The sequence below is a fragment of the Salvia miltiorrhiza genome, chromosome 5 (genome assembly GCF_028751815.1).
Source record: "Salvia miltiorrhiza cultivar Shanhuang (shh) chromosome 5, IMPLAD_Smil_shh, whole genome shotgun sequence".
Classification (NCBI taxonomy): Eukaryota; Viridiplantae; Streptophyta; class Magnoliopsida; order Lamiales; family Lamiaceae; genus Salvia; species Salvia miltiorrhiza.
In genome coordinates this window covers 23,129,599-23,201,687 of record NC_080391.1, presented here as the reverse complement: position 1 = coordinate 23,201,687, position 72,089 = coordinate 23,129,599, and the positions used below count along the sequence as shown (strand labels likewise).

At 36.2% G+C, this 72,089-nt stretch overlaps 1 protein-coding gene and 3 long non-coding RNA genes across 4 annotated transcripts; 3 read left to right on the top strand and 1 right to left on the bottom strand.

Moving 5' to 3' along the window:
• The first annotated feature begins 11,747 nt into the window (after positions 1–11,747).
• On the top strand, positions 11,748–13,233 carry LOC130986827 (uncharacterized). The gene is made up of 2 exons (XR_009089423.1): positions 11,748–11,999; positions 13,021–13,233. It is a non-coding gene; the product is annotated as an uncharacterized LOC130986827 (long non-coding RNA).
• A 634-nt stretch (positions 13,234–13,867) lies between these two features.
• On the bottom strand, positions 13,868–16,954 carry LOC131025674 (probable LRR receptor-like serine/threonine-protein kinase At3g47570). The gene is made up of 3 exons (XM_057955469.1): positions 15,179–16,954; positions 14,354–15,131; positions 13,868–14,260 (listed from the first exon to the last, which is right to left on the bottom strand). The coding sequence occupies exons 1-3, from the start codon at positions 16,952–16,954 to the stop codon at positions 13,935–13,937; spliced, it is 2,880 nt and encodes a 959-aa protein (XP_057811452.1). The 3' UTR covers positions 13,868–13,934.
• Positions 16,955–39,833: 22,879 nt separating this feature from the next.
• LOC130986816 (uncharacterized) lies at positions 39,834–42,263 on the top strand. The gene is made up of 2 exons (XR_009089407.1): positions 39,834–39,988; positions 42,006–42,263. It is a non-coding gene; the product is annotated as an uncharacterized LOC130986816 (long non-coding RNA).
• Positions 42,264–47,978: 5,715 nt separating this feature from the next.
• LOC130986814 (uncharacterized) lies at positions 47,979–49,729 on the top strand. The gene is made up of 2 exons (XR_009089405.1): positions 47,979–48,119; positions 49,437–49,729. It is a non-coding gene; the product is annotated as an uncharacterized LOC130986814 (long non-coding RNA).
• Positions 49,730–72,089: the final 22,360 nt, after the last annotated feature.

The following is a 72,089-nucleotide window of genomic DNA, read 5'->3' as shown; positions in this document are numbered from 1 at the left end:
GTAAGAAATTCAGAGGGAACTCAAGGTGGGAAAATGTGTCCTCGGGACACTTTGGCTCAGATTTTCCCACAGTAGGCAGGGCCCTTCCAGCAGCTCAATGATCACGGTTCAAAGGGAACAGGAGAAACAGATCAGCACCCCAATCTCGATTGCACAGCCACCAGCAGCAGGAATCCGATGGACAGGATTCTGATGGCTTGCACACCCACAAAGTATCACCAAACCAGGAAACCGATGGACAAGAATCCGATGGCTTGCACACCCACAAAGTATCACCAAACCAGGAAACCGATGGACAGGAATCCGGTGATACAAGCACTCAATCGAAGCGAAGTTCACACCCACAGTCACCAAACCAGGAAGCCGATGGACAGGAATCCGGTGACACTTCAAAGAAGAAATAGCAGAGCCTTCTATATCAAACAGAGTGTGTAACTTCCTTCCGAAGCGAAGTTCACACCCACAGTCACCAATCAGGAAACCACGAACAGGAATCCGGCGACACTTCTAGAAGGAATACCAGAGCCTTCCAAGAAAAACGGTGTGAAAACTTCCTTACGATTGAAAGACTTGCAGCAGGGATAAAAAGGAGTGGATGTCATTGGGAAGGAGGGAGGAGCATTGAAGTCGGAGGTGGGGATCGAGGAGACGGGCGGCGGAAAAAGATGAAGCGGCGCAGATAGGATAGTGGGCTAGGGTTTGGGAAATGGGCCGGGTAACAGGTTTGGGCTAGGGAAAAAAAATATCATTGGGCAAACTCTCCACACATTTAATCACTGAGGGTGAGTTCAGTGGATAAAGAAATATATATATATATATATTTCGGATTCATAAAATTTAACAAAATCCTAACTACAAATAGTGAGAAAGGTAGGGACGCTTTCTTGTAAGCGTGTCCACAAGATCCGAGGCAAAAGTATTACGAAATTCAGTTGGGCATTTTATGTTGGGTATCACTATCACCATCAGCCATGCCTCCAAACTTGGCCGTCTTGACACCAACCATCGGCTGCGGAGGTTGCAATCTCTATATAATCATCAGACTCTTATCTTTAAGTTGATCATCGAATTTTCTTTGAATTTTATAATGTTAATTGAGGGATTGTCTTAATTGAATGCTAAATTTGGTAACTTACGATGAAGGTGTACTGCTTACACAAAAAAAATTAATGTTCTTTGATTTCACTGGGACACCTTAAGCCCACGTTTGGTTGGGTGTTTTTAGAGGTTGGAAAGAGATTCAATTAATTGAATCCATTACTTGTTGTTTGGTTTGGGTAATGACTTAACCATTACCCTTACTTGAGGATAACCCAATCACCCAATTTATTAGTCCTCAAAATAGAGGGGAAACAAAAGAAATTGAATCCCTTACTAATGATTTCTTTCCATTGTTAAATCAAACACTCAATAAAAGTAATAGTTATTGTTACCATTCCACTATTTTATTTGATTATATTCTCTTTCCATTCCTTTGCTTGAACCAAACGAGCACTAAATATGGAAGAGAATTTCGTAAAAATAAATTTATTCTCCAATTCTTGATCAAGTTCTTCTATTATGACCTGCAATATGTCTTTGTGCTTGTATCAGACGACCCTTATTTGTAGTTGTATACTTGTAGGGAGAAACGATATGAAGGATTCTGAGACTGACGTGACACGATTTTATTAGAATATTAATATGTGTCAATATCAAATTTTGATTTGATATATTAGCTCTAGCTCTAGAGAGGAAAAATAATTCTCTAAACTCTGAATGCAAGTGAAAATATTATATTCCTTCCGTCCTGTAAGAGTGTGTCACATTTTTTATTTTTGTTCGTCCTATAAAAGTATATCACTTCTATTCTGGGATAGGTGATTCTATTCATAGCTCTCATTTTAGTCTTTATAGTCTCCCTATTTAATTAATAATTATAAATAATTAAAATTTTACTAATTTATCCTATACTATATATATAGCCTCCAAATTTATATATTATCGTTTGAGTTCTTTGATTTGTCCAACAATTTTCTCTCCAGTTGCTTTGTATCTGAATGGGACCCCTATACTGCCCCTCTCCTCTAATCGCGCTCAAATCCCTCTCAAAAACCACCACATCAAACCCCCTTCCTCTTCGCCGCCAATGCGAAAACTAACCCGCCGATGCTGCCGCCGGCCACCAGAATCCGCAGCTTCTTCTCCTCCGCCCCGCCTCTCGGAGCCTCCGCCACACTCGCCCTCACCGTCGAAACTCTCTTCGACACCCCACTTCCTTCCTTGTAGGAAAACGACTTCTTGCTCGGCGTCGCGCCGCGGATTTGAGCCGGAAAAAAAATGCTTGAAATTGTTTGTTTATTGCAGACGAGTAAATGATCTGTGACGGATCAATTCACCACAGGACAGTTGGTTGGTGAATCAGTGAGGAGTTGCTTCGGATTCAGGCATGATTTCATCGGTGTTGCGACAGTTGTTGTTGCTGCCTTTGGGCTTGTGTTCGATGTTACTTTTGCTCTTGCTATCAAGACATTCAATTTCCAAAGGAGATAGTTACTTACTTGTGCTTCGACCATGGATGAACATACATGGATAGGCCTTGCTAAATCCGAGATTTTTGTAATATGTAAAAATCAGGCTTATATTATTTGTATTTGAAGAATATGTGTAGAGATCGAATTTTTAAACATGTAATATAACATTGTTATTTATAACATATGTTTGATTAGGTTGAGCACCAACCACTGTTGCTCTCACTGATTGTCATGAAAGAAATTGAGTAAATAGAAATGGAAAGCAATTCAATATGTAAACACCACTATTTGAGACTATCAAGTCATAAAACGCCCGGCCTCATGCAAATACTGACTCAAAACTGAATCTAACCACCTAACAAAAGGGCCTAATTCGTGTTCTAAAATCATTACATTTCACATGTATAGAAGAAAAAAAATGACAGAAATCTTCCATCTTCCCCGGTGGCTCTTCCCCACGCCATGCTCCCCTCTTCCGCCGGCAGGATGTCTACCGTTAAGAGGATTTGGAACGTCGCCGCAGTGCAGCGGCTAGCGCTGGAAACAGAGAACAAAGTGGAACGGATGCTAAAAAAAAAAGTGGAAGAGATGCTAAATTAATTTAATTTGAAGGCTATAAAATAGTATAGGGTAAATTAGTAAAATTTAAATTAATTTTAATTATTATTTTAAATAAAGGCTATAGAGAGTAAAATGGTGGCTAGGAATAGAATCACCCTTTTGGGACGTGACCACACTTCTCTTTTTAACTAAAAGACTTCATTTCTGCATAAGCCCACAATCAATTCAACCACAATAGCTGATTTTCACTTAATACATTATCTGTCAATTTTTTCTTAAAATTCGCGTCATCTCATATGTGATGCATTTTTATGAGACGGAGGGAGTACTAATTTATAGGTGTCAAAGGCATGAGGCCAATTCAATCCAAGCCCAAGCCCAAGCCCAAGCCCAGCGGGCAAGTTTATGACCAAGTTTGGAGTAGCACGAAAGTGGGTCATGCCTAGATTTCAAAAGTCTGGCCCAATCCAAAATCTTGCCGAATCAAAATTGGCAACTCCATCAAGAGAGCCTTTTTGGAATGGGAAAACTACCATTCTATTGAGTGAGTCAAATTCTTATCTATGAAAAAATCATAACTTAACAACATGAATATAATAACCAGTCAGCTCATGACTTCAAAAACTTATAAAGTAACTAGAAATGTAAAGATGCCCTGTTTCTGGATCATAGCACCAATAAGCACTTTGACTAGTCGAGTAGCCAAAAAATTAAGATGCCCGATTAAGATTGAAAATCTAGTTTGCCAGAAGCATTGATATTTCACACATGAAAGAGTTATTGCTAAAATCAACAATCTCAAACCCAATAACTATGCATGCAAAATATTTATAAATCAAGAATCAAGAAATCATACACTCAAAAATAAATTGAAATTAATAAATCAAAAATACAAATCGTTATATATATAAAAAGCAAAGTAAATGTAATTTCTTTCAATTTGAAGGACATAATTGGAATTGGAGTGAAAATTACCCACTAACAAATTAAAACTGTCAAAATTGATTACCCATTAATCTCCTTAATTAAAACTGCCGAGAATTAGCATATTTATTATCTATTTAGTTTTCTTTTAATTTATTACATAATAAAGTAGTTATTCTTCTTCAAACTATATATTGAATTTCAAACTTCAATAAATTTATATTTTTGTATAATTCTAATATTTTAATTTTTTAAATTATGTATTTCTATTTATTTTATAGTATTAAAATTTATTAATAGGACATTATGTAATTATTAACGTTACAATTTATTATGAACCGATAACTCAATAATCTCATCCAACTAATTAGATATATTAATTAATTTTAAATTATAAATTATAATTGCATGTACGTGTATTTTCCCAAACACTTATTCAGTTTTGTGTTGGGAAGCCCCAATTGTAAATATTAAAAACTTAGTATTTATTTGAAAATATTTAAAACTGAGGGTGAAAGTGAAAAATAAGTATACAACTTCATGAGTTCGAAATAAGCGGACTCAATTCATAATTTATTTTGCAATTACCCTTTCTAATTGTAACCATTGAATTTCTGTAGAATTATTGTTGGTTTTTAAATAAAACATTTTTACTTTTAATGCATGCTATATTAAAAAAATTATAACAATTATTTTGGCGAATATGTAAATAAATTTATATATCTTTTGATTATTAATATTCAAAATTATCTAGGTTTATTTCATTAATTGTTTTGAATACACACACACACACATATATATATATATATATATATATATATATGGTTAACGTTCTTTAAATAATGAGTGTATCTATTTTTATTGAAGTCATTAATCATTTATATAAATTAAATAATATTAAAATAATTATAGTTTAAAATCTAGCAACAAATAAATAACGTGGAGTAAACTAACCAAAACAGGAAATTAGTGATTACTTATTATGTAGTTATGTTTTCTAAATATGTTGAAGTTTTCCCTAAAAAATAATATGTTGAAAGTTAATGAAATTAAAAGTTAAATAGAAAAAATTATGCATAAGTTACAACATAAAATTTTAAAAATTCAAATTAGAATTAATTGTTCATTTTTAAGAAGGGATTATATCAATTGTTCTAAAAAAATTACAAAATAAATCATGAATTTATATTCATTTTGTAATTTCGATCTTACTTTTAAACATTTTTAAATAAAAAATTAAATCTTTCTAAATTTTGCAGTTGAGGCTTCTCCAATTTCTTTATTTTTTTTATTAATGTATGTATTTTTTTGTATCTATACAATTATCTTTGATAGGTATTAAATTAAGTTCAAATATCTTTATGTGTTTATTAATATCTCAAAAATATGTGTTGAGATATAGTCTGTCAAGGACCAATATGCTTAATAGCAACAATTTTCATCCCTTAAATTATACATGAAGTTTTTTAGTGAAATTATAGTTTTGCTTAATGAATTTTTGGTCTAGAGTTTGATTTTTGTAGGTTGATTTTTTTTAATTCATCATTTTCACACCAAATCCATAATGTTACATAACAAATTCATATAAAACTTATTTTATACGATAAATCTGGTTTAATTTGTATAATTATAAAATCTCCCTATATAAGTGATACAATATTTTTTTAAAAAAAAATTTGTTACAATCAAGAAAAGGAAAAAACCCACTCACACTCTAGCTCCTAGGGTGACTCGAACCCCTGACCTATTGGTTGGAGGGGAAGCGTCTTACCAACAGACTGCACTTCAGGAATTTTCAATCTTACAGAGAAATAATCAAAGCTCTAGAAACTTAAAGAACTAAAAAAGCTATGTAAAACTAAAATCTAAAATATGAAGTTTCTTCGTCATCTATGCCCCTAAAATTTCGTTATATATAGAAAGAGAAGGGATCAAGTGAGAATGACCAAATATAGTGAGAACTGAGAATGAATCTGAAACAAATAAGTCGATTGTAAAATAAATTTATCCTACGTGTAAAATAAAAATAATGAATAAGCCAATACAAATCTACGAATAAGTCAATACAAATCAATGAATAAGCCGATTGTAATGACCTGGGTTCGAATCCTGGAGGGGGCAAAATTTTCACTATATTAACTGAATATGTTATTCGTGGTTTACAAGAAGTTTATTCGTAGATTTATATTAGCTTATTTGTTATTTCTCACATAAATATTCATTCTCATTATAACATAACCTTATATATATATATAGGGTTGGGTTCATGTGGATCCCTATGCTTATAATAGATCCGTAGATCCAAATCTAAACCACACATTTATGACATGTGGCGCATCAAAATGGTGACACGTGGCAAGGCATTTCAAGGCAAAATCTGGAGAGGGGTAAAATTGGAATGTAATTTTTGAAATTTAAAAAAAAAATAGATTTTCTCAAAATAGGTATATTTTAGATGCATAAAGTTTCATACGAGAATGCATGAACTTTCATATAAAAATGCATAAAGTTTCATATAAAAATGCATAAGATTTCACCCCACCCCAACCCCACCCCCCACACCCCTGAACCCCACCCCACCCCCCCAAAAAAAATTTTTTATTATTTTTTTAAAAACTGATTTTCTGACCACTGACCCACCCCTACCCCCCACCCACCCCCCCACCAATTTTTTTTTTTATTATTTTCTCAAAAACTGATTTTCTGACCACTGACCCCCCACCCCCCCCCAACCCCCCAATTTTTTTTTTTTTTGAAAAACTTATTTTTACATGCATAAAAAAATTACATGTTTTACATGCATATACTTTCGCACAGAAATGCATATACTTTCACACAAAAATGCATATACTTTTACTCAAAAATGCATTACATTTTTTGAAAAAATATAATTTTTTTTGGGCTGGAGGGTGGGTGGGGGGTTAGCGGTCAGAAAATCAGTTTTTAAAAAAATAAAAAAAAAATAAAATTTTTTTGGGGGGTGCGGGGGGGGGGGGGGTGGGTGGGTCAGCGACTCAACAATTAGAAAATCAGGTTTGAAAAAAAAAATTGGGGGGGGGGGGGGGGTGGGGGGGGGGGTCAGTGGGGGGTCAGTGGTCAGAAAATCAGTTTAAAAAAAAAATTGGGTGGGGGGTGGGGTCGCGAAAATACAAGATTTATTAAAATGAAATGCATTTTTTGTATAATTTAATGTATTTTTATGTAAAATATTTATGCACTTTTGTTTGATTTTATATTGTTCGCTAATATTTTCACCACGCCGCAAGTATACGGGTAGTTGTAATATATGGAAGCAAGGTCGTATCCCACAAGGATTAGTAGTTCAATCTAGTGATTATCCTAAGTCATTATGCTATAGCTATTTAGACTAAACGATGGAGTGATTGGTTTGATTATCTACTAATTACTTAACAAGTGCAAAGACAAATAAAACCAAATAAGCAAGTGGATTAATAAGATGATTAAGGCGATTTAGGGACTAGGCATCGATGATTAAGCAAAAGACTTCAATTATAGCTCAATATTAATCTTGACAATCCTAATTATCTAGAGTGATCTCCCAACTAGTTCTAGCCCCCTCCCGGACGACTAGAGCGGTAGATTACGGGTCATAGTTGCCGTCCCCGGTCAACTTCTAACCTATAACTCCCAAAAGCACACAAAGATCGACATACTCTCACCCAACTCTCAACCTCCCGGTTATCGAATTGATATGTTTCAAACACCTTATCTATTGCAATTATCCTCTCCCGATTCAAAGTGCAAATTAGAAATGCATAGAATGTGGCCAACAATCCATACAAGAAATAAATCAAGGGTTTGAAAAGATAATGTGCAAATGAACAAACAAGATTTATATTGAGCATAAATAATCAATCCATTACAATAATCATCTAGCCTAATCCCCAAATCAAAGAGAAATTTAGCCTAACATGTTCAAACACAATAAATCAAAGTTAAAGGTGTACATAATGAAAGAGAGAGTAAGAAATGACAAATCCTATTTATGAGCTTCTTCTTCCTTCTCTTCTCTTCAATGGTCTTCAATGGTAGATGGGTGTGTTAAAGGAGGCTAGGGTTTTTGTGTGTGGAGTGTTGGGGAAGATGAGTGATGGAGAAGAAGAATAATGAGAGAAAAAGGGGAAAAAATGGGGTTTAAGGGCTGAAAAACGCGACTCCGCTCTTTTCCCGCGGTCATGGCCCGCGCCCGTGGTGCTCAAACGTGGGCGAAACTCAGTGAACCCGCGGTCCCGCCCCGCGGCCGCGGGTGGTGACCGTGGGGGGACCCGCGGTCCCAGCCCGCGGCCGCGGGTGGTGACCGCGGTACATCCCTGGACTTGAGCACTTAGCCCGCGGTCCCACCCCGCGGCCGCGGGTGGTGACCGCGGGCGATACCTTCCCCACGACGCGTGATCGCGGCCGCGGCCTCTGTGCGCGGCTGACTTTGTCGGCCCCGTTCTCCCTCGTCCGAGCTCCGATTCGGGCGCCGTTCACGCTCATGGATTCCTCTCGAGACGTACTTCAATCCTATGCTCTCACAATTCTCCAATCAACTCTTGATTTGCCCTGAAAATACTCAAAAACTATACCAAGCAATCAAAACTTCATAAATACTCAAAATTGGGATACAAACACATATATGCAATCAATTCATGGGGAAAAATGACAACAATTCGTGTGATATTGAGGTATGAAATCCATGTTTGTCATATATGCATGTGAAACATGACTATTTTGGGGGGTGGTAATGGGGAGGGTTGGGGGGTGGTGTGGGGTGGGTTGGGGGTGGTGCGGGGTGGGGTGGTGAAAATACCAAAACTGTAAAAATCAAATGCATTTTTCTGTTTAAAGTCATGCATTTCATGTGAAAACTTTATGCATTTTTGTGGGAAACTATATGCATCTAAAACATCTATTTTGAGAAAATCTAAAAAACATATATTTTTTTTAATTATTAAATCCGAAAATTACATTCCAATTTTACCCCTCTCCATATTTTGCCTTGAATTGCTTGGAAACTCCTTGCCACGTGTCACCATCTTGATGCGTCACATGTCATAAATGTGTGGTCTAGATTTGGATCTACGGATCTATTATAAGCATAGGGGATCTACATGATCCCATTCCTATATATATATATATATATATAGAGAGAGAGAGAGAGAGAGAGAGAAATGTTAAACAGAGAATGCTAAATATTTAGAGAATAGAGAATTCGTGAAACAAAAACGAACAGATCTATAAATTTGATGAACAAATCAATGTACCGCATGAACAACAATTTGCCACAAGTACGAATCCTGCTGGTGGCGAGTTTTTCTTTTTTTTTATCAAATACGTCTGTTCGCTAGTTATATTGATTTGTTCGTAAAATGTATAGATTTGTTCAAAATGAAATATATAATAATTCTCTGTTTAACTTGACCATATATATATATATATATATATATATATATATATATATATATATATATATATATATATAGGGGCGCGCTCCAGTGAGACCCCCTATTTTTCATGTAACATGAGTACAATGAATAAGACATATAATACTAATGAACAAAACGCATATCTAACGAACAAGATGTATATACTGATGAAAAATAAAATTTAAAAAATTCGTAATGAATAAGACATATAAGCTGATGAACAGGGCCGTATATACTGATGAACAATGCAATATATACTGATGAATAACAAAATTTAAAATATTCTGCTCCCTCCAGGATTCGAACCCTGCGAAAAAAAATCACCATTCAGATACAATATCAGCCATAGGATTGATAAAATAAACGCACCAGATCGTGCCCTAGATCTCACTAAAATTAGGGGGTCTCATTGGAGCGGCTCCCTATATATATATATATAGGGGGCTAATGAGACCCTCTAATTTTTGTGTAACTTGAGGCGCGATCTAGTGCGTTTATTTTATCAATTATATGACTGATATTGTATCTGGAGGGAGATTTTTTTTCGCAGGGTTTGAATCCTGGATGGAGCCGAATATTTTAAATTTTGTTATTCATCAGTATACACTGCATTGTTCATCAGGATATATGTCTTATTCATTACCAATTTTTAAAATTTTATTTTTCATCAGTATATATATATCTTGTTCGTTAGATATACGTCTTGTTCATTAGTATTATACTACCTCCGTCCGCCAAAAGTATTCCACTTTGGCCGGGCACGGAGTTTAATAAGATGTGTGATGATGTTGATGTAGTGGAGAAATGGTCCCACCACTTTATGAGATGTGTGGTTGAGATTGAATTTGGGGTGGGTTTTTTATAAATAAAGAGTGTTTGTAAGGATAAAATATAAAGGTGGATGGTGGGACCATGGCTTAAAAAGGAAAATGGAATACTTTTTGCGGACGCCAAATATAGTAAATGTGGAATACTTTTGGCGGACGGAGGGAGTATGTCTTATTCATTGTCATCATATTACACGAAAAATAGTGGGTCTCACTGGAGCGCGCCCCTATGTGTGTGTGTGTGTGTATATATATATATATAGGGGTGGGCTACCATGAGAGCACATCTTAAAATAAGAAATAAGAGCAATTTTTAATGTATGAATTTTATGTAGAACACATATGAATTCATTGTATAAAGGTATGAATTGTGAAAAATAAATTTTTGCTAGCTTTGGGATTCGAACTCAGGACCATAAATCCATCCAACAGGATTACGAATCAACCGTAGATCTTGATGATCTAAGGGCTAAAAATGATTCTTATTTTATATCTTAAGAAATGCTCTTATTTTAACCATTCCCTATATATATATATATATATATATATATATATATATATATATATATATATAAAGATTCTATGTTTAGTTTCAGATTTTCATACCGAAGAGATTTTCTTGTTTAAATTTATGCTAAAGGCTCTATAATTGCAGAGATTTGAAAGAAAATTCCTTCATGAAGCCATATAGGACCTAAAATTAAGGGGAGACAATGAATCTCAAACCGTATTATATAATGATGATATACTATCTAAGAGAAGAAGATTTACATGATCCGACTCATTATACATATATATGTATGTTAGTGTTATATATATAACTTTATTAATGTCTCATCTCTGACCCTTAATTTTCTTAATCCAACCGTAGGAATTTCTTTGTCTATTTCTTTATAGAAGAAAAAAAAAATTGACTCTGTCTAATTCTTAGTATACAAATCTTCCTTGTTCAAAAAAATAAAAAGTATACGACTTCCGTTGAAAACAAGTACAACTGGGGCCAATGGGAATGAGCGACCTCAAATCTTTTCTTCTTCTTCTTCTTCATTTTTTTTTTTTGCAAATTTCGTTTACAATATTGTACAACTTTCAATTGGGTTGGTAGCTCTTCGCAGTATTTTCCACCCGTGGGGTATCTACACAAGTAATAGTATAATATAATCTACTATAATATATATGAATTCTCTGGTCAAACAAAGGAAATTAGACCTTAATATCAAAATTATTGCTTGTATATATATAGAAATGTTTTGAAATAAAAGAAAGTATCACTATATGCATGAAGAAGAAGCATTAATGAAATCTATAAAAAGCATGGATCATAGTTTCTATATGGCGGGAGAAGTTTGTATTATAATCAGAATTAAAATAAAAAGAAATAAATAAATTCTTATCTTATGTCAAAATAAATCAGACGCATTATATACATTTACAAACTAATACCTTCATGGGTTGAAGAAGTCAAACTCGTAAATCATATAAAAGACCTGAGTTATGAGACGAATACGTTCATTGCTTGAAGAAGTTATCTATAAGTATAAAGATAGAGTGTGGTGTGTGGAAATTAGAACACACAGCCTTCTCATACAAAACTAAACATACAGATTAATTTGTAGAGCAAAAAATGGTTTCCAAAATAAATGTATTATTTATGGGTGTTTTGTTAGTAATGGTGCTTCTCATTACTTCGGAAGTTGCAGATGCTACGAGACTACTCGCTCAGACGTCCAATACACTACTGCCATGTAAGCACCTTCTTTCTTTCAAAATTAATACTACAATTACGTATGTATGAACGGAAGGCATTCAATTTATTTTTCTTTGACAATTACAAGAGATTATCGATAGAAAATGAACGTTAATCCCCAAGGGGACACCTAGCGGTGCGATTTCCTGTGTGTGAACAGTGAGATTTCGGGTTCAAACCCCACTACTCAGTGGCGGAGCCACATTGGTGCAAGGGGGTACAGTTGTACCCCCAAATTTCTTATATTTCTTATTATATATGTATATATATATATATATTATACAATAAAAAATATAATATATCATTTTAATAATTATAATATTCATGTTAATTATTTAATATTTTATAGTGCTTTGTTATATTAGTTTGTTAAATTTGTATTATTTTTTTACTTATTTTCATTTCTTAGATAATTTTTAGTATTGAATTTGAGTCAATGATCGAATCAAAGTAAAATTATGAACTATTAATAATGAATTAGTTTATTTTTTTAGAATATGAAATATATATTTTTTTAAATGCGTAACAGTAGGTCTTTATATGCTTTCAATGTACTTGTACGTCGTTGGATGAATAGAAGTGCGAACAACTATTTATTATATTACGTGATTGATTCTAATTATAAGTTCATTAAAATTCTACTTGAATATAAAAATGAATTGTACGGAATGTTTAAAATAATTAGCTCGGGAGCTCTTGCCACCAAATCCTCATACAAATATTTTCAGACATCGTATAAATTTAGTACCCCCAAATCACAAATTCTGGATCCGCCACTGCCACTACTCCTCCCAAACCCCCCCAAGTCAAAAAATCGATAGAAAATGAACATCATAAATTTCGTCTGTAAAAAACATATCGATGGAAAGTTACCGTTGATACATTTTACCGAGGAAGGGCATGCGTGCTCAATTATCATGTTTACTTTCTTTTGTTTATAGATTTATTAATCTTCTACAAAAGACTCTAACTATGGCATCCACTTTATATTATTTATTTATTTTTCTTGTTATAATCAGCTGGGGAAGTTGAGGTAAGAAGTCCTGATGGTCCTGTATATGATTGCGCCAACGGCTGCTGTGGTGTTAGTGTGAGCAGATATTGCCGCTGCTGCCGTTAACAACATCAAACTCAAGCCACATAAATAAACTAAATTAATTTTCTTTTTTAAAGTTGGGATTTTTCTGTATAAGTTTCAGTATTTAAGAACAATAAAACAACTCCACTTGCTTCATTGTCAAAGGTTTGAAAATTGAGTTTCTAATTCAGTTGCTTTATTGTCTAAACTTGTTTATCTTTCCCGAGTGGGCTTGCACGGAGATCGTATCTCAATTAATTAATTCATGCACTGTATCACTTTGCTACTTCAGTTCAAATATTTTTATTGATTTTATATGTTTATTTAGTTCTAGAATTTTATAAAATTAACAGTGGGATTATAATTTTGTTGATAGAGATAGGGACGACGTGTCTGACGATCTTCATACCAAGATGCCAACCCAAATTCAATTGAGAGTAATTACCAAATTACATCTTTTTGTGGGATGAAAGAAACATTATTGATTTCTATATTCTGATAGACACGCGCTTTGAGTTTTATTGAATGTTGGTACTTAATACTTCTCCGTCCCATTAATAATGACTCACTTTTTTTTCCGTCTATTATATTAATAATGGCTCATTTAAAAAAGAAAATTACCACCTATCACAAAAAGTTATGGACTCCACCTGGAGGATACCATAACTTTTATTCAGTTACAATTTGATCGGAATTGCTCACTGTGGGAAAAATCAAACGACCACAAAGTTCGTGCATTTTTATTCAAAACATAAAATTCAAAATAATAAATAAAAAATATTCATGTATTTACACACAAATAACCCTTTTTTTATTGAAATACAAACTTTGAACATTACAAAACCAAAAAGTTGTTCAGTTACGAAACAAGTCTAGAATGTGAGACAATTCATTAACAACATGAGTAATTGGCATCCTATCTCTTGGATTCTCCTTGGAACATGACACTCCAATGCTTAAAACACGAGCTATACACTTCATCTTCAATGCTCCTATCTCAAATTGTGGATCAACAATTTCCATTACACGATCTGGTAAAGCAGAGCTCACAAATCTGTGCAGATTTTGATCATCGCCAAATAAATCATCCGTGGGTCTTTTATTTGTGAACATCTCCAGAAGAATGATTCCGTAGCTATACACATCCCCTTGCATAGAAATCGACTCACACGTCCCATATTCTACACACAAAAAAATTAAATTAAAATTCCAACATAAAATGAACTAACTTGTGACAAGAAAATGATAAAATAAATAAATAAATAGATATGTACCTGGAGGGACATAGCCTAAGGTGCCCTTAATCCCAATTGAACTATTGCTTTCATGTGATGGAAGTATGTTTGAGACAATCTTAGCTAATCCAAAATCACCAACACGAGCAACCATATCATCATCCAACAGAATGTTGCTTGGTTTCAAATCACCATGAATAATAGTTGAACCACTACCAAAGTGAAGGTATTTAATCCCCTGAGCAATATCAAATGCAATATTAAGCCTCTGGATTATGCTAAGACACTTAAAATCCTCACCACTTTCTTCATCATTGTACAACCATTGCTCCAAACTCCCATTAACTTTGAACTCATAAACCAATGCTTTGAAATTCTTGCCTTGAAAATCCAGACTATCACAAACACTTAGTAGTTTCACCAAATTCCTATGCCTTATGCTTCCCAATGCTCTGCATTCTGCCATGAAAGTTTTTGAGGCCCCTCTAACATCAAGATTGAGTACTTTGACTGCTACAGTTGTGTCTTTATCGTCATCAAGGATCGCTTTGTAAATGGACCCGAATCTCCCGAAACCAACCAAGTTACTCTCAGAGAATCCACTTGTTGCTTTTAGGAGATCTGCATAAGAAAGCTTCAGTAATTGGGCACCAATGGTATCATCAGATGAAATACGAGTGGGATTTTCTGTTTTCTTGCACTTGAGGAATACTAAAATCACAATGCATAAGCCTCCTATAACAAATATTGGGATCAAGATCTTCAACAAAGTTGAAAGGCTAACTCCACAGTTCCACCACAAAGTCCTTGGTTTCCATCAAGAGAAACTGAAGTCCTATTCTTGAATACCCCTCCTGTTGGAACTTCTCCGTGTAGCTTATTGAAGGACAAATTGAGCTTCCCGAGCTTCAAATTCCCCAAAAACGTTGGAATCGGACCAGACAGATTATTACGAGATAGATCCAACTCTTGCAAGCCCATCAAAGCACTCATTCCTGCAGGAACCTCTCCTTCGAGTAAATTGTCATCGAGGTAGAGCTGCTGCAAGCTCACACAGCTGCTTAAAGATCTGGGAATCGGTCCAGACAGTCTATTGCTAGACAAGTCCAAAGCCGCGAGATTTCTCAAAGAACCAACTTCATATGGAATAGATCCCACAAAAGCATTGTGAGAGAGATTCAGGACAATGGAAATAGATGAAAGCCTCATGATTTCTTGAGGGATCAAACCAGTGAAGTTGTTATCAGAGAGGTCTAACTCTAACAAGTTGGAGCAGTTGCCAAGACTTGAAGGCACATTTCCAGAAAGCTCATTGCCATCAAGCTGCAATCTACTCAAAAGAGTCAAGTTTCCAAATAGTGATGGCAGTTCGCCTGCGAATCTGTTTCTTCCCATAAAAAGGTTATGCAAATTTGAGAGCTTTGATATTGACATGGGAATTAGGCCATCAAGAAGATTGTCAGAAAGATCAACCACATCAAGATTGATAAGGTTTCCAATGCCAACAGGAATGTTTCCATGTATTTGATTCTTGTGTATATACAACATATTGATAGGAATGGACAAGTTGGCTAAGGATTCACGCAAAGAACCACTCAACATGTTCTCACTAACATCAAATTGCTCTAACTTGGTGGAATTTGTCAATGATGAAATGAAGCTGATATCATCTTCAATTAGATTTGAATGTAAGAAGAAATCATGGATCAGAGTGAGCCTCTCAAGATTTGGTATAGGTCCAGTAAACTGATTGGAGGACAAAATGATCCACTCAATCAATGAAGCATTTGAAATGGAACTAGGAATTGGCCCACTAAATTGGTTGCGCTCAAGAAGTAGGACAACAAGATTAGGAAGTGTGAAACCAATAGTAGAAGGAATGACTCCTTCAAGATGGTTAACAGAAACATCAAAGTAATACACATCAGATAAATTAAACAGAGCATGAGGAATACTACCAGTGAAACCATTCACACTCAGTTGAAGATAGGCGAGGCGACGGAGGCGGCCGAGTGATTCGGGGATCTCTCCGGCCAAGCTGCATGATCCTAATGAGAGGCTTGTGAGCGTAGTTAGGTTACCAAAGGATGAAGGGATAGGCCCAGAAATATTTTGGTTTCTTGAAAAGGCTATAGCTTCGAGTTTGGGCAAGAAACCTAGTTCAATAGGGATGGTTCCGTGAAGGAGATTCCTGGTGAGAGCAAGCCGCACAAGGTTGGTGCATTGGGACAAGTTTGTGGGTATTGCGCCCATGAAAAAGTTGTAGCTGAAATCAAGAATCTGAAGGGTACTTAAGAGAGTGATTTCTGCAGGAATTGGGCCTTGAAAAGAGTTGTTTCTGAGGAGGATGGTAGTGAGAGAAGAGAGGTTACCTACGTGAGGGGAGAGGTTGCCGACAAGGCCTTGAGATGTCAAGTTTAGAGCGACGACTCTGCCGCCGCGGCATTGGATGCCTTTCCAGCTGCAGAGAGGGAGTGTTTGGTTCCATGAGGTGAGAGCTCCTTGTGGATCTTGAAGGCTTGATTTTATGGCGAGTAATGAGAGTTGGTCTGTTTGATTGGTGGAACATGATGCAGGTGGAGGGAAAATGAGGAAGAAGAAGAAGATTGATAGAGGAAGAATCGTCATGAATTTTGCCATCATCTTTTGATTATTGGTTTAGGTAATAAAGATAGTTTCTTTTTCCATAGTTTTGTAATGCAGTTTAGTTTGACTTTATTAGTTCGTTTAAAGAAGCTCCATAAACAAACAAATCAAATTTGAGCTTAGTAATATTCGGCTCGTTAGCTCGTGAACATGTGCGTCAAGTGATTCAACTTGAAAAATATAAATTATTAGTAGATTCAACTTATATTTATCCAATAAAATTAATAATAATTGTATTAAATCTCTAAGTAATTTTGTTAGTTATAAGAAAATAATTATTATATTTATTATTTTGAATAAAATAATTTATTTTTGAAATAAAATAATCAATATTTTGAATATAAATATAAATTTAGAAAGTTTGTATAGGCTCGAGTGGGCTCGTGAACTGCTCGTGAGCCTCAAAGTATTCGGTAGGTAAAGTTCGGGATTCGATTCGATACTAAACAAACCAAACTTGAGCACACCACTATTCGGTTCGGCTCGGTTCGATTACACCCCTAGGAACAAGTATATTCGCTCGGCGGTTTTTATTAAATCTTAATGTTGATTTTTAAGTAAATGTTTTTTTTGGCTGATTATTTCCTAATTATAACTTTTACTTTTTTGTAAATTTAATTTTTGGTAATAAATTTTAGTATTTTGTACAAAATATTTTTTTTAATTAAAAAACATATATTTGTATGAAACTAATCGCCATGAAACCTTAAATATCTGAATTCAAATTCATAACTGCTTTTAGTTTATTCAAATTTGAGGTGGTCTCCTGTACACCCAGGTGTACCGTACACTCGGGTTGTACTCGGCTCGAATCCTGACTCATTTTTTATTGAAATGACACTAACACGATCTTGGAATGACACTAACACTATTTTATTTTACAAATGACACTATTCCGAAAATGACACTAGTACTATATTGAAGTGACACTAACACTACATGTAAATGACACTATCACTATATTAAAATAACACTAACACTTGACATTCGAATAGGATAGTTCAGCTGGGTCGGATCCGGGTCAGGATTCGAATCGGGTACGATCCGGGTGTACCGTATACGCAACTTTTTCTATTCAAATTTATAGTTAAATGTATAAATTGTTATAAACTAGAGAGAAACGAGAGAATATAGAAGAGAATACGAATTAAGTGTATTCAATATGGAGGCTAAAGGCCTCTATTTATACAAGTAGGAAGCTAGGGTTTTAGGGAGATTTCTTGGTCAACACACATAAGATATATCTTATAGATATATTTACAACACTTCCCCTTGATTGACCAATCCCTAAAACAAAAAATGTTGCCTCATTAAAACCTTGCTAGGAAAATCCAATGGGACAAAACCTAGTCGAAGGAAAAAGAGTACAACTGTTTCCCCTGAACTTGAGATCATAGAAGATCTTTGAGTCGACGCATGCCGATCTCATGTACCAACTTTCTGAATGTCGATGTTGGTAATGCCTTGGTGAATAAGTCCGCCAGATTTTCACTTGAGCGAATTTGTTGCACGTCGATATCGCCATTCTTTTGAAGGTCGTGTGTGTAGAAGAGCTTGGGAGAAATATGTTTCGTTCGATCGCCTTTGATGTATCCTTCCTTGAGTTGCGCGATGCAAGCAGCATTGTCTTCATATAAAACAGTTGGTTTGGCCTTTGATGAAGCTAACCCGCACGACTCTTGGATATGACTCGTCACATTTCTCAACCATACACATTCTCGACTTGTTTCGTGGATTGCAATGATTTCAGAATGATTTGAGGATGTTGCAGTCAAGGTTTGCTTCACAGACTTCTATGATATAGCAGTTTCACCACATGTGAAAACGTATCTAGTTTGTGACTTAGCTTCATGTGGATCGAATAAAAATCCTGCATTCGAGTACCCCACTAGAGTATTATCAGATTTTTCTTGATAATATAATTCAAGGTCAATGGTACCCTTTAGATAACGTAGAATGTGCTTAACACCATTCCAATGTCTCAAAGTGTGTGCAGCGCTAAATCTTGCTAGAAGATTGACAGAAAAAGCTATATCTGGTCTAGTATTATTAGTTAGACAAGTCAACGCTCCAATTGCACTTAGATATGGTACTTCTGGACCAAGTATTGTTTCACCCTCTTCAATTGGTCGAAATGGATATTTTTTAGTATCAAGAGATCTAACGACCATTGGTGATGCTAATGAATGTGCATTATCCATGTAAAAGCGTTTTAACACTTTTTCTGTATATGTGGATTGATGGATAAACGTTCCTCCACGGATACGTTCCATTTGCAAACCAAGACAAAACTTTGTCTTTTTCAAATCTTTTATCTCAAATTCTTTCTTCATATATTTAGCAGCTTTATTGAGCTCTTCAGGAGTCCCAATTAAATTTAAATCATCAACATAAACTGCTATGATTGCGAATCCACTTTCGGTTTTCTTAATGAAAACACAAGGGCAGATATCATTATTCTTGTATCCATCTTTCAAAAGATACTCGCTCAGTCTATTGTACCACATACGACTAGACTGTTTCAATTCATACAACGATTTTTGCAGTTTAATTGAATACATGCTTTTGGGTTTTGACTGCAATCCTTCAGGCATTTTTTAAATCCTTAAGGAATTTTCATATATATGTCATTATCTAATGACTCATATAGATAAGCAGTTACTATATCCATAAGGCGCATATCAAGCCTTTGTGACACAGCCAGACTAATCAAAATTTGAAAGTAATAGCGTTCATTACGGGTGTCACGACCGGACCTAATTAAGGATAATTAAGCCGGGAAAACCGTGACTAATGGAGGGAGATTAGAAGCGGGGTAGAAAGGGGAATAATCAAACAAGAAAGGATCGCATTTCATCATTGTTAACAACATGGATATTTATAATATAACGGAGTTTTAGTCGTATAGACTCAAATAACTAGTAAGTTCAGATAACTCTGACTTAGCCAAAATAAAATAAAACTTCTGAGTACGCAGCGGAATAAGGTTCTAATTACATGTATGAAGACATGTAACCCTAGAGTTTTTCATAGCATATAATATTGCGACAAAAGAGGATTTCACTCGTCACTTCATCACCATCGTCTACTGCTCAACCTGCACATTTAGAAATACATGCAGGGCTGAGTACAAAGGTACTCAGTGGGCACATATGCCTACTATGAAATATAACATGCTTCGTAAAGTTGTAAATTGTCATGCCATCATAAACAGTACAGCAAGGGAGTTTTTCGCTAAAAAGGCCCAAGCTTACTAAATTCATTTGTGATTCTTAAAGTTCGTCTGCAGACTAAGTTCTCTTGTAATCTATCATATCTGGAACTGTGTGCCGGAGAGGTGGCCACCTCTCACGGACACTTGACCGGCCAACCCGCTAGATGACTCACGGTCACTGGTGTACACTAGCCCTGGCAGGATAGCTATCAACTGCTCAGGACCCGAATTCGATTTCATAATAACTGGCAAAGCCACATCAGATAGATATCATACCAAACATTGAAACATTTATGGCAAGACAACAGTTGAAATAATTTACAGTTCAAAGATTTTGCAATGAAATAACTGTTCAAACATAACATTAAACTCATTTGATATATATGAAAGTAACCCACCTGATAGCAAAGCTTTGCTACAGATTAGTGACTCCTTGACGAGCTCTTATTCTTGCGCTCGACCTTTAATCCGAGAAAATAACGTAAGACTTTAAATCGAGGGAAAATTCTCAATTAAATGAGAATGCGTAATTTAACTATGCATGAATCTCGTATGCATGAACTATTATTCTGAGATAATAATCAGGGAATTTCTATTGTTAATCCAGGCTATCGGATTTAAACAAAAGCTAAGTCTCGTCTCATGAAGCCGGATAATTAACTAAAATTAATCTATTCTCTTCAGGATGTTATACTCCACTGATTAAATAATCCCGCTCTATGTGGTAGATAGAAAGGAACTAACTCGGCTTATTCATTACATAACCTCGTAGGAATTTATCGGGCTTATCAAATATGAATGGAAATAATAATATAATTTCAAATAATTAAAAGGCTCAACATAAGGCAGCCTAATAATTAATTAAATAGAAGTGAGCTTGAATAATTAACATGAGAGGCCCAATTGAAATAATTCATCGGCTCAAGTAATTAAATAAATCTTGGCCCAATAAATAAATAATTTGATTAGCTGGGCTCAATTAAATAAATCAAACGAGGCCCAACGAAGATAATATAACAGCCCAATAAAATAGATGGGCTTCAATTTAAATAAATTCGGCCCAAAGAAATAATGTAATAGAAGCCCATCTGAGTAAAATAAATAAATTCATAGGCCCAATCAATAATTAAAATCGGCCCATATAAATAAAATCAGAAGCCCAATTCATAATTTAAAATCGGCCCAAAATTAATAAATAATCCAGCCCAACTCAAGCCCACTGAAAATAAATAACAAAGCCCAATAAAATAATAACTAGGAGGCCCAAATTTTTCGGCCCAACTCAATTAAATGGGAGCTCATCCACAAACTCACTCTCGGTTCTCTCTTTTACCTTACAATTCACACACACACACACAAATGAACGCACATCTCTCTCTCTCTCCCTTTCAACTCAATTCTCGTCTCTCACTCTCAAACTCTCGATTCATCTCCAGCCGAGGCGTCGCCGTCGCCGCTCCGAAATCCGGCGAGTCAGCTTCTGCTACGCCAAGGTCCGACACCTCCTTTCCCTAAAACCCCTCTTCTCCATTTTCAAAATCAGTCAAGGATTCCTCTTTCAAGAAATTCGACCTCTCTCGATTTGTCCTTCGTTGAGGAGCCCGCCGCCGCCGCTCTGGAATCCGGCGACCGTCACTGAGCAACCGGCGAATGGCTGGCAGCGTCGTCTCCTTCTCTCCTCCGACAGAGCCCACAATCGTGCCCTAGACTTCTGGAAATCGTCGCCGCGTTCTGGTCTCGGCCGCCTCCTCCGAGTCGTTCCGGTCCCGATTCAGTCGTCCTTTCATCTGTGGCAAAGCAGAGGCCTGCTAACGGTTGCCTATTGCTGCGTCGTCGGCTACCTTCTAGATTTCCACCGCCTCCGTTGATTCTCTGAGCCCCGACGCCGCTGCTGCTATAACTTCTTCTCCGGCGAAGCAAACTCGCCGCCGTCGCAACATCTCTGGAGATCCGCGAGCACCCGCCGCTGTACTCAATTTCCGCCGAGCAGGGGTCCGCTGTTGCTGCTATCTCCGGAGTCGAAGGTTCGAGCCACGCCACCAACTACAGCTGCTGTTTCGCCGGGTCGCGGCCTGGAGTTCTATCGCCGGACGTCGCCGCTTGGGAGTGCCGCCGCCAGCCGCTGCTGTTAACAGCAAGAGTCCGACAGCCTCTTTTCCCGGAGCCGCCGTCGCCGTGAGTCGCAGAGCTGCGACAGTCCACTACCACTCAATCTAAAGCTAAGTTCTCTAGTCTCGTTTGTTTTTGTTTACGCGATTGGTGTCGAGGAGTATGCATATTGATTCAGTTGAGTGAGAAAAGTCAGTGCTAACATTTAACAGTGTGAGGATGTCATAGCTAAAATTGTCCGATCACGAGCTAGGGTGTATCCTTTCTTATTAAACTGTGGAGCCTATTTTCATGTGTATACTGATCATACTTGGATGGAGAATATGCATTATAGGACATAGCATATTGAGCTCAGTAAATACCTCGAATGTGATCGAATTGATTGCTTGTTGTTGAATCGAATGAAGTGTGAAATAACTGAAATGAATTTGAAGGTGCTGTTGTTTTAATAAATGCAGGTGAATAAAGGAGGAATGGGAAAAATTTAGCCAAGACTTACCTCCTTTGAAGTTGGCAGCAGTTTTACAATTCTATCTCTTTCCTTCAAATTTTCTAGTTTCTGGTGTCAAGGAGTTTACTGACTGAAATGTTAAAGGACATGGAGGGAGTAAGTGGGAAGTTTGGTGGAGTGGAGAGCTAAGTGGAGGATGAAGGTATTATTGGCGTTGTAATGGTGGCAAAATGAAGTGGGGAGCAAAGGTGATGTAAAGAAAAAGAAAGAAGAAAAAAAATGTAGTATAGGATTAATGATGTATTTTCTATGTCTCGGTGATTCTGTAACTGTAATAAAATACTGGCTTCGATTCTGCTTGATACTGTATATTTACATAAATCTCGATTTCGACATGTGATATCTCGCTAAAATCGATAAGTTATAAAATGAATCTAAATTAAATCCGTAGATTTAATTCGTTTGTTTTTCTAATATTTAAATTAAATCCGCAGATTTAATTAACTCACGAGTCAGAAATAATCCACGACTTGAATAAAAATAAAATCTAATTCCATCTCGCTTAAAAATAATAACGTGACTTTGCTAAGTCAGTTATAACTCTGAAATAATATCATTGACTGCTTTAATAATATGAATTCAGGATCATAAGCTGAATTCATATCAGGATATTAACCGTTTTCATTCACTGATGAACAAAAATAAACACTCATTACTGGATTTAAAATATATAAAAGAGCGGGTCACTACATACTACCCCTCTTAACAAAAATTTCGTCCCGAAATTTGCATATTTCTTCTAAAACAGTTCGGGGTATTTCTCCTTCATTTTGTCTTCAAGCTCCCACGTGGCTTCCTCTTGTCCGTGGTTTCTCCATAAGACTTTCACTGATGTGATTGTCTTATTCCTGAGTTGTTGTACTTTTCGATCTAGAATGGCCTCTGGTCTCTCTTCATAGCTCAAGTCTGGGCAAAGGATCATCTCTTCTTGGTGGATTATGTGCTTTGGATCGAAAACGTATTTTCTGAGTTGTGATACGTGGAAAACATTGTGAACGTTTCCAAAGCTTGGCGGTAACGCCAACCTATAGGCTACTGGGCCTATTCTCTCCAAAATCTCATAAGGTCCTACGAATCGGGGCCTAAGTTTTCCCTTGACACCAAACCTAGTTATCCCCTTGGTAGGAGATACATTTAGGAAGACCTTATCTCCTATTTCAAACTGTAATTCAGTTCGACGTGCATCAGCGTAAGATTTCTGTCTATCTTGTGCCTCCTTTATTCGCCCTCTGATCTGGCGGACTATCTCAACCATCTCATTGACTATGTCTGGTCCTAAAACTTTTCTCTCACCCACTTCATCCCAATAAAGCGGTGATCTACATTTTCTTCCATATAATGCCTCATATGGTGCCATATCGATAGTCGCCTGGTAACTGTTATTATAGGCAAATTCAATCAACGGCAGCACTGTTTCCCAACTTCCACCCCTGTCTAACACCACTGTTCTCAACATATCTTCGAGGGTCTGAATTGTCCTTTCAGACTGCCCATCTGTCTGCGGGTGGAAGGCGGTGCTGAAATTTAGCCTCGTGCCTAACTCCTTTTGTAAGCTCATCCAAAATCTAGAAGTAAATTTTGAGTCTCGGTCTGAAGTGATTGACACGGGTACACCGTGTAAGCGTACAATCTCTCGAACATACAACTGAGCTAGTTTGTCTGACCCGTGTGTGATCGGTATTGGTATAAAATGAGCACATTTTGTGAGTCGATCCACTATTACCCAAATGGCAGTGTTTCCTCTCTTTGTTTTGGGCAAACTGGTCACAAAATCCATTGCAATGTGCTCCCACTTCCATTCTGGAATTTCCAACGGTTGTAGTTTTCCATATGGCCTTTGGTGTAAGGCCTTCACCTGTTGGCATGTCAGGCATTTCTCCACAAATGACGCTATGTCTCTCTTCATGCCTTCCCACCAAAAGTGTTTCTTTAGGTCCTGATACATCTTAGTGCTCCCTGGGTGGGCAGTATAAGGGGTATCGTGAGCCTCACTCATGATTTTATCCTTAAGCTCATCATCGTGGGGGATGCATATTCTTCCCTCAAAAAGGATAGCATTATCTGCTGCTTCTTGATAATTCTTGACTCCTCCTTTCCTTACTGCTTCCCGTAGTTTCTCAATTTTCTCGTCTTTTCTTTGTGCTTCTACAATCATGTTTCTCAAGCTAGGTATTGTTGCAACAACGCTTGCTATCGTCCCTGGTGGTTTAACCACTTCTATGCTCATTTTTCCAAACTCTTTGATGAGCTCATTCTCTTGGGTGACGAGACATCCCAACCTAGATTGAGTTTTACGGCTCAATGCATCAGCTACTACATTGGCCTTACCCGGGTGGTAGTTAATACCGCAATCATAATCCTTCACTAGTTCGAGCCATCTCCTTTGTCTCATATTAAGGTCCTTTTGCTCGAAAAAGTATTTCAGACTTTTGTGGTCTGTGAATATCTCACACCTAACTCCATATAGGTGGTGTCTCCAAATCTTCAGCGCATGCACCACTGCAGCTAACTCCAGATCATGAGTCGGGTAATTCAGTTCATGTGGCCTAAGCTGTCGTGACGCATATGCTATCACTCTTCCTTCTTGCATCAGCACACAACCAAGTCCATTTTTGGACGCGTCTGTGTAGATCACACGGCTAACACTAGTGCCGTAGTCAACTTTTCCTTGAGTTCTTGGAAGCTCTTCTCGCACTCCTCTGTCCAAGAAAATTTTATTCCCTTCCTGAGTAGTTGCGTCATTGGCCTTGCAATTTTGGAAAAATCCTTCCATAAACCTCCGATAGTAACCTGCCAATCCTAAGAAACTTCTTATCTCATTAGGGTTAGTAGGCGATCTCCATTCGCGCACCGCTTGCACTTTCTCAGGGTCCACTTTAATCCCTTCTGATGACACAATATGTCCTAAAAACGTGACTTCGCTGAGCCACAACTCGCACTTGCTGAATTTGGCATAAAGGCGCTCCGTCCTCAACGTTTCTAGGATAATTCTCAGATGTTCCTCATGGTCTTTCTCGTTCTTCGAGTAGATCAGAATGTCATCTATGAATACCAAGACAAATTTGTCTAAGTACGGATGGAATACTCGATTCATGAGGTCCATGAACACAGCTGGCGCATTGGTTAGCCCGAATGGCACAACTACAAATTCGTAGTGACCATACCTAGTTCGAAATGCTGTCTTAGGTACGTCTTCTGGTCGAATCTTCAGTTGGTGATAACCAGACCGCAAATCAATCTTCGAGAACACGCTTGCTCCCTTGAGCTGGTCGAAAAGGTCATCTATCCTTGGTAAAGGATATTTGTTCTTCAGTGTCACTTTGTTCAGTTCCCTATAGTCTATGCACATTCGCAATGTGCCATTATTTTTCTTCACGAAAAGTACGGGTGCACCCCAAGGTGATACACTTGGTCTAATGAATTCAAGTTCCAAAAGTTCTTGCAGTTGTATCTTGAGTTCTTCCAACTCTTTAGGAGCCATCCGGTACGGTGCCTTCGAAATGGGAGCTGCCCCGGGCTCCAAATCAATGGTAAACTCAATTGGTCTGTCCGGCGGTGGCCCTGGCAGAATCTCTGGAAATACATCTGAAAAGTCCCGTACAATTGCTACATCTTCTATGCTCCTTTCAGTTCCCAGTTCTCCGTGCAAGTGTACGAGGTAAGCTGGGTATCCCTTATTCATCATTTTCGTTGCTTGGAGGGCGGAGATGATCATCTTTCTTCTTCCCATACTAATTCCGTGGAAATGTGACGGCTCCCTTCTTGGGGGTCGAAACGATATCCGTCTTTCGTTACAAAGGATGGTGGCATAGTTCTCGGCTAGCCAGTCCATTCCTAGGATTATGTCCACATCTCCCATCGGTATAACATACGAGCTGTTCACTACAATCTTGAGTGACCCTATGTTCAGTTCTAGGTTCAAGCACACATGATCTACTGTCGTCATCCCTCCTATAGGTAATGATATACTCAACTCCTGATCAGCTCTTTCCATTTTAAGTTTTAAGGTGTCGACACATGTACTTGAAATGAAAGTATGCGATGCGCCCGTATCAAATAGAAGTACAACAAGAGTATTGAGTAGCATGCCCATACCTGCCAGGTTTCCCTGGTTGTTCTCGGGCTGCTTCTGCCTCATAGCATAGGCTCTAGCATGACGAGGCTTTTCATGTTGTTTCTGTTGTCGCTGCTGTTGTTGGCGGGCCTGTTGCTGATACGGTTGTTGAGGTTGTGGTTGGTACAGTAGTTGTTGGTGCTGCTGTGGCTGCTGATACTGTGGTTGCTGCCTTGGGTATGGTTGGGGCAGAGCTTGGATTGCTCGCAGATGCGGAGCCTGGATAGGTGGGTTTGGCCTTGAACTCGTTCCATGTTGCTTATTCGGGCACCGGTTTGCATAGTGCCCCTTCTGGTTGCAAATATAGCAACTATCACTTCCGGCCTTACAGATTCCCACATGACTTTTGTTACATTTGGGGCAATGTGGGGCCCTCTGTTGGTTATTTCCCATCTGTTTCGGTGCACTCTAGCCTCCATAGCCCTGTGACTGGAAGACCCGTCCCTGCCATGGCCTATTCTCGCCTTGGTTCGGGTTACTGTTGTCCCATCTCCTTTTTCCTTTGAAATTCGGATTATAACTTTGATCATGTGGAGGTGCTGGCGCAGGTACAGTTGCAGGTCTTTCTCCAGGCATGGCTGCCTCAATGTCTAACGCTCGGCTGAGCAACTCAGTGTAAGACAATCCTCCGTGACTTGCCAAAGCCATCCTAATTTCGTGCCTCAGACCGGCACAAAACTTTTCAGCCATCTTCTCATCTGTGTCAACTTGTTCCGGCGCATATCTAGACATATCGCAGAACATCCTGTCGTATTGAGTTACCGACATCTTCCCTTGTTTCAGATTGTAAAATTCAGCCTCCTTTTTCTTGCGGTAGCTCTTGGGTATATACTTGTCATATATACCGGCTTTGAATTGTTCCCAAGTCAGGTTTTCTAACTGCTCTGCTGTCATCGTTTTCATCCTTGCTTCCCACCAGAAATCAGCTGACCCAGTCAACTGAAAGGACATACAAGTCAGACGTTCTTGGTTGGTGCAACGCAGGAAGTTGAAAATGCGTTCAATAACGCGAACCCAAGTTTCAGCTTCTGCCGGGTCTCCTGTCCCGTTGAAGGTAGGTGGGTTCTGTCGTAAGAATAATTCTTCAATCCGTCGTTCTGGCTGAACAGGTGGTTGAACTATTTCGGGTTCTGGTTGTGGCCCTGTTTCTGGGCCTCTTCTTTCATTTCGAGGAATCCTGCCCCCTCCTCTTGGTCGTCCTCGTTTTGGCGGCATTCTATTAGGTCAAAACACAAGTTCTCAGCGCATTAAAGCACAATAAGGACATACTATCATTTCTATAGTTACTCCTTAACTCATCGAGTTCTGCTCCTACTAAAACTTGAGCGAACATATAAATAAAACATAGCGGAACGACTTGCCGCGAAAAACCAATAAGGTCACCATATATAACATAGGGAAAATTGCCTCAATGAGGACTTTACATCATCATAAAAGTCTAGATTCAAAGACCTATCTAAGTACCACACATGATGAACTGGCTACCTAGCGAAGCCATCACAAAAAGTACTCAGTCACGGAACGCCCCAAGGTTTCGCGTCTCTGTACTAATACTAATCAAAATAACTAAGCCAACATATGGGCATACAAAAGCATCGAAATGATCGTTTTTGAAATACACAAATAACGTCCTACTAAATGCACAAGAGATTGTCTGTATGCATTACGTGCTTGACCCTTGGGTTGAAGCATACGTGTTTGACTGATTTAATCTGTTGAGTATCTGTTTATCCTTGGTGACAGAAAATCTACCAACAGCTAGTAGATCGCAATGATTCAAATCACAAATGGCAATTAGGCAAAGTGTTTCAATAATTTGCCAAACAATTGAAAATGAATAACCATAGGGTAGAAATGAATTGACTGAAAGGTCGAAACGAAATGACCTAATAGTCTGAACCCGTTTGGCTTTTCAGATGAAGGTTTAAAATATATAGGTTTAAAGACCCATATATGACGACTACTGAGATTTTGGCCATGTGGACTGGCCAGGTCCGACACAACTACTTCTCAGTCATTCGGAAATACTTTTCCGAACTTGGCAACTCTTGTTCCTTGGCTGCAAAAGGTATATTTGGTCTAAAATCACCACTTTCTTCTTAATATCTTGAACATGTCCTTGAGAATATTCTAGAGCTTCTCAAACTTGGAGTCTGCCTCCTAGTTTAATGCAATCCTTAAACATCTTCTATAGGCGAAATAAAGTAGGCTCGACCTTACTCAACAATGTTCCTCTATATGATCTTAATGTAGTACTTCTAGTACTTAGTGTTCCTTCACATAGCGCTTGAAATGCAACCATATAATTTGAAGCACTCTTCCGTTTTATTGCAAAAGACCTTTTGAATCATCACGCATTCAATAAGGAAATAGCTTTTGTTCATCTGAGCACCTTTATAGGGCATGTGTCTCCATGTGTAATGCTAAGTCATAGAATGACCTTAGTCAATGCTCTCATTGCGGCTACCAGACTAAATGCATAATCCAAGACGTTCTAACTGAGGCGATGTCCTCGATAGGTTAAGGTATATATACTTATCTTGAGTATATCCTTAGGGTCTCATTAGAATCTTAATTCATTTGTTTCAGCATTGATCCATTGTCGGCGCTTCTAGCTATTATTAAACTCTAAACCATTTTCGAGAACTTCTCTCGTCTTACACACTTGCGTAAACTTTTATGATCAATCATAATGGTTGGTAACTGCTAGTACCCATATCACATCTCGTCTTTCCAATTCGTAGTAGGTGATCGTAATCAATAGGGATTCTCAGTCATGTCCTTATCTATTGCGATAGGTACTGTAAGTAGAATGGTTCTGAATATCTGAAACTATAAGCTGATAGCTTTAATCGTAATATTATAACATCATATACAAAGCATTTTGACCCCTCGTAAGTCTAACTCTGAAGTTCATACATGAATCATAAAGATTATCCTCAAGCCATAGCTAGTGATAATCGAGGCTAGAAGCGAGTCTCAGCTTATTAAGGATTAGCTAACTGATTACATCAGTCGCACTCATCACTTATAAGCAATATTGTACTTAAACTATCATCGAAGGCAATAGTCGATTAGGTGCTCCGTCTCGCGTGAACAACCTGAATGAAGAACTATGCCTGCTTCAGTGATTCTTGCGTGGCACTCTGCTTGCACTGCTTTCATTGGATTCTCTTCCTCTTTCTTAGCTCTTCACCATGGCTATAGTGAAATATAACTGAGTTTCTAGCTTCTATTGTTCTTCTCGTAACAGTGATCATGCATTCTTAACGCATCTAAGTTCATTGAGATATCTAATCAATCAATAACGCATAAAACTTGAATGTAAGCATCAGTACATTCATATAGAACGTGAACTTCTCAATGTTTTAAAATCATTACCACCTTCTTTCTTGCTGAGCATGACGATGTGATGAAGTGATGAGCTTTGGTCGACTGACTCTTTCATAGCAGTGATCATACTAGAAAAATTGGTTAACTCTAGGGTTCAGAGCAAATAAACTGCTCTGATACCACTCTGTCACGACCGGACCTAATTAAGGATAATTAAGCCGGGAAAACCGTGACTAATGGAGGGAGATTAGAAGCGGGGTAGAAAGGGGAATAATCAAACAAGAAAGGATCGCATTTCATCATTGTTAACAACATGGATATTTATAATATAACGGAGTTTTAGTCGTATAGACTCAAATAACTAGTAAGTTCAGATAACTCTGACTTAGCCAAAATAACATAAAACTTCTGAGTACGCAGCGGAATAAGGTTCTGATTACATGTATGAAGACATGTAACCCTAGAGTTTTTCATAGCATATAATATTGCGACAAAAGAGGATTTCACTCGTCACTTCATCACCATCGTCTACTGCTCAACCTGCACATTTAGAAATACATGCAGGGCTGAGTACAAAGGTACTCAGTGGGTACATATGCCTACTATGAAATATAACATGCTTCGTAAAGTTGTAAATTGTCATGCCATCATAAACAGTACAGCAAGGGAGTTTTTCGCTAAAAAGGCCCAAGCTTACTAAATTCATTTGTGATTCTTAAAGTTCGTCTGCAGACTAAGTTCTCTTGTAATCTATCATATCTGGAACTGTGTGCCGGAGAGGTGGCCACCTCTCACGGACACTTGACCGGCCAACCCGCTAGATGACTCACGGTCACTGGTGTACACTAGCCCTGGCAGGATAGCTATCAACTGCTCAGGACCCGAATTCGATTTCATAATAACTGGCAAAGCCACATCAGATAGATATCATACCAAACATTGAAACATTTATGGCAAGACAACAGTTGAAATAATTTCCAGTTCAAAGATTTTGCAATGAAATAACTGTTCAAACATAACATTAAACTCATTTGATATATATGAAAGTAACCCACCTGATAGCAAAGCTTTGCTACAGATTAGTGACTCCTTGACGAGCTCTTATTCTTGCGCTCGACCTTTAATCCGAGAAAATAACGTAAGACTTTAAATCGAGGGAAAATTCTCAATTAAATGAGAATGCGTAATTTAACTATGCATGAATCTCGTATGCATGAACTATTATTCTGAGATAATAATCAGGGAATTTCTATTGTTAATCCAGGCTATCGGATTTAAACAAAAGCTAAGTCTCGTCTCATGAAGCCGGATAATTAACTAAAATTAATCTATTCTCTTCAGGATGTTATACTCCACTGATTAAATAATCCCGCTCTATGTGGTAGATAGAAAGGAACTAACTCGGCTTATTCATTACATAACCTCGTAGGAATTTATCGGGCTTATCAAATATGAATGGAAATAATAATATAATTTCAAATAATTAAAAGGCTCAACATAAGGCAGCCTAATAATTAATTAAATAGAAGTGAGCTTGAATAATTAACATGAGAGGCCCAATTGAAATAATTCATCGGCTCAAGTAATTAAATAAATCTTGGCCCAATAAATAAATAATTTGATTAGCTGGGCTCAATTAAATAAATCAAACGAGGCCCAACGAAGATAATATAACAGCCCAATAAAATAGATGGGCTTCAATTTAAATAAATTCGGCCCAAAGAAATAATGTAATAGAAGCCCATCTGAGTAAAATAAATAAATTCAGAGGCCCAATCAATAATTAAAATCGGCCCATATAAATAAAATCAGAAGCCCAATTCATAATTTAAAATCGGCCCAAAATTAATAAATAATCCAGCCCAACTCAAGCCCACTGAAAATAAATAACAAAGCCCAATAAAATAATAACTAGGAGGCCCAAATTTTTCGGCCCAACTCAATTAAATGGGAGCTCATCCACAAACTCACTCTCGGTTCTCTCTTTTACCTTACAATTCACACACACACACACACACAAATGAACGCACATCTCTCTCTCTCTCTCTCTCTCTCTCTCTCTCTCTCTCTCTCTCTCTCCCTTTCAACTCAATTCTCGTCTCTCACTCTCAAACTCTCGATTCATCTCCAGCCGAGGCGTCGCCGTCGCCGCTCCGAAATCCGGCGAGTCAGCTTCTGCTACGCCAAGGTCCGACACCTCCTTTCCCTAAAACCCCTCTTCTCCATTTTCAAAATCAGTCAAGGATTCCTCTTTCAAGAAATTCGACCTCTCTCGATTTGCCCTTCGTTGAGGAGCCCGCCGCCGCCGCTCTGGAATCCGGCGACCGTCACTGAGCAACCGGAGAATGGCTGGCAGCGTCGTCTCCTTCTCTCCTCCGACAGAGCCCACAATCGTGCCCTAGACTTCTGGAAATCGTCGCCGCGTTCTGGTCTCGGCCGCCTCCTCCGAGTCGTTCCGGTCCCGATTCAGTCGTCCTTTCATCTGTGGCAAAGCAGAGGCCTGCTCACGGTTGCCTATTGCTGCGTCGTCGGCTACCTTCTAGATTTCCGCCGCCTCCGTTGATTCTCTGAGCCCCGACGCCGCTGCTGCTATAACTTCTTCTCCGGCGAAGCAAACTCGCCGCCGTCGCAACATCTCTGGAGATCCGCGAGCACCCGCCGCTGTACTCAATTTCCGCCGAGCAGGGGTCCGCTGTTGCTGCTATCTCCGGAGTCGAAGGTTCGAGCCACGCCACCAACTACAGCTGCTGTTTCGCCGGGTCGCGGCCTGGAGTTCTATCGCCGGACGTCGCCGCTTGAGAGTGCCGCCGCCAGCCGCTGCTGTTAACAGCAAGAGTCCGGCAGCCTCCTTTCCCGGAGCCGCCGTCGCCGTGAGTCGCAGAGCTCCGACAGTCCACTACCACTCAATCTAAAGCTAAGTTCTCTAGTCTCGTTTGTTTTCGTTTACGCGATTGGTGTCGAGGAGTATGCATATTGATTCAGTTGAGTGAGAAAAGTCAGTGCTAACATTTAACAGTGTGAGGATGTCATAGCTAAAATTGTCCGATCACGAGCTAGGGTGTATCCTTTCTTATTAAACTGTGGAGCCTATTTTCATGTGTATACTGATCATACTTGGATGGAGAATATGCATTATAGGACATAGCATATTGAGCTCAGTAAATACCTCGAATGTGATCGAATTGATTGCTTGTTGTTGAATCGAATGAAGTGTGAAATAACTGAAATGAATTTGAAGGTGCTGTTGTTTTAATAAATGCAGGTGAATAAAGGAGGAATGGGAAAAATTTAGCCAAGACTTACCTCCTTTGAAGTTGGCAGCAGTTTTACAATTCTATCTCTTTCCTTCAAATTTTCTAGTTTCTGGTGTCAAAGGAAATGGGTGAAGGGAGTTTACTGACTGAAATGTTAAAGGACATGGAGGGAGTAAGTGGGAAGTTTGGTGGAGTGGAGAGCTAAGTGGAGGATGAAGGTATTATTGGCGTTGTAATGGTGGCAAAATGAAGTGGGGAGCAAAGGTGATGTAAAGAAAAAGAAAGAAGAAAAAAAAATGTAGTATAGGATTAATGATGTATTTTCTATGTCTCGGTGATTCTGTAACTGTAATAAAATACTGGCTTCGATTCTGCTTGATACTGTATATTTACATAAATCTCGATTTCGACATGTGATATCTCGCTAAAATCGATAAGTTATAAAATGAATCTAAATTAAATCCGTAGATTTAATTCGTTTGTTTTTCTAATATTTAAATTAAATCCGCAGATTTAATTAACTCACGAGTCAGAAATAATCCACGACTTGAATAAAAATAAAATCTAATTCCATCTCGCTTAAAAATAATAACGTGACTTTGCTAAGTCAGTTATAACTCTGAAATAATATCATTGACTGCTTTAATAATATGAATTCAGGATCATAAGCTGAATTCATATCAGGATATTAACCGTTTTCATTCACTGATGAACAAAAATAAACACTCATTACTGGATTTAAAATATATAAAAGAGGGGGTCACTACAACGGGAGAGTATATTTCCTCATAATCAATTCCTGGTTTTTGTGAGAAACCTTGTGCTACGAGTTTTGCTCTATATCTCGTAACTTCATTTTTCTCGGTTCTCTTTCTAACAAAGATCCATTTGTTTTCAACATGGATTTTAGATTCCGGAGGTAGGGCTATATATTCAAATACTTTCCGATTATCACAAGAATTTAATTCCCTTTCTATAGCTTCTTTTCACTTTGGCCAATCAAGTCTCTGTTGGCATTCTGCAACAGCTTTTAGTTGAGGATCCTCATTTAAAACATGAAGAGCTATATGAAAGGCAAATATATCATCAACAATGATATTTTCTCTCTCTAGTATCTGATGTAAATAATTTATTGAGATCTCATGATTTTCAGATACTTGTAATTCTTTAAGAATTACATCATTTTCATTTGGTTGATTAGTCATTTTCGTCATTGTTTGGTTTCCATCTTGCCTCTTTCTTTTTCTAGGCATAAAATCTTTGGAACCAACTGGTCGACCATGTTTTTGACGAATTTTAGACTCATTTGCTGCCAAAGCTATATGTCCTTCAGGGACATCAATTTTAGCTGGAGTATTTGCAGCATATATGTGAGATTGTGTCACTTTTCTTATATCTACAAAAGCATCACGAATTTGATTTGCAATCTTTTGCAAATGAATGATCTTTTCAATTTCTTGTTCACATTGATTTGTTCTATAATCAAAATGTGATAAGTTTTTCTCATTTCAAGAGAGTTCCTTGTGCTTTTCTGGATTTAGATTTATTCCTCCTAATGTTGGAAATGTCATTTCGTCAAAATGACAATCTGCAAAACGTGCAGTAAATAAATCACATGTTAAAGGTTCTATATACCTTATAACCGAGGGTGAATCAAATCCAACATATATCCCAAGTCTTTGTTGGGGACCCATTTTTGTTCGTTGTGGGGGGTGCAATTGGGACTTAAACCGCGCAACCAAAAGTTCGTAAGTGAGAAACATCAGGTTCTCAGCAAAAAATAATTTGCATTGGGAAGTATTCATGATTGGCTTATGTCGAACTAATGTTGCAACATGTAATATGGCATGACCCCAAACAATAGTTGAGAGTTTTGATTTCATAAGTAATGGTCTAGCAATAATTTTAAGACGTTTAATAAACAATTCCGCTAAACCATTTTGAGTATGGACCTGAGCGACTGAATATTCAATCTCAATTTCAATAGCCATACAATAGTTTTCAAATGCTTGAGACATAAACTCACTAGCATTATCAAGACGAATTCTTTTAATTGAATTGTCTGTGAATTGAGCTCTTAATTTTATTATTTGAGCAAGTAGTCTAGCAAATGTTGCATTTCTAGTAGAAAGCAAGCATACATGTGACCATCTATAAAAGGCATCAATTAATACCATAAAATATCGAAAAGTTCCACAAGGTGGATGTATAGGTCCATAAATGTCTCCTTTAAGTCTTTCTAAGAAAGATGGAGATTCAGTATTATCCTTCGTATATGAAGGTCTAATGACTAACTTGCCTTGCGCACAAGCATCACATGAGAATTCATTTGTAGAAAGAACCTTTTGATTCTTATGTTGTGCCCATATGAATATTATTGATTATTCAACGCATTATAGTTGCTCCAGGATGTCCAAACCTATCATGCCAAAGCTTAAAGCTTTTGTGTCATTGAACTTCACGTTCATGACATGGTTTGTCTCAATTGCTTTTATGAATGTATAATACATTCCAGAAGGTAGTGATGCTAATTTTTCTTTTGTCAGCTTATAGCTTGAAAACAAAAGAATTTATGCAAAGATATTCATTTTTACCTTCCACACAATTGTCTCGATGTGGTATCCATTATTACGGACATTCTTGAAACTTAGTAAGTTCATTTTAAACTTACTGGAGTACATGGCATTTTCAATATCTAATTTAGTATCATTTGGCAAAATGATACAAGCTCTTCCGGAGCCTTCAATGATGTTTGATGCACCTGATATTGTGTTAACATTATTCTCATCTAATGTCAGCTTAAGGAAATACTTCTTCTTTTGAAGAATAATATGTGTATTTAATTAACTAGAGATTTTTCGTGAAATCAAATAGAGATTTTTCGTGAAATCAAATAGAGATGAAGTTATTTAATTAACTACAGTACTCTTATATGATTCACATAAAATTGACACATATTGATGACACAAAAATAAAATAGAATTACCTTTCTACAATCGAAGGGAGATGAGAGAACTAGAACTATCGTGCTGATAACGTGTTATAAACTAGAGAGAAACGAGAGAATATAGAAGAGAATACGAATTAAGTGTATTCAATATGGAGGCTAAAGGCCTCTATTTATACAAGTAGGAAGCTAGGGTTTTAGGGAGATTTCTTGGTCAACACACATAAGATATATCTTATAGATATATTTACAACATAAATGTATATTTATAATTTTAAATTGTATTTGTCACTACCAATATTCATTCGAGATCTAAAGAGCATCAACAACCGTGCACTCATTTCAGCAATGGTATTGCACCCACTTGGGTGCAATGAATTTCAATTTTGCTATTTTTTTTACTTGAAAAGGGGCGTGTGTTTCCACCGCCGCCCCTCCTTCGCACTCGGTGCGCCCGCTTGCTCCCTCTCCATCGCTCCCGGGTTCGGCAACGCTGGTGGGTGCGATAGGCCGGGTTCGATCCCGCCATTGCACCTCTGTTTAGACATTTTTCGAGAAAATTGTTCTAATTGGTCAGAGGAAGCTCAAGGTTCCCACTTTCTAATGGGACGAACTGAGAGTTGTTAGCATTTTAATTAGGACTTTTGTTAGTCGAAAGTGTTATTTATTCAATAACTTAGTTTTTCTCCGTTGTTTTTGTAATTCACGGCTTAGTTTACAACTTTTGGAAAAATGATCATCCATTGTTTTCTTACTCGTTTTATTTTTTGTGCCGAAGTTGTCTGGATTTTGTCCACAATATTATGTACAACTTTCAATTTTACAAATCGGAAACACTTTGAGCCCTCATTTGGTTGAGTGTTTTTAGAGGTTGGAAAGGGAATCTAGTAATTGAATCCATTACTTGTTGTTTGGTTTGGGTAATGAGATAATCATTACCCTTACTTCAGGGTAACCCAATCACCCAATTTGTTACCCGTCAAAATAGAGGGGAAACAAAAGAAAGGAATCCCTTACTAATGATTCATTTTCATTGTTAAACCAAACACTCAATAAAAGTAATGGTTATTGTTACCATTCCACTTCTTTACACGAGATCCGAATTATTGACTTGTGTAATTTTGTTTTGCACAAATGGGGACGTAAAATTTGAGTAAGCGCATGGAAAGTTTTAAGTACATTACTTTAATGAGACCCGTCGGTTTCAATGAAACGCAGTCTTCATTGGCGACCCTTAATTTCAATTTGGTTTTCAATTGGGGATGGTAGTCCCTCACAGTATTTTTTCCACCCGTGGGTATCCACCACATAAGAAAAAATAACATATACTTACATTTACTTGTCAAATAAGGAAAACATCTTTACATTCTTATACCCATTTTTCATAAAAACATAGGTTACATACAAATATTTATTAAAAATAGATAAATTATATCAGAATTTTGACCTATGATGCACGGATTCTTCAAAAATTAGCATGTACGGCGAATCGGATTCTTTTAGGGTGCGATTCTCTCGGATTATCGTCGGATTCGCACCCGATTCGCCACGTGGCGTATCTTTTAAAACAATGTATAAAAATAAGAAACAATCCACCCAAATGGCCATAATGAAGAATGAAAATCAAATTTTGTCCACCATTTGAAAAAACATAAATTTTGGCCATTTTTATTGATTTGGACGCTTTTGCCCTTAATGAGGCGGACTGGGTAGGATCAGACACGCGGGTCGCGTGCCGGGTCGGGTTAGGCACTTATGGCACTATTAGTGCCATAAGTGCCAAGATGGCACTTATGGCACTAATAGTGCCATAAGTGCCATAAGTGCACACTTCCCCCTAGGGTTTAGATATTCCATTTAGGGTTTAGATTATTCATTTGGGGTTTAGATGTTCCATTTAGGGTTTAGATTATCCATTTAGGGTTTAGATGTTCCATTTAGGGTTTAAATGATGTTGTTGTTTCTGTATTTGTGCTGATGACCATTTTACTTAGTTTTATTTTGAATTTCGTTGGCACTTATGGCACTAATAGTGCCATAAGTGCCAAAATGACTATTTTACTTGGTTTTATTTTGGATTTTTGATGGCACTTATGGCACTATTAGTGCCATAAGTGCCATCTTGGCACTTATGGCACTAATAGTGCCATAAGTGCCTAACCCGACCCGGCACGCGACCCGCGTGTCTGACCCTACCCAGTCCGCCCAATTAAGGGCAAAAGCGTCCCAAAGCTATAAAAATGGCCAAAATTTGTGTTTTTTCAATGTGTGGCCATAAATTGTGTTTTATGCTTCATTTTGGCTACTTCAAAATTTTACTCTAAAAATAAACCGGATTCGCAAAGGCCTACACAAGGTTATTTTGATAATTTTATTTTCAGTTATGACTTATATATTGGACTAATAATATTTGAATCGTTATATTTTTGCTCAATTAACTTATATAATTGAAAATGCTTAACTTTTGGGTAAAATAAAATGTAAATTACATATAATTAATTTAAGAAAATTTAAATTGTATATATTTTATAAGCATTATATATCATAAAATTTTAATAATTAGACGTATCATTGCCGAATCGCACCCTATAGTTTTTAAAAATCCGTGTCACCGTACTCGTATCGTATCGCCCCCGCATCCGCACCTCCGTACCTATGCAACATATATTTTGACGTTGTCTTTGAGAGACAAGAGATGAATTTTACCAAGACAACATCAAAATTTATTTATTTTTAATAATTCTAGTGATTATCACATGTAGCAATTTTTCATAAAAATATAAGTTACATAGCCCTCTAGAAGGATGAAATAGTTTTTATTAAAAATCGATAAATTTTATTAGAATTTTGAATTTTTAAGATATAAGCATGTTCCTAGCTATCTTATACTAAAATAAATAATTTATTATATATAATTACTAAGATATCTTTGAAAAACAAAATAAATAAGAAATTAATTGATATGTATTTTTATAAATTAGAATATATACTTTTCACACTAGAAATAGTCTAATAGAGATATGCATCTAATTGCTCGCTGAACAGCCACATTGTGGCCACAAAATACTTAAATAGAAAAAAAATTGTTTAACTTAATTTTTAAAAATAAAAATAAGGTTTAGTTATTTTATTGTATTCTCTATATTGTAGTTAATTTTTTGTAATTTTTTATTTTTATTAAAAGATAAATAAAAAATGCAAAACAAAATAAAAAAAAATAAGTACAATATAGAGAATATAATAAAATAAAATCTATTTTTATTTAAAAAATAAATTAAATAAATCAAAATTTTCCTTATTAAATTATTATTGTAAATCATAACACATTGCGACAAATCATTGCGTGCACAAGTAATTATCTATAAATGTAGAGTGGAAAACCCACAACCTTCTCATTCAAAATCAAAATATACATTTATTTACTAAGCAAAAAAATGGCTTCGAAAAGAAATGTATACATTGGTGTGTTCTTAGTTATGGTGCTTCTCATTTCCGCTAAAGTTGCAGAGACTAGAGAACTAACTGAGACGTCTAACAGAGTGACGTGTAATGTAAGCACTTTCTTTCTCTCTTTCAAAATTAATCCAATTATGTATGTATAGATTGAAATTATAGGCCCCAAGGCACTTTATTTTTCAAATTCTAATGGTGAACAGAAAGTTTTGGAGATATTAAACTAAAAGGTGACAATATTTTATTTTATTATTTTTGATTTGTTCATTTATCATTTTTTTGACAACGGAGCACAACTCAATTGTTAAGACGTTTTCCTTCTAACCAATAAGTCGGGGGTTCGAATCACTACGGGAAAAATATAAATCATTATTGATCCTTTTAATATATATATATATATATATATATATATATATATATATATATATATATATTATCAAAACGTTTCAAAGCTAGTGTTAAAATCGCAAATTGAATTTGAATACGTTTTAATTGACAATTAATTTTAGAGTTGGTCTTGCATGCGGTTATCGCATAGTAAGCGGACGGTTACTTTTAATAAGCATAAGATATACATTTGTTTGCACACACATATATATATACTTACGTAATAGTACAAGTTCTCATAAATAAAAGAAACATTTATCGTGAATAAATGTAATAATTTAGAAATATTACATTTCATTGTAAAATAATTACTTTTTATTACGACAATAATTACTCGACCATATAGTTAAAAATAAAAGTAGTAATGAGTGAAAATAACTAAAAGTAAAAGTTCTTATGACTAAATGTAAACATTATTGTGAAAAAATATAAACTTTCAAACCGACAGCATCGTATGCGGTTGACCGCATAGGAAAATTTGCGTTAATTTTATACCCCTCTAAAATGTTCCTATTTAAAGGATTCATAAGTAAACTTTGTTATTAACGAAAATTAATATAACCTCACATGTCACTAAATTTTCTGCCGTATTTTTATTTTTCTGACATACGTAATAGTTATTCATCACAAGATAAAATTTTATTCTGTTACACTTATAAGTCTAACAATTCTTCAAAAATAATTTAAATATGTTTTTCTACAATAATATACTCCCTCCGTCCATGATAATATACTTTTTCCGTCCACAAAAAAGTATGTCATTTTTTATGTCCACAAAAAATATGGCACTTTCCATTTTAAGATATGACCCCACCATTTTTTCTTAGCTTTTATTTTTACAAGCACTCATTATTTACAAAAAATATCATCATTAATTCAATATCAACCATTCATTTTAGATTTTGGTGGGGCCCTAGGCCCTTTCTCCCTTAGTCTCTTACATAAAAATCACCACCAATTTTCTTAAAATTTGTGCCCACCAAAAGTATCGTAATTTTGGTGGACGGAGGGAATATTTTTTTTTCATTATAAAATACTTAAATTCAAGGTAATCATAAATCATACAAAGATTAATGATTCGAATAAATTCCTAATTCCTACAATAGGATCGGAAAAGTGTTTATAATATGATTCACTTCCTTAAAACATACTGTATTATGCAGTCCTTAAAATAACGACTTCTTAATTTGGAGTGTTTAAACATGTTATTTCTACTTAATAAGACTCTTGTACTATTGCAATTATATTGGATTCACTTTTACATTAAAGTTGTGTTTTCTTTGATAAAAAATGGTGAAATGCATATATTTTTCATTTCTTTCACACATTTTGCTTTGTCGAAAAATTTTCCTCGAGCAAGAGGGAATTTTTTTTCGGACAACCCTGTGATCATATTTTTCCATATTGTATAATTTTATGATTTTTCAATTTTATCTTTAAAATTCATAATTTAACTCATTTCTCTATATTTCTTCTTTTCTCTCTCTCTCTCTCTCTAGATCTCTCCACTTTCCTTCTCTATCCTTTCTCTGTGTTCATAATATTTTCATACTATATTTTTCCACCTAAAAGAACATGAGATAAAAAAAAGGGAGCCATTAAAATTTTCCCATCTTTTATTTTTCTTTCTTTTTTCATGATTAACTTATAATCAGAGAGAATTAAAACACCCTAAAAGTTTAATTACTGATAAATTTAGTTGTGGTTTTAATTCTATGATCAGCAAAGGAGCATGAGAAGATAGGTGACGATGGCATAGGAACTGATGAATACGACTGTGAGTTCGGTTGCTGTGGTACAGATGCCGCATATTGCCGCTGCTGCCGTTAACCATTTCAAATTTGCACTTCTTTTGCCCTTTTTTTATTTTTTGTTTTGGGAAAGAAGTGATGAATATGTTTGTGGTATGAGTGTCTGTTTTAACAACTATAGAACACCTCAATTTGCTTAATTATCAATAAAATGGAGGAAGATTGCAATATTGCGATACTGTCTGAATTATTTTATATTTCAATTAACGATTAATGTAGGGTCACTCTGTGGCCACCAGATCTGAGGCCGACAGGTAGCGAAAAAGATTCACTAGTATCAATATTTCTTTCATTTTTACGTGAGTATGTTTTTATTCCTTTTGCAACTTCATAATTATTTACGTAGTTATAAAAATCATTCACTTGAGAATTTAGTCGGGGTAATAATAAAAGTAGAAATAAAATGAAGATGGGGAATAAATGACAAATCTTAGGTGATTTCTATGCTTGGTATGCACATGAAATACAAAAAAGTAAAATTGTGCATGATTTCTTGTTTATTTCTATTCCTATAATTGATAGTTAGAAATAAAGTTTAGGAATATAATGAAATTATTTTATTTTATTTTATAAAACTACCTTTTACATCACTTTACAAGTATACCAGTTATAAATATAATTGAGTAGATAACTTAAATATTAACTTTGTGGATGTAGTTCTAGGGGATTTACAATTTAAAAAAAAAAACTTTGAAAAATCGGTTGTGGATAGATAGATAGATTTAACTATTTGTAATTCTATTTTTTTTATATCTATAACTTCATAGAACTTAAAGGTTTGATGAATTAATTAATACTCTTTTTCATCCCATTACAAATATTTCAGTGTTCATCTTCAAATAAAAAAAAAAATCAGTGTTCATAATAGGATGTCACATCACAAATGTTTGAAAAAACTTATCTATTATTGGGCGAATCAGACCAATCCAAATAGACAGAAGAAGGAGAAAATATATATAAGGCGGTACTTGTGAGTTTGAAATTAACTGACGACCTTATGAGTATATAGATATGATATAAGGTAGGGGTTTAAAGCAAGTGAGCTAAATGCTGAGCCGGTGATTGCTCATTTTGTTTTTCCGGATCTAAGAGATTGACTTGCCTGATTTAGTGATTTTCTTTGCGGTATACAAGCACAAATGGGGACGTCAAAAATTCATTATTTATATATAGCGCATGGAAATTTCCTTAAACGTGCATGGAAAATTTCAAATATTTTTATCACACCCGTCGCTTTCAATGAAACGCAGTCTTCATTGAACCAATATGCCACCCCAAAGTCTCCCTTTATTTCATTTTCATTTTGACATATTCTGCCTTTCTCCGCAGCTGGCTGCCTCCTTCGTCTGTTAATTCGCAGAAGGTCTGTTTTCTCGAAATTAGTTTATCAGTTGATGGGTGCTACGTATTAGTTTAACGCTTGATCAGTGAAGATTTGTGCTTTTGCTTAAATACAGATTTTGACCTTTTGAACTTGAAGATTTTAGAGTAGTAAATAATTATGTTAATTTAATATAAATTGGAGACTGCAGCTTTCGGTGTGTGTGTGTGACTAGTTCACTGACTAATGCATTTATTATTAGGTTAATGGAACATTACAACTAGCTAGATTCATTGTATTAGAGCACTCACAGCAGATCACCTAAATGCATCGCTAACTCTAAATTTAGGCTAAAACAATTGAAAATGTGATAAAAAAAAATGCATCCAGCAGATCCCCTAAATTAGATTGGGCCCACAAAATTTTTTACACCTACCTAAATTCAATCTTAAATTTACACCCATCCTAAATTTATTTTAAGCTTAAAATTAGTAGGGCCACACATAATTATTGTTTTTATGTAGAAAATAAGAGATCTGGTGTATGCATTTATAAAATCGAGATCCTAAAATTAAATAGGGAGGCTTTAGGGAGGAATATAGGAGCATAATTTTGGGATTTCTGCTAGGAGTTTGTGGAACCTTATGAACTATGATGCGTATACTCCTTGATTTTCAATTGTAATGCCTTGGTTTGGATTTTTGATTTTTTTTAATGGTGTTCGATTTTTTGTAATCGAATAGAGAACAATAATGGCAGCCACACCCAACTCTCAAGTTAGTGTTAGTGAGAATGAAAAACCAGAACAATCGAAAATTAAAAATCTATAGAATTATAAAGTCTATGAAATCAGAGATAAATTAATCTAACAGAATCTCCTAAACTCTAAATAAAATTAAACAATCCATAAAATTTGGTAAAATCCACAGATTATAAAAAATCTGTCAAAATCTTTTAAATTCTGAATTGAATACACCCCCCTTAGTTGACAATTTAAATAACGAAGAGAGAGAGAGATAGATAAATTAAATCTATACTATATTAAAATGGGAGTTTTCAATTTCAAATTGATTTCAAATCAATTTCAAAATTGAGTGACAATTTTGTAGTTAGAATAAAATTGAAGGTTTATTTATAAGCTATACATCTTTTTTTTTTCTTTTCTTTTTCTTTAACTTCTTTTTTTCTATTTTGTTAAATTGTGAAATTCGACTAATTATAAAATATTTGATATGCATATCAAATTAAAGATCGATCATGACAATAGCTTTAATTTGATAAATGGTATCTAAATATTGGATTTAAAATATAAAAATTATACTCCCTCCGTCCCGCTATTCAAGTCCCATAACTTTTCGGCACGGAGATTAAGAAGAAGCAAATTAGATGAATAATGAGTGTGGTCCACATGATTTAATTTGTGATTAAGGAAGAAGTAATTATTTCTATTTTATTAATATAAAAAAGACTTAATTTTTTTATTAATTTTATTTTTAATAATCTTTAATTAAATTAAATGATCACTAAAATTATAAATCTGTAATAAATTAATAATCTGTAATACACCTAAAACTGCCTAATACACTTCTGAAATTGAAATCTGAAATTGAAGACACATAGCAAAAAATGAAAATGAAAATGAAAATGAAATCTCTTCCATTATGAAATCTGAGGGAATCGTCTAACAACAGAGGGGCGATCTCTTCCAATGAAAATGAAAAATGAAAATGAAATCTCTTCCCTCAGTAGCATTTCACCCAAATCAAGAAATAGGCGATGAGCAACAACAAAAAAGCAACAAATTTTCAAGCAATTAAAACATGAACTGGACGAACAACAACAAGAAAAGAGAGAAGAAATTTGCAAGAAATTAATGAAATTTGCAGTCGGCAAGGAGCAAGTTCGACGAATTGATCTCGAATCTCGCCGCCGACGTCCCCCACCTACATGGCCACCCTTACCTCACCAGATCTTAAATGAACATAAATTTTCAGAAATTGGGCGATTTGCAGAAATTTAGGCGAATTTGCAGAAATTGGGTTGCTGCTCCTTCGCCCCAAATTGAGCTCAGAAATCAAACTATTTCCCCCAACCAAATCTGCAACCCAAATTAGGGGTTAGGGTTTTGCAGAGGCAGGGGAGATTATAGGTGAGTGGCGGAGGCGGAGGAGATCAGAGGGAGGAAAAGGGCGACCGAGGGCGGCGACAAGAACTGTTGTCGCTCGACCGAGGAGAGAGGAGAGGGAGCTGCTGTTGGTGACGATGGCGGTGGCGACGGAGGAGAAGGTGAGGGTGGAGGCGCAGAGAGAGAGACAGAGCCGAGAGTCTCTTTGTAGATGGAAGCCAGGAGAGGGCAGAGTCCTGGTTGCCGGAAAACTAGCGGCGAGGCACAGATCCGGCGTCCAGATCCAGCGAGGCACAGATCCGGCGAGGCACAGAGGGCAGAGCGTTCTTCGCCGGACTCAAATGGAGAAGAATTGGGAGAAAATTAAATGGTGGGTTGAAGAAATTAGTGTGATAATTAGTGATCTCATTTAATGTTAAGCATCCCCTTATTATTTCCTTTTTAGGAAACGGGACATTATCGGTGGGACAACCCAAAAAGGAAAATGGGACTTGAATAGCGGGACGGAGGGAGTATTTATTTAAAGATTAAAACTTAAGAAAATTATCCCTCCTTTCTCCTCTTTTTTTGAATAAATCTATTTTTTCAATTATCTTTTAACTTATATTATTATTTTTTTCACAATATCTTACAAATTGTGAAATTGGCAATAAAGGTGTTTACAGTGAAACATGGGTATATTTATGCGTTATTTCGTTTTCACGAGACCGAAGTTTGTCGTGAGCGGTGTTCCGTCGCGTCGGATTTATTTTTATTTGTAGCATGTAAATTGTAATGCCATCTAATGTGAAGAGGTAAAGCAAAAAATTAACAATCTCAACAAGCACTAGTCCATTAAATCAAGATCAAGGGGCTCTAATCGTGGACGCCCACGTCAGTTTTAACTTGATCGTAATTGCAAATTATCGAGAGTATGGAGAAGTTATGTGCATAATGAAAGTCAGCCCAAATTTTTGTGTATTTTAATTCGTTTAACCCTCGAATTTATAAATATAAAGATGAAACAAACTAATTTGGCGTGGCTAGTCATGTTGTGGATCATTGCTTGGAAAGATCCTAGAAGATGTCGGTTGAGCAACTGTGCGATGATCAATGGATTGTGCAAAGCTGGACATATATACCCGATTTACTAAGAAAGTTGCAAGGATGGAATGGTTGACGATGCTCTCCTACTCTTCTGGCTAATAAAGCATTTCACCTCATGTTGTGACATATATATAGTTTGATTATGCAATTTAAGGTGATGATATGAAGCTCAAAACATATTAAAGGAGATTGTGCCAAAACTTGAACATTACATAGTATATAGTATTATTATTGGTTGGATTTTTTTCAAGTTTGAAAAGGGAATTGAATCCATTACTTGTTGTTTTGGTTTGGGTAATGAGTTAATCATTATCCTTACTTGAGGGTACGTAATCCAATTTGTTACCCCTCAAAATAGAGGAGAACCAAAAGAAAGGGAGTTATTTACTAGTGATTCTTTTCATTGTTAAATGAAATACTCAATAAAAGTAACAATTATTATTATCATTCCTCTACTTGAACAAAACAAGTACCAATAATATATAATATAAATATTCACTAATGACTCATTCTCATCTCAGACTCGTATAATAATATTTGTTGACTCCACGAACTTCTTTGAATTAATAAAAATAAATTATTCTATAATATTTTGTTTTATGTTCAATAAAACTCAAACAATATTACTTTTATGACACCCGTCGCTTTCAATGAAACGCGGTCTTCATTGAACCAATGGATTGGGCGATGCCAAAGTCTCCCTTTATTTCAATTTCGTTTCAATAGTGTCAAAACTATCAAGTGGGGATGGCAGTATTTTTCCACCCGTGGAAAAAATAACATATATTTATAGATTTACTTGTCAAATAAGGAAAAATAGATCTTGAGTTCTACCATTTAGACGAAAACAAAGTTTCCATCATCAAAGGAAAAACATAAATTTAGAAATAAAAATAAGTGTTTTTTTAGGGGAATTAAAAAGAAGTGTTAATGTAATATAAAAAAAGTATTGTTATATTTATTGTAAAAACAGAATCACAAGTTAACTTTATTGTATATATAAATAAAGATGGTTCATAAGTTAATTCATGGGAAATAGTTTTTCATTAAAAATAGATAAATTTGGTCAGAATTTTGAATTTTTTTTAGATATAATTAAACAGATTCCTGTCTTATACTAAATTTATTATATATACTCACCAAGCTATCATTAAATATCAAAATAAATAGGAATTTTATAGATATTTAGTTTTCTAAATAAAAATATATATACTTTTATAATAGGAATAGTCCAATAAAGATATAAATCTACTTTCTCTTAATTAACAATCTCAAATTTGAGTTTTGCGACAAATCATTGCTTGCACAAGTCATCTATAAATATAGAGTGTCATTCAAAATCAAAGATTCAAAATATACACATTAATATACTGAGCCAAAAAATGGCTTCGAAAAGAAATGTATTCATTGCTGTGTTCTTAGTTGCGATGCTTCTCATTTCCTCGGAAGTTGCAGACACTAGAGAACTCACTGAGACGTCTAATACAGTGGCGTGTAAGCACTTTCTTTCTCTTTTTCAAAATTAATCCTATTATGCAATATATATATATATAGATTGAAATTATAGGCTCCAAGGCACTTTTTATGTGGAATTTGGAATAGGTACGATTATGTAAATCTACACAAAATTCGAATATTGATCTCCATGTTTAGGTGGAATTTTTTCTAGGATTTTGTTAATGAATATTATAACAAGTTACATATATATATATATAGGGGAGGACTAGAATAAAAATACTCTTAAGTGTATAAAATATAAACGTTTCTTAATGTACGAATTTTATGTAGAACACGTATGAATTTATCCAACAGAGTTACGAATTGCGAAAAATAAATTTTTGTTACCTTTGGGATTCGAACTCAGGACCACGAATTCATCCAACAGGATTACGAATCAACCGTAGATCTTGATGATCTAAGAGCACCCGCATCGCGGGCTCCTCGAGCATCACTCGAGTAATGTACCATCCTCGAGCATGGCGTTGCAACTAATGTCTCCTCGAGTACTACTCGAGTAATCGGGTAGTACTCGAGCCTCAAATAAAATATATATATATATATATATATATATATATATTTTTTAATTTCCAATGGCTGTTTTTATTTTGTTTTTTTTAATTTTTTTTATTTTATTAAAGTTTTATGTAATATTTAGGATTTTATAATTAATGCAATTTAAATTTGAAATAAATTGTGTTATTTAAATTTGAGCAATTAAATTTAAATGAAAAACATAAAATCAAAACTAATATTATCAAGTAGGCTATCAAGGAACCCCAATGCAGCACTACCTACTCAATAACACAAACACTATCAAGTAGGCTATCAAGTAGGCTATCAAGGAACCCCCAATGCGGATGCTCTAAGGGCTGAAAATCATTTATATTTTATACACTTAAGAGTGTTTTTATTCTAGCCAATATATATATACTCCATTATAAACCGGTTCAAATATTTATCGCTCTATTTTTGTTTTGTTTTTTATATTAGAGTTAATTGTCTCTAAATTCATAAATTTTGGTTGATTTCCGTTTTTTCCCAGAATCTTTGAATGTTCGATTTAAAACCATCAACTATCAATTTTTCCCAATTTTTCCATGAAGCACATTTCTGGCAAAAATTGAACACACATAAAGTCGAATTTTGCCGACATGGACACGTCATAAATTACTAAACAACGTGTCGTATTTCTAATAGAAACGACATCGTTTCTAGTGCGTATTTTCTAATAGAAACGACATCGTTTAACCCTCGAATTTATAAATATAAAGATGAAACAAACTAATTTGGCGTGGCTTAATTTTATTACAGCTAAAGTAGGTAATCGACCTCCAAGTCCAGCGTATAGATGCGAGTCGGGGTGCTGTGGAAGTGGAGCTGAAATTGAATTGGATTTTTGCCGTTGCTGCCGTTAAACTGCTCAAAAATCCCCATACAACTCATTTAATTAATTCCTACCTTTTCTTGTTGTGCAAATGATGTTCACCATCTTGTTTTAGGAAATGTAATATCACTCAGATATGAATTAATTCTCAGTTCATTTGATATTTCATTGCTGGAACCTATAGAATATGGTATCGAATGAAGATCTTTCTTATATCCCAGATTCAATGCGTGAGCAAGATGAGGCTCATCATGTTATGGATCATTGCTTGGAAAGATCCTAGAAGATGTCGGTTGAGCAATTACTAAGGTTATGGGAATAAGAAAGTTGCAAGCCCGATTTATATGCAAGGTTGACGATGCTCTCCTACTCTTCTGGCTAATAAAGCATTTCACCTCATGTTGTGACATATAGTTTGATAATGCAATTTAAGGTGATATGATGATATGAAGCTCAAAACATATTAAAGGAGATTGTGCCAAAACTTGAACATTACATAGTAGTATATATTATTATTGGTTGGGTTTTTTTGAAGTTTGGAAAGGGAATTGAATCCATTGTTGTTTTGATTTGGGTAATGAGTTAATCGTTATCCTTACTTGAGGGTGGTACGTAACCCAATTTGTTACCCCTCAAAATAGAGGAGAACCAAAAGAAAGGAAGTTATTTACTAGTGATTCTTTTCCATTGTAAAATGAAACACTCAATAAAAGTAACAATTATTGTTATATATCATTCCTCTACTTGAACAAAACAAGTACCAATAATATATAATATAAATATTCACTAATGACTCATTCTCATCTCAGGCTTGTATAATAATATTTGTTGACTCCACGAGCTTCTTTGAAATAATAAAAATAAATTGTTCTATAATATTTTGTTTTATGTTCAATAACACTCGAACAATATTACGAAGTAAATATTAACAATAAATTGTATGAATATAAAAACATATGAGATTTATCTATGTTCTTCTTGCAATGTTTTCTGAAAAATCAAACTGATGAGTGATGAATCAAAATAATGATGTTAAGGTTCATCACTCAAATCCGCCTAGAATGTATATATATATACATGTATCAGTCTCAAATTTAATGAAAATGTTATTTATTAATCATTATTGTCTCAAATTGGTGTAGTAATATTTATTAATAATATGAAGCTGCATGAATTAATTAAGAGATTGACTTGTCTTATTTTCTTTGCATAAACTTCCCGAATACAAGCAGGGGGGATGAGATTCAATGTAAAAAGATCATTGAAATTTCCTTAAACGCGCATGGAAAATTTCAAATACATTACTTTTATGACACCCGTCGCTTTCAATGAAACGCGGTCTTCATTGGGCGATGCCAAAGTCTCCCTTTATTTCAATTTCGTTTTCAATAGTGTCAAAACTATCAAGTGGGGATGGTAGTCCTTCACAGTATTTTTCCACCCGTGGAAAAAATAACATATATTTATAGATTTACTTAGTCAAATAAGGAAAAAATAGATCTTGAGTTCTACCATTTAGACGAAAACAAAGTTTCCATCATCAAAGGAAAAACGTAAATTTAGAAATAAAAATAAGTGTTTTTTTAGGGAAGTGTTAATGTAATATAAAAAAAGTATTAATAAATAAATAGAATCACAAGTTAGCTTTATTGTATGTATAAATAAAGATGGTTCATAAGTTAATTCATGGGAAATAGTTTTTATTAAAAATAGATAAATTTGGTCAGAATTTTGATTTTTTTTAGATATAAACAGATTCCTGTCTTATACTAAAATATTAAATTTATTATATATACTCACCAAGCTATCATTAAATATCAAAATAAATAGGAATTTTATAGATATTTAGTTTTCTAAATAAAAATATATATACTTTTATAATAGGAATAGTCCAATAAAGATATAAATCTAGTTTCTCTTAATTAACAATCTCAAATTTGAGTTTTGCGACAAATCATTGCTTGCACAAGTCATCTATAAATATAGAGTGTCATTCAAAATCAAATATACACATTAATATACTGAGCCAAAAAATGGCTTCGAAAAGAAATGTATTCATTGCTGTGTTCTTAGTTACGGTGCTTCTCATTTCCTCGGAAGTTGCAGACACTAGAGAACTCACTCAGACGTCTAATACAGTGGCGTGTAAGCACTTTCTTTCTCTTTTTCAAACTTAATCCTATTATGCAATACATAGATTGAAATTATAGGCTCCAAGGCACTTTTTATGTGGAATTTGGAATAGGTACGATTATGTAAATCTACACAAAATTCGAATATTAATCACCATGTGTTAGGTGGAATTTTTTCTAGGATTTTGTTAATGAATACTATAACAAGTTATATATATATATAGTTAAAATCAGGGACGGAGCCAGGAATTAAGTTCGGGGGCCGAGAATTGTTTTTTGGGCACTCTGTATATTTAAGGTATTGTTTTTATTAAAATACGAGCATAATAGTCACCTCTTAAATCACGCACGAAGCTGCCAAAATAGGCCCTTAGCGCTCGCCTCACGGCAGAGGCAGCAGTGGGCTGCGGCCACAGCTCACGGAGGCCGCCGCCGCACCCTTTCACTAATTGGAGTCGGTGGGCGCAGGCCACTGCACTGTGCAACATTTTTATTTTGGTCTGTTCTCCCTCGTTTCAAGTCCGATTTTAGATCCGTTTTCGTCCACGAACTCATATTGAGATTAGCTTCAATTATTCTTCAGATCATTCAACTCAATTCTGACTCCATTTTTGTTCACGGATTAATCTATTCAATCATAAAATTTTGAGACAATAAAATTAGCACAAAAGCTCAAATCAATCAACTCTTGAGTGAATGAGACCAATATATAAACCAATATCACTCCTAAACACCCAGAAAATCATAACAATATAGGTCCAAACAATTATAAATTTAACATATTTGAATGATTATAGAATATTATTTTACAAGTTTGGAATGAGTATTGCAATCTCTATTCTTATTTATCTTAACTGATTATCGTACAAACTTATATTTGGTTATTTAGATATTTTATAATTTAAATGGATTCAAGTAATTTGAGGGTGCTACTAAATGGAACTAAGACGAGAACAAGTAGTAAAATAATTTTTTATTCGGATTTGGGATAGGTACGAGTATATAAATCTTCGGTACAAATATTGATCGATATGTGAAATTTTTTCTATGATTTTGTAAATGAAATATTATAACAACTTATATATATTAATTTAAACAAATAAATACAAATAAACATTATAAATAGGTTTGAACATTTATCGCTCTAATTTAAAATCACTTTTTAACTGTGGTGGGATGGATACGAGTACATAAATTTTACATGATGACTATATACAAACTTTATCATTTTGGTTCATCGTCACAATTTATCAGATAGCAAAACACTATTCAAGTATAAATTATTTTCATAAATTTTACTTATAAATTGTAACGTAAAGTAATATTTTGAAATTCAATAAATTACAAATTAGTTCCTATTTAAAACATTGATAATTTCTAACGTAGAAAAGTAATTATTTATATGTAGAATTACATTTCCTTGTATATAGACACAACGTACGTTTTTTAAAATTCTCACTACAGTGAAATAATAGAGTAATGACATAATTTTGGTAGGATCAATAGAAGTGTTAGAAAAGTAATTATTTTACGTGTAACAAAATTTACTACTTACATTCTCCGAGAACGACAAATTAAAAAAAAATAGCTATTACTATCGATTGCTACGTATAAAAGTTTGTAAATTTTGTTAATAATAGAAACTAGTAAGTGACCCGTCGAAATTCGATGGACTCTATTAAAATATAAATTTATAAAATTATTAATATATTTTTTGTTGCATAATTTTTTTTACTAAAATAAAGAATTTAATGAAATTATTTTAAAGTAAAAAATTATAATATTTATTTAAAATTGACCGACCTAATTTAAATATCTTATGAAATTTATATGTAAGCAGAGTTTCGATTCAAAAAAATATTAAAAGAGAAATTTAAACAATTATTTGAAACGTACCTATATTATAGTTGGAACCAGTAATTAAAAAAAATAAGAAAAGAATAAATTAGATAATATCACTAGTGACTTAAACTTTAAAAGTTTGAATAAATTCTTAAATTTGCAACCTCATAATCTATCGAAAATTTCATCATACACCATATTAGTTGTTGCGTCTTGCGTATGACCTTTTTTTAGTGACTTTTGAGATTGTCGCGTAGAGTTGTTCATAACTAAAAATAGGTTTCGACTACATTTGAAAGAGATTATCCATGACTTTTATTTATTATCGACATAGCAAAACAAACACTCATATAGAATTGCCTTCTCTGGAACCGAATTGAAAATTTAGTGAGTTGCGATAAAATTGTAATCATTCTAGCTATAGAAAACTTCTTGCGCGCATTTTTTTTCCTGAAATGAGTTTGCCTTCACTTACGTGTTCTCCAAGTTGATTTACCATCAGTCTGGTGTCATTGCAAAGTTTATTAGATTGATCATATTTTTTAGAAGCGTGATTATGCATTTCTCTTTAAATTTAATCTCATGACTCGACAATCCTGAACACTTGATCGTGTCAAGATATTCAACTGAGAATACTTGTTCATCGAGGTCAATTTGTCCATCTTCTTTGCAAATTTTGTTTGAACTTAAGTAAACCCTTTCTTTGGTAGACATGACGTAATCATTTATCGTATCAACCATTTCATTAGGGGCTAAGATAGCTCTATTCTTAAATATTTTTTTCTGCTCTATTCTTGATTTGTAAAATATTAATATAATGATTTATGTATTTTCTATTTTCCGTTTTAGGATATGATTTATTTTGCTAATATAATGATTTATGTATTTTCTATTTTCCGTGTATGGATATAAATAAAATTTTATTGATAAGTGGAATACTAATATAAAGATTTTTAGATATTTAATAGTTTTTAGATATATAATAATTTTTAGATATTTAATGGTTTTTGGATATGGAAATTGATTAAAAAATAAAAAATAAAAATGAATGAGAATTGAGGAAAATTAGAATGGAGTGATTGTAGTTTTTTTTCCTAATGCAAATTAAAATACAATAAATTTTAAATCGTGCCCATTAATGTATTATTGGTTAAGGGCATAGATTAGTTCTACATTCTTATCTTAAGGGTGGTTTTTATTTTAACCCAATTAAAGTATTATATACGTTGGAACCCGAATTGGTCTGCCCATGAGGTCGAAGATTATTTTTTAGGGAATATAAATAGAATTAATAACATCAAAGTCATATATATTAAAGTAAATCAAGTACGTTTTTAAATTGAAATTGGAGAGTTGGATATCATGAAGTATAAATGTATAATATTACAATAATCATTACAACCTCAAAATTACAAATATATATATTTTCTATTTTCCGTGTATGGATATAAATAAAATTTTATTGATCAGTGTAATTCTAATTGTTAGGTCCGGGGGGTCTCGAATAGGTGTATGAGGGGGGGGGGAATACACCTATAGGCTATTTTTAATCTATCTACCAACCTCAATCAGAGGGATCTCAGTCAGAGATAGAAAAGAAACTTTTCATGCAAACCAGACACCTGTTTAACCGAAATTAGTTTTGACCAACAGGGTTGACGACTGATACTGAAAGCTCTTCAGTAAAGAGTTATCAGTTAAGTCACTAGAACTTAACTGATCCACGTAAGGGCTTCAGTCGTGTTTGCAAAGATGAAGATGATATCTCTCTTCCTTACTATCAGAGGATAGTGAGTCAGATTGATATCATACACAGCGGAAATTAAACTTAGTTTCGAATAGCCTTGGTGGAGCAGATAGTTGGATTAGGGTTTCTCTAGCTGTTAGTCAGTGTTCAGTTTTATCAATTGAAATAGCACAGTTATGAAAGTAAAACTGAAAGTTATAAATAACACAGAGACTTTTACGTGGTTCGGAAAAACTCTTTCCTACATCCACGGCTGGTTGATCAGACCAACAATCCACTCCGCAAGTGCTTGCCTGGTGCACTGCAAACCGTAAACTGAAGATAAACTCTCTTCAGCACCTACACACCTCGCGTAGGGTTTCCCCACCTACACACCTCGCGTAGGATTTCAGCACCTACACAACTCGCGTAGGGTTTCCCTGCTAAGCACACCTCGTGCTCAGACTTTCCTTTCAGAGTTCAGAGTACCTTCCTGAACTCCGAGTCACTCAAACACTCTTATGGGGGAGAGGTTTAAACGAGTGTCAACTATACTTACAAAGAACAAGTTCTTTGAAGCAAGTTTGACCTTTGGCTTCTGGGTACACAGATATATGCCTAGGGTCTAAGAGAATGTATGTAATCAGCAGTGACTGATTTTGGCTTTGGAATTCTCTTCTTCGATTCAAGCTTTGAGCGGTTAAGCTTTAGGCTGAGTAGCTATTTCGGCAGAGCTTCAGCTTATGTTGTTGAATCGGTGAAGATTGAAGTGGTCCTCGAGCGCTATTTGTAGGAGAACTCTTGAATAGATCCGTTGGCGTAAATCGTCTTCAAGATTTCTTCCGTTGGAGAGCAATTCGAATTTGGGCTGAGGCTTCAATCTTCGAGGTTCCTTGTCTGTGTGGAAACGGCTCTCTTTGAAGGACAGGAGATGTGACATCTCTGAAAAGTAGCCACCAGATAGGAATGACCTCTGCAGAGATAAGATATTGAGATATCTCTGCATTTAATGCGGCTGTACTTTGAGCGTACGTGGCTTCCTCTGAACGTTGGAAGATCAGTCCTAGGAGGAATGTTCAACTGATACTTGACTTTAGTATCAGTCTATGGCGCGCATTAAATAATCAGTCTTCAACTGATTCTTCAACTGATACTTCAGTTGGTAACTCCAGTCTTCAGTCTTCAGTCTTCAGTCTTCAGTCTTCGACACCGCAACTAAACTAGAAACGAACTCTAACACTTGAGTTCAAAACGATTCTAGTCTATTACATTTAAGTCCTATGAATTTTGGTATCATCAAAACAAGGGTTAGGATATTCCACAAGGTTCCCAACAATTTCCCCCTTTTTGATGATGCCAAAACCACACAGCAGTTCTAGACAATAAAAAGACTGAGCTCTCAGTACAAGTTCTAGACAAGGAGTGAAAACAGTTCCCCCTTAACAATAGAACCTAAACAACTTATACTTAGAGCAAGAACGAAAACAGTTCTAAACACAAAACTTAAAGAAGACAGAAAAACCATAAATCAGAGTCTGGACAAAGAGTCATTGTCTTCAGGGTGAGATCAATAAGAAGTTCATTTCTTTAAAAAAGGACTGATAAGCCATCAGTCAAGGTACAGAGCAAGACTTACATTGGAGTAACAAGAAAAACAACAAAAAACATCATGGATAAACCATGGACTCCAGCAGTCTGCTTGGCTGCGCCTTGAACTTCTTGATCTTCATCTTCTGTCTTCGTGTCTTCATGTTCCTAAGCTTGTTCCACTCTCACTTGTTTTCCGTTGAATTGAGGTCTTATCCTCTGGTTAATCTTCCTCATGATCATCGGATGAAAGGATGATCATGTTGCTTGACCGACTTAAGTTCATAAGATTGTGCAACTTTCCCCCTTTTTGGCAACATCAAAAAGAAGGACGAACCTAAGAAGGAAGCGAAGACCATGCGAAGGTAAGTTCGCAGGAGGAAGATATTGGGGTCATGGGGGATGAAGAAGGCGAAGGCTTAGAAGGAGGTTAGGAAGAGGAAACAGATGACGAGGAAAAAGAAGAGAAACAGAGGGTTTGAGAGGTGAGGGGTTGTCAATTCAGTGGAGATTGTGAGGGTCTCACTGTTGACATAACGCCGGTTGACAATGAGTTCCTGCTCATTGTTGTTGCTCCGCATTGAAACTTCACAAAAGGCGAGAGGCCTTTTGATGAAGACGATGAAGTCTGTCCTTTTTCAGACAGGTACTACAAACCAATGCACCGGGCATGAGGATGGAAGACGCTCGCTTCGCTGGATACAAGTGAGGGTAGAGCAAACTTTGACGCCGAAGGGACGTTGAGATCCAGTGGAAGGGTCCGGTGAAGACCAAGAATGTGAGCGTCATTCTTCCACTCCATGACTTTGCAGTCATAGATTTCTCCTTTAGTCGGAACAAATTTTCTCTGCAACTTTGGAAATAATTGAAACTTTTTCTCACAGTGAAGGCTGTGGAGAGTTGTTAGTTGATGCAGAAGAATCGTGAAGACAGCATGGTGTATAAATAGACAAGATGTGAACCATGTAGAAGATGAAAAGGTTTTTCTAAAACTGTGCCTAAAATGCAATTGAAGAAAAATTTCGCGTCTGCCGTCACTGCGAGGGACTTTGAAAGGCATCATTACATATGTCATGTCAATGAGCGTTTCAAGAAATTTTATTGCAGAGGCAAAAAGGTTGGAAGGATTTTTGGCAAAAAGATCAGGACAAGTTCAATCAAAACAGATTTTCTCTTTTATAAAAATCTTGTCCTTTTCGGATATTCCATTTTCCAACAATTCCAACAATCAGTTAAAGTTTTTGAAAGAAACTGATCAGTTAGAGAAAAGGTTTTGAACTAAACACTTAAAGCTCTAAACTGAAATAACTGATTTTTGAAAAGGTAAGCACTTAAAATACTTACTGATCAACTGGACATAGTAGTCAGTTGATACCACGTGATCCTGGTTGAATCATCAGGATGACTTCTTCTTCAGATGAGCATTCGGACTTCATTGCTTTCCACGTTGGCGATCGTAGAAGCAGCAGTTGGTTGACCACCAGTCAGCATGACTGTTTGAGAAAATCTTCAAACACAGCATCACTCTTCAGGGTTGATGAGGCCGATCTTTGCACATAGATCATTGAACCTCTCTTCTGGAAGAGCCTTGGTCAGCAGGTCCGCTCTCTGAATAGCAGTGGGAATCCATTCCACATAGATATTCTTCTTTTCGACATGATCACGAATGAAGTGATGTCGAATCTAAATATGTTTGACTCTGGTGTGATGAACTGGATTCTGGGAGATTGCAATAGCACTGGAGCTGTCGCAATAGATAGGAACTTCCTTTTCCTCGATCCCATAGTCCTTTAGTTGATGGACTAACCACAGGATTTGTGAGCAGCAGCTTCCGGCAGCAACATATTCAGCTTCAGTTGTAGAGGTGGCAACTGAAGTCTGCTTCTTAGAAAACCAAGAGATGAGCTTGTTGCCTAGGAATTGACATGTTCCGGAGGTTGACTTGCGATCAAGCTTGCATCCACCGAAGTCGGAGTCTGAAAAATCCGGTGAGCTTGATGTCGTCGTCTGCTGGGTACCACAATCCTAAATTGGGTGTGCCCTTGAGATATCTCAGAATCCGCTTAGCTGCATCCAAATGAGCTTGCTTAGGATCTGATTGATATCTTGCACAAACCCCGACTGCAAATGCGATATCTGGTATGCTCGTAGTCAAATACAGCAAAGATCCAATGATTTCTCTGTACTTCTTCGAAGAGACAGAGCTCCCTTCTGAACCTGGATCAACTTTCCAGTTTGTGTTCATTGGGATCTTGACTGATTTCATGTGCTGAATACCGAACTTAGCTATCAGCTCCTTGGCATACTTGGACTGGCTGATCAGTATTCCTTCTTTGGTCTGCTTGACTTGCAATCCGAGAAAGAAATTTATTTCTCCCATCATGGACATTTAGAATTTGTTCGTCATGATGTCAGCAAACTTATTGCACATGCGTTCGGATTTGGATCCGAAGATTATGTCATCGACATAAATTTGAACAAGCAAGAGATCTTCTCATTCTTTGAGAGTGAACAAAGTTCTGTCCACAGATCCCTTTTTGAAACCTTGTTCAACCAGATACTCAGAGAGAGTATCATACCACGCTCTTGGTGCTTGCTTCAACCCATAGAGCCCTAGGAATTGACATGTTCCGGAGGTTGACTTGCGATCAAGCTTGCATCCACCGAAGTCGGAGTCTGAAAATCCGGTGAGCTTGATGTCGTCGTCTGCTGGGTACCACAATCCTAAATTGGGTGTGCCCTTGAGATATCTCAGAATCCGCTTAGCTGCATCCAAATGAGCTTGCTTAGGATCTGATTGATATCTTGCACAAACCCCGACTGCAAATGCGATATCTGGTATGCTCGCAGTCAAATACAGCAAAGATCCAATGATTTCTCTGTACTTCTTCGAAGAGACAGAGCTCCCTTCTGAACCTGGATCAACTTTCCAGTTTGTGTTCATTGGGATCTTGACTGATTTCATGTGCTGAATACCGAACTTAGCTATCAGCTCCTTGGCATACTTGGACTGGCTGATCAGTATTCCTTCTTTGGTCTGCTTGACTTGCAATCCGAGAAAGAAATTTATTTCTCCCATCATGGACATTTAGAATTTGTTCGTCATGATGTCAGCAAACTTATTGCACATGCGTTCGGATTTGGATCCGAAGATTATGTCATCGACATAAATTTGAACAAGCAAGAGATCTTCTCCTTCTTTGAGAGTGAACAAAGTTCTGTCCACAGATCCCTTTTTGAAACCTTGTTCAACCAGATACTCAGAGAGAGTATCATACCACGCTCTTGGTGCTTGCTTCAACCCATAGAGCGCTTTCTTCAGCTTGTACACCTTTTCTGGTCCAGCAACCTCAAATCCAGGAGGTTGTTCTACATAGACTTCATCTGTGAGCACTCCATTAAGAAATGCACACTTGACATCCATTTGGTGTACCTTGAAACCTTTGTGAGCTGCGAAGGCTAAGAAGAGTCTGACTGCTTCCAATCTGGCAACTGGGGCGAATGTCTCGTCGTAGTCGATTCCTTCTTTTTATGTTTCCTGACATTGACCTGCAAGGAAGAGTTGCTTCAGGCACAAGCCTTGCTTTGTTTCTCACAACGTTTCCTTCTTCGTCTTCCTTGTTCTTGAAAATCCATTTCAAGCCAATCACCTTTGCATCGTCTGGTCGATCCACAAGCTCCCAAACTGAATTCCGGTTGAATTCATTGAGTTCCTCTAGCATTGCGATGACCCATTCATTGGACTTCAGAGCTTCTTCAATATCCTTGGGCTCTGTAGTTGATAAGAAACAGCTGAAATTCTTATCTTCGTTGATGCAGTTCTGGTTGATGTCGAAGACGAGGTTGCACATTGATCTCCGAGTCTTGACGCCATCTGATGGTTCTCCAATGATGTTCTCCTTAGAGTGGAGTTCAAACCATCTTCGATACTTCTTGATCTCTTCAGGGGATGGTGGAGCTTCTTCGGTCAGAATAGCTCTGGGATGTTGAGCACCTTCTGGAGCAGGGGTGAGTTGAGCTGGGGCGGCTTCTGCGCGTTCAACTTGAACTTCAGCAACTGGAGTTCCCCCTTGACTGATGCCATCTGTATTGGCTCCAGTCTGGACTTCAGACCGTTGGTTGATCTTCTGATACTGAAGCATCTCAGCATCTTCATCTTTGCCAGGTCCCCACACCAAGACAGTAGTGGGCTCGACAGTGCGGATTTCAGCTTTGGAACCTTCAGCGATCTGAACACCCTTTTCAGCATCTTGTTCCCTGAAACCATCTGTAGACTCATCAAAGATCACATGAGGTGTTTCTTCTACACAAAGAGTTTGAGTATTGAACACTCGATAGGCTTTGCTTGAACGTTCTGTTCCAGAGTATCCAAGGAAGACTCCTGGATCAGCCTTGCTATCGAAGGTGTTCAACCTCTTCTTATCATTGTTGTGTATGAAACACTTAGAACCGAAAGCATGAAAGTAGGAAATCGATGGCTTTCTGTTCTTCCATAACTCGTATGGAGTTCTTCCATGTCTCTGAGTGAAGAAGGAGCGATTCTGCGTGTAGCATGCGTTGTTGACTGCTTCGGCCCAAAACTTCAAGGGGAGTTTTGACTCGGCTAGCATCGTCCTGGCTGCTTCCTTTAGAGACCGGTTTCTTCTCTCTGCAACTCCATTCTGCTGTGGAGTTCTTGCTGCAGAAGTTTGATGACTGATTCCTTGTTCATCACAATACTCACGAATGACAGTATTGAGGAACTCAGTCCCACGATCTGATCTGATGCTGATGATGTTGACTTCCTTTTCTACGCTCAGTCTTCTCAGCAGCTTTGGCAGTTCCTCCAGTGTCTCCTTCTTTTTGAAGAGAAAGATAACCCAAGTATATCGTGAATAATCATCCACAACTACCAAGGTGTACATCCTACCGTTGTAGCTTCTTGGAGTGATCGGGCCAAACAGATCCATGTGAAGTAGATGCAGAATCCTTCCAGAGGAGTGTCCTGTCTTTGACTTGAATGACGTCCGCGTCTGCTTTCCTCTGAGGCATGCTTCACATTCTTGCTTCTTCTAGAATACAATAGAAGGAAGACCTTCTACCAGTTGATGTTTAGCAAGTTTGTTGATCGTCTTGAAGTTGAGATGGTTGAGTCTCTTGTGCCATAGCCAATTGAGCTCCGAGCTGCTCTTGCTGATGAGGCACGTTTCTGGTGGGCTGTCTTCCCAAGAAACGACGTAGAGACTCCCTTGTCTGAATCCCTTCAGAACCACCTTCTTCTGATTGTTTCTAACAGTGAATTCATCCTTTTTGATTTTCACTGTGAAACCACTGTCACAAAATTGACTCACAGACAACAGATTATGTTTAAGACCAGAAACAAAGCTAACATTACTGATACTGGCGTTACCCATGTTGAGCACACCGTAGACTTTTGTTTCTCCAATCGAGTTATCTCCGAATGCAACTTTGGATCCAGCTTTCTCAACATACTGGGATAGATATTCTTTGTAGCCCGTCATATGCTTCGAATAGCCACTGTCCAGATACCACGTTCTGATTGAAGCTTTGGCCTCTTCCTTCTTTTTATGTTTCCTGACATTGACCTGCAAGGAAGAGTTGCTTCAGGCACCCAATCAAACTTTGGGTCCTTCAATGTTAGTTCGAGTTCCCTTTGGAACCCAAATCTGCTTCAGAATTGGTCTGGCTGATCTTTTGCGCATTATTGGATGTCTGATCGATGTCGTTGGCGCTTCAGGTGGCACGTGAGCATTCTTCTGTTGAGAAATCCTTTTGAAGGCCTCACTCTTGTAGCAGTTCTGTCTTATGGGTGGTTGAGGTCTTCTTTGCTCTGTGAAGTATCTTTCTTGAGATACTTTAGTCTTTGCAGACTTATGGAGATTTGTCTGACGTCCAGTGGCTTGTCGTCGAGGAATTGGCATGGCTCGACTGGACTCAGCATTGCTTGATCTCCATGGATGTTGTTCCTTCTGAAACTGAACTGAGGATGTCAGTTTCTGACTGATGTGGCCTTTCTTCCCCCTGGATTGATGAGGAAGATTCTTCTTGGCTCCTGATGTTCCTTCCCGGATCTTTGACTGAAATCTGCTTTCCAGCCTTTTCAATAAGATGATCTGGTTGGGAGCCTCCTTAGCTCGTCTGTAGCTTCTTGGAGGTGGAACATTTGATCTGGCCATCAGTCTGTGCTTGTGAACTTCATCCATATCATGATCTCTTGATTCTTCTGAGATTGTGATTTCAGGAGGATCATTCTTAGAGATGATCATGATATCCTTTCATTTGGCAGCTGCAACCTTTCCTCCGATGCTGTTGACCAGTCCTTTCGATGGAAAGCTGCTCATCATGGGAGACTGCATCATGCAGTTATTGACTGTTTCTTCCAGCTTGTGATTGAGCCTCTTGATTTCATGAGATGCTCTTTCACATTCTGAGTTGGAGACTCTGAGCTCTTCTTCCAGTCGGCTGTTCTCCATGATTAGTTGATCAAGACAAGTTTCATTCGGAAAGTAGATAATTGTCTGATGTTTAGCTCGTTCATCATTGATCTCCTTGTCCATTTTCTGATTCTGCTTGAGGAGATCTTCGAACATTTTTCTCAGCTGACAGTGATCAGTCAGGAGCTGATCAAACTCGTCAGTTTCAACGGATGAGCTATCTCCAGATTCTGAGTGGTCTCCTGAAAGCATCAGGAAATTATCAGTATATGGAGTTTTTGTGAGAGATTTTACCTCTGGGCCATTCATTCCATTGTCGTAGCTGTTGTCAGCTACACTTTCTGATTCGTTGGCCATCAGGGCTCGGCTCTCATCATCTGAGCTGGAACTGTCGAAGTCGGATGATTCTGATGTGTCGTTAGAAGAATCAGCATCATCAGCAACCATCGCTTTCTTCTTCGAAGATCTGCGATCTTTCTTCGCTTTCAGTTCCCTGCGCTCAGCTGGAGTCAAATCAGGGCATTCATGTCGAAAGTGCCCTTTCTTTCTACATCCAAAACATTCCAATTCTTTGATGTCGTAAGCGGCTGACTTCCTTTCTCCGCTTCGATCTGTGGAATGTCTGGAGTCCCCTTCTCTTTCTTTTCCCTTGTAGTGCTGCTTGTGGAACCTTCTGTACTTCCGGAACTTGGACTCCATCTTGTTGAATCTGTCAGTCAACAAGGCATATTGACTGAAGAAGTCCTCAGGGTTGAGTTCTGTTGGCTCCTTGATCTGCTTCTTGCCTTCTCTGGTCGAGGCCTTCAGTGCAACTCCTCTCGAGGTTGATGGACCATCTTCGTCTGATCCTCCAGCCTTCTTGTTACCAAGATTTCTCATAAGGTCGAACTCATTTGCCATGAGATCGGAGAAAAGCTTGTTTGTCGGGAGCTGACTGAATCCTGGCTTATGCTGATGAGCGACTGAGTAGATCTGCCATTCTCCACGTGGCAGTGCTCGAAGAATCTTCAGGTTGATTTCTCGTTGAGTGTATTTGTCTTTGGAAATGGATTGAACTTCATTCAATATAAGATTGAATCTTTGTTCCATTTCCTCGACAGATTCATTCTTGAGCATGTGGAAGGAGTCGAATTTCTGACAAGCTATGGAAAGCTTATTCTCCTTGATTTTCTCAGAACCTACGCACATTCTTTCCAGAATGTCCCACATCTCCTTTGCTGTTCTGCACTTGATGATCTTCATGACATGCTTGTCGGGAACGGTGCCGGAGATGATGCTTTTGGCGAGGTTGTCTAACTCATCTTGCTTCATTTCTTCTGTGGTGAAGTCTGCCTTTGACTTGGGTTGGTCCTCATCGTAAGGTTCCTGACGGATGTCATTAGGAACCCTTTTTACAGTTTTGGTGATGATGATCGGACCGCTGGTGATGACTTCCCACATTCTGCAATGTTGGGCGGTGAGGAAGCTTTCAAGCCGAAACTTCCATATGTCGTATTTTTCAATACTAAACATAGGTAGAGAAGATAATCTGCTGTGGTTAGTCTCCATCAAAAAAGAGAGAACAGATAACAGCAGATAGAGTAAATAGCAAGCATAAAAATAAGAAAGAGTAAAACTTCTTCGAGACCTTTAAGAAAGAATCTAGTTCAAGTAGGAACTAGTCAGAGACAGATAGTTCTTGCGAACAACCTGCTCTGATACCAATTGTTAGGTCCGGAGGGTCTCGAATAGGTGTATGGGGGGGGGGGAATACACCTATAGGCTATTTTTAATCTATCTACCAACCTCAATCAGAGGGATCTCAGTCAGAGATAGAAAAGAAACTTTTCATGCAAACCAGACACCTGTTTAACCGAAATTAGTTTTGACCAACAGGGTTGACGACTGATACTGAAAGCTCTTCAGTAAAGAGTTATCAGTTAAGTCACTAGAACTTAACTGATCCACGTAAGGGCTTCAGTCGTGTTTGCAAAGATGAAGATGATATCTCTCTTCCTTACTATCAGAGGATAGTGAGTCAGATTGATATCATACGCAGCGGAAATTAAACTTAGTTTCGAATAGCCTTGGTGGAGCAGATAGTTGGATTAGGGTTTCTCTAGCTGTTAGTCAGTGTTCAGTTTTATCAATTGAAATAGCACAGTTATGAAAGTAAAACTGAAAGCTATAAATAACACAGAGACTTTTACGTGGTTCGGAAAAACTCTTTCCTACATCCACGGCTGGTTGATCAGACCAACAATCCACTCCGCAAGTGCTTGCCTAGTGCACTGCAAACCGTAAACTGAAGATAAACTCTCTTCAGCACCTACACACCTCGCGTAGGGTTTCCCCACCTACACACCTCGCGTAGGATTTCAGCACCTACACAACTCGCGTAGGGTTTCCCTGCTAAGCACACCTCGTGCTCAGACTTTCCTTTCAGAGTTCAGAGTACCTTCCTGAACTCCGAGTCACTCAAACACTCTTATGGGGGAGAGGTTTAAACGAGTGCCAACTATACTTACAAAGAACAAGTTCTTTGAAGCAAGTTTGACCTTTGGCTTCTGGGTACACAGATATATGCCTAGGGTCTAAGAGAATGTATGTAATCAGCAGTGACTGATTTTGGCTTTGGAATTCTCTTCTTCGATTCAAGCTTTGAGCGGTTAAGCTTTAGGCTGAGTAGCTATTTCGGCAGAGCTTCAGCTTATGTTGTTGAATCGGTGAAGATTGAAGTGATCCTCGAGCGCTATTTGTAGGAGAACTCTTGAATAGATCCGTTGGCGTAAATCGTCTTCAAGATTTCTTCCGTTGGAGAGCAATTCGAATTTGGGCTGAGGCTTCAATCTTCGAGGTTCCTTGTCTGTGTGGAAACGGCTCTCTTTGAAGGACAGGAGATGTGACATCTCTGAAAAGTAGCCACCAGATAGGAATGACCTCTGCAGAGATAAGATATTGAGATATCTCTGCATTTAATGCGGCTGTACTTTGAGCATACGTGGCTTCCTCTGAACGTTGGAAGATCAGTCCTAGGAGGAATGTTCAACTGATACTTGACTTTAGTATCAGTCTATGGCGCGCATTAAATAATCAGTCTTCAACTGATTCTTCAACTGATACTTCAGTTGGTAACTCCAGTCTTCAGTCTTCAGTCTTCATTCTTCAGTCTTCAGTCTTCAGTCTTCGACACCGCAACTAAACTAGAAACGAACTCTAACACTTGAGTTCAAAACGATTCTAGTCTATTACATTTAAGTCCTATGAATTTTGGTATCATCAAAACAAGGGTTAGGATATTCCACAAGGTTCCCAACACTAATATAAAGATTTTTAGATATTTAATAGTTTTTCGATATATAATAATTTTTAGATATTTAATGGTTTTTGGATATAGAAATTGATTAAAAACTAAAAAATAAAAAATAAAAAAGAATGAGAATTGAGGAAAAATAAAATGGAGTGATTGTACGACGCCACGTGACGTGGGACATAATTTATTTTGTTGGAATATTTATATAATGATTTTTTAGATATTTAGTTTTTAAATATATCATGATTTTTAGATTTTTAATGGTTTTTAGATATAGAAATTGATTAAAATTAAAAAAAAAATGAATGAGAACTGAGGAAAATTTGAATGGAGTGATTATATTATGCCACACGTAGGGTAGGATTTATTTTGCTTTAATATATATATAGATATATAGATTAAGAAAAATTAGAATGAAGTGATTGTACGACGCCACGTAGGATAGAATTTATTTTGTTGGAATATTTATATAATGATTTTTTAGATATTTAGTTTTTAAATATATCATGATTTTTAGATTTTTAATGATTCTTAAATATAGAAATTGATTAAAATTTAGAAAAAATAAGAATGAATGAGAATTGAGGAAAATTAGAATGGAGTGATTATAGGATGCCACGTAGGATATGATTTATTTTGCTTTAATATATAAATAGATAGATTAATACACCTTTAACTATCACAAAATTTTCTTACGTGTTTTTATTTTTATGACACAGATAACTACTCATTATAAGATATCACAATTTTATTTTGTGACACTTATAAAATCATATAAATATGTTTTTCTATAATATAATACTTCTTATAACTTATAAAATACTTTAATTCAAGACAATTATAAACTACTCCCTCTATCCCACTGTATCTGAGATTATTTCTATTTAAGACGTCCCACTGTAAGTGAGACTCTTTCCTTTTTTGATAAAATTTGTATCATTTAAACACATTTTCACTTTTTCACCCACAAGTACATTTTTTTTAATTTCCGTGTCAAAAAAAAAGGTCTCACATACAGTGGGACGGAGGGAGTATACAAATATCAATATATTATTAGGATAACTTCCCAATTCCTACGATAAGAAAAAGTGTTTGTGGTTCACTTCCTTTAAATATATTCATTATACAACTCTTAATTAATATATTCACTTTCTGTTGGGAGGTACACGTGTTTGCCGTACAAAAATATACTAAAAAATAACGACTTCATAATTTTGAGCCTTTACATGTTATTCATACGGAGTAGCATTTATATTCCGTGTAATAAACGAGATTTTTTTTATATTTATATAAAATTAATATTAATTTTATTATTATATTTATAAATATAAATATATATATATATATATATATATATATATATATATATTAAATATATTTGAAATGAATATTGAAAAAAATAAATAAATAAAAAAGAGTTCACAATAATAAAAATTGATATTATGAAAAGATAAAACAAAGTTAAAAAATAAGAATAAAAAGAATTAAAAAAATAGATATATTATACAACAATAAAAAATAGATTTATTCAAAAAAAGATGAGAGAGGAGAGAGAATTTTTTAATTTTAAATCTTTAAATAAATATGAAAGTGTTGTTCCCTTCAAGCTTAATGTATTGCACTGTGTTAAGGCAACACACAAACACACAAAGTAGAAACAAATTGTAGCGGAAATAAAAAGCACAAGTGTATGAAAAATTTCTTCAAGTTATAAAATAACTTGAAAAACACCTTATGGCAAAATGACTAAATGGAGAATGAACACTCACGTTGATCAATACCTTTACAAAGACTTAGGTATTGAACACTAGACACTCTCACGAACAAATGGAAACTAGATTCAAGAGCTATACTCCGAAATCCGACTAAACACAACGAATGCTCTAACAAATGTTATCCTAACACAAAGAACAACACTCGTACACAGATCACTCTCAATACTCAAAATCTTCTCTCTAAGCTCGTGATCTGAACTGAGACTTCTCCTTAGTATATATAGACCTCTTAATCTTGCTCTCCAAGGCTTGAAGTCGTGGGAAAGTGGTTGGAGATGTGGCCGTTGGATGGTTGAAAGATCATCTTCACTTTGTCCACTCTTCCCTTGATTTTAGGAGGTTACAAACTAACTCCTCTCTTCTCTCTCTCATTATTGACTTTACTGATAAATTTAGTTGTGTGTTTAATTTTATGATCAGCAAAGGAGCATGAGAAGAAAGGTGATGATGGCATAGGAGCTGATACGTATGCGTATGACTGTGCGTTCGGTTGTTGTGGTCGTGGTGCTGGTACTGATACATACGCGTATTGCCGCTGCTGCCGCCGTTGATTAACCACTTCAAATCTCAGCCTCCAACCCACCCACTTGCATTCTTTTTTTACTTTTTCTTTTTTAATCTTTATACAAGTGATATATAAATATGTTTGTTCGTGGTATGAGTTGGTTTGTTTAAGAACTATAGAACACCTCAATTTGCTTCATTATCAATAAAATGGAGGAAGATTGCAATATTGCGAAGATGTAAAATTTTATATTTCAATTAACATTTAATCACTGAGGGTGAGTTCAGTGGATAAAGAAATATATATATATATATATATATATATATATATATATATATTTCGGATTCATAAAATTTAACAAAATCCTAACTACAAATAGTGAGAAAGGTAGGGACACTTTCTTGTAAGCGTGTCCACAAGATCCGAGGCAAAAGTATTACGAAATTCAGTTGGGCATTTTATGTTGGGTATCACTATCACCATCAGCCATGCCTCCAAACTTTACACCAACCATCGGCTGCGGAGGTTGCAATCTCTATATAATCATCGGACTCTTATCTTTAAGTTGATCATCCAATTTTCTTTGAATTTTATAATGTTAATTGAGGGATTGTCTTAATTGAATGCTAAATTTGGTAACTTACGATGAATAATGTACTGCTTACACAAAAAAAATTAATGTTCTTTGATTTCACTGGGACACCTTAAGCCCACGTTTGGTTGAGTGTTTTTAGAGGTTGGAAAGAGATTCAATTAATTGAATCCATTACTTGTTGCTTGGTTTGGGTAATGACTTAACCATTACCCTTACTTGAGGATAACCCAATCACCCAATTTATTAGTCCTCAAAATAGAGGGGAAAACAAAAGAAATTGAATCCCTTACTAATGATTTCTTTCAATTGTTAAATCAAACACTCAGTAAAAGTAATAGTTATTGTTACCATTCCACTATTTTATTTGATTCTATTCTCTTTCCATTCCTTTGCTTGAACCAAACGAGCACTAAATATGGAAGAGAATTTCGTAAAAATAAATTTATTCTCCAATTCTTGATCAAGTTCTTCTATTATGACCTGCAATATGTCTTTGAACTTGTATCAGACGACCCTTATTTGTAGTTGTATACTTGTAGGGAGAAACGATATGAAGGATTCTGAGACTGACGTGACACGATTTTATTAGAATATTAATATATGTCAATATCAAATTTTGATTTGATATAATAGCTCTAGCTCTAGAGAGGAAAAATAATTCTCTAAACTCTGAATGCAAGTGGAAATATTATATTCCCTCTGTCCTGTAAGAGTGTATCACTTTTTTTTATTTTTGTTCGTCCCATAAAAGTATATCACTTCTATTCTGGGACAAGTGATTCTATTCATAGCTCTCATTTTAGTCTTTATAGTCCCCTATTTAATTAATAATTATAAATAATTAAAATTTTACTAATTTACCCTATACAGCGGGGGCGTATTCTTGAAGGGGGGCGTATACAGCTGAAGAGGGTGAAGCTCGTGCTATTCTTGAAGGCTTAGTTCTCTGCAAGGAGAGGGGGAGAACTGATGCGATTTTGGAGACGGACTGTCAACTGTTATATTGGAGACTTCGCACTCAAGAGGAGGATCTTTCGTTGATTGGGGATACGCTCAAAGCCATTTTTTCGTACTCTGATTCTTTGGAGCACGTTGATTTTAGTTGGGTTTCTAGCTAGAGATGAAAATTCTGTTGCTGATTCCTTTGCTAAGCATGCTCTTAGGGCTCGTCTTGTTCCATCTTCTTTTGTTTCACTTTCTGATGTAGCTACTGCTCTCGTTATTGTTTAATGCCATGGTTTCTCTTTATCTCAAAAAAAAAAAAAGGCATAAAACGCCTGGCCTCATGCAAATACTGTCAAAACTGAATCTAACCACCTAACTACAAAAGGGCCTAATTCGTGTTCTAAAATCAATACATTTCACATGTATAGAAGAAAGAAAAAATGACAAAAATCTCCCATCTTCCCCGGTGGCTCTTCCCACGCCAGGCTCCCCTCTTCCGCCGGCGGGATGTCCACCGTTAAGAGGACTTGGAACGTCTCCGCGGCGCAGCGGCTAGCGCTCGAAACAAAGAACAAAGTGGAACGGATGCTAAAAAAATAAGTGGAAGAGATGCTAAATTAATTTAATTTTAAGGTTATAAAATAGTATAGGGTAAATTAGTAAAATTTTAATTAATTTTAATTATTATTTTAAATAAAGGCTATAAAGAGTAAAATGGTGGCTATGAATAGAATCACCCTTTTGGGAACGTGACCACACTTCTCTTTTTAACTAAAACACTTCATTTCTGCATAAGCCCACAATCAATTCAACCACAATAACTGATTTTCACTTAATACATTATCTGTCAATTTTTTCTTAAAATCCGCGTCATCCCATATGTGATGCATTTTTGTGAGACGGAGGGAGTACTAGTTTATAGGTGTCAAAGGCATGAGGCCAATTCAATCCAAGCCCAAGCCCAGCGGGCAAGTTTATGACCAAGTTTGGAGTAGCACGAAAGTGGGTCATGCCTAGATTTCAAAAGTCTGGCCCAATCCAAAATCTTGCCGAATCAAAATTGGCAACTCCATCAAGAGAGCCTTTTTGGAATGGAAAAACTACCATTCTATTGAGTGAGTCAAATTCTTATCTATGAAAAAATCATAACTTAACAACTTGAATATAATAACCAGTCAGCTCATGACTTCAAAAACTTATAAAGTAAATTAACAACTTCCTACAAACTAGAAATGTAAAGATGCCCTGTTTCTGGATCATAGCACCAATAAGCACTTTGACTAGTCGAGTAGCCAAAAAATTAAGATGCCCGCTTAAGATTGAAAATCTAGTTTGCCAGAAGCATTGATATTTCACACATGAAAGAGTTATTGCTAAAATCAACAATCTCAAACCCAATAACTATGCATGCAAAATATTCATAAATCAAGAATCAAGAAATCATACACTAAAAAATAAATTGAAATTAATAAATCAAAAACACAAATTTAGATGAACAAAGAATCCCTGGAATTGGATAAAAACTTAACCAAACATAATTAAATAAAGACAAGACACAGTTGGAGAAAACATAATTACATAAATAAGAAATTTCGTAAGTAAATTCACGATGGACGAACGACTTCAGGAATCTTCAATCTTATAGAGAAATATCAAAGCTCTATAAACTTGAAGAACTAAAAAAGCTATGTAAAACTAAAATCTAAAATATGAAGTTTCTTCGTCATCTATGCCCCTAAAACTTTGT

Coding starts and splice junctions, on each gene's coding strand:
- LOC131025674 (XM_057955469.1), bottom strand. CDS start 16,954: ATGGCAAAATTCATGACGATTCTTCCTCTATCAATCTTCTTCTTCTTC. Junction 15,132..15,178: donor TCAATAAGCTACACGGAGAA/GTTCCAACAGGA, acceptor AGTTTCTCTTGA/TGGAAACCAAGGACTTTGTG. Junction 14,261..14,353: donor CTTAGGCTATGTCCCTCCAG/GTACATATCTAT, acceptor TTTTGTGTGTAG/AATATGGGACGTGTGAGTCG.